Raw genomic sequence first — 72089 nt, 5'->3', positions numbered from 1 at the left:
AATGACCCTATCAGCACCTTGAATCTAATATACCCTTTTAGGGATAGATTTAAATAACCAGACTATTGATGGTTAAATGGACTTGGTGGCAGCTTGTGCTGGCGCACCACAAGCCACAAAGTGGCCGCCGATCACCCCAGAAAAAAGTGACTGAAAAATGCTCTGGGCAGCCTAAAAACACTGAGCAATTGAATAGCAGACGTGACAGAGTCTGGAGACGCTGTGGAGAACATTCTGCTGCCTGCAACATCCTCCAGCATGACCGGTTTGGCATTGGGTCAGTAATGGTGTGGGGTGGCATTTCTTTGGAGGGCCGCACAGCCCTCCATGTGCTCGCCAGAGGTAGCCTGACTGCCATTAGGTACCGAGATTAGATCCTCAGACCCCTTGTGAGACCATATGCTGGTGCGGTTGGCCCTGGGTTCCTCCTAATGCAAGACAATGCTAGACCTCATGTGGCTGGAGTGTGTCAGCAGTTCCTGCAAGACGAAGGCATTGATGCTATGGACTGGCCCGCCCGTTCCCCAGACCTGAATCCAATTGAGCACATCTGGGACATCATGTCTCGATCTATCCACCAACGTCACGTTGCACCACAGACTGTCCAGGAGTTGGCAGTGGCTTTAGTCCAGGTCTGGGAGGAGATCCCTCAGGAGACCGTCCGCCACCTCATCAGGAGCATGCACAGGCGTTGTAGGGAGGTCATACAGGCACGTGGAGGCCACACACACTACTGAGCCTCATTTTGACTTGTTTTAAGGACATTACATCAAAGTTGGATCAGCCTGTAGTGGGTTTTTCCACTTTAATTTTGAGGGTGACTCCAAATCCAGACCTCCATGGGTTGAAAAATTTGATTTCCATTTTTTCATTTTTGTGTGATTTTGTTGTCAGCACATTCAACTATGTAAAGAACAAAGTATTTCAGAAGAATATTTAATTAACTCAGATCTAGGATGTGGTATTTTTGTGTTCCCTTTATTTTTTTGAGCAGTGTATATTTTTTTAATTAGGGTACACCCCAAAACATTGGGAAATATAACCTGTGATAACGCCCTCCAGCCGTGCTAAACACACGTTCAGACAATACACCGGCTGCAGGGCAGGCCAGCACCTCCAAGGGGTAAAGGGCAAGCTCAGGCCATGTGCCCAATTTGGAGACCAAGAAGTTGCAGGGGCTGATCATTTCGTAGGGTTTCCAGCTAGTCATTCCCAAGTGCCTCCGAGGGTGGGTTCCTGCACCCACAACCCCAAGGTACACAATTGTCCAGCCAGGGCACAGTTCTGGAGGATGAGGAGGTGGAGGATGAGGAGATGGAGGAGGAGGAACCATGTTCACAGCAGGGTGGCACCCAGACCAGCTCATGGCCATCACTGGTGCGTGGCTGGGGGGATACAGAGGACACAGACGATACACCTCCCACAGAGGACAGCTTGTCGTTGTCTCTGGGCAGCCTGGCACACATGAGCGATTACATGCTGCAGTGTCTCCGCAACGACCGCCGAGGTGCCCACATTCTAACTTGTGCTGATTCCTGGGTGGCCACGCTGCTGGATCCCCGTTACAAGGACAACGTACCGTCCTTAATTCCCTCACTGGAGCGTGATCGTAAGATGCGCGAGTACAAGCGCACGCTGGTAGACGCGCTGCTGGTGGCATTCATTGTCCCCATTGACTTCAATGGGGTTTGGGTTCGGGGTCAAGTTCGGGTCCCGAACTTAAATTTTTTTGTGAAGTTCGGCCGAACTCGAACATCCAGGTGTCCGCTCAACTCTATTTGTCACTAAACATTTTGGAAGGAAAGGCGAGTTCTCTCAGGGGTATCTGTGCCCCCCGCCGCACCGAGCACCTGCTCTGGAAAACTCGCCCAGTTGGGGCCACACATGAAGTTTGCATGCCCAGAAGTCCAGGAGATCTTGGATCATGGGTTACAGGGTGCAGTCCAAGTATGTCACCGCCTGCTGGTTCAGGTTCTGCTGGATGTCCTGCTGCTGGAGCTGGGTGGTTTCTTCAGAGGGCGGCTGAAGAAAGCTGCTCATTATAGACGGAAGTTGATGCATATGATGCTGGTGATGCTTCTATCCCCCCCACACACACAACAGCCCCCCCAGTAAGACCTTAATGAGGACCGCCTGGTAATATGGAGGCTGTACTATAGTGTGAAGGCTGAAATCTGTAGGCTGTAATATAATGTGGAGGCTGTAATATCATGTGGAGACTGGTAATATGGAGGCTGTAATATAATGTGGAGGCTCTAATATCATGTGGAGACTGGTAATATGGAGGCTGTAATATAATGTGGAGGCTGTAATATCATGTGGAGGCTGTAATATCATGTGGAGACTGGTAATATGGAGGCTGTAATATAATGTGAAGGCTGTAATATAAAGAGGAGGCTGTAATATAATATGGAGGCTGTAATATCATGTGGAGGCTGTAATATCATGTGGAGGCTGTAATATGGAGGCTGTAATTTAATGTGGAGCCTGGTAATATGAAGGCTGTGATATAATGTGAAGCCTGGTAATATGGAGGCTGTAATTTAATGAGGAGCCTAGTAATATGGAGGCTGTAATATAATGTGGAAGCTGTAATATAATATGGAGGTTGTAATTTAAATGTGGAGCCTTGTAATATGGAGGCTGTAATATAATGTGGAAGCTGTAATATAATATGGAGGCTATAATGTAAAGTGGAGGCTGTAATATAATGTGGAGGCTATAAAATAATATGAAGGCTATAATGTAATGTGGAGGCTGTAATATTATATGGAGGCTATAATGTAATGTGGAAGCTGTAATATAATTTGGAGGCTGCAATGTAATGTGGAGCCTGGTAATAGGGAGGCTGTAATATCTTGTGAAGCCTTTTAATATGGAGGCTGTAATATCTTGTGGAGGCTGTAATATCTTGTGGAGGCTGGTAATGTGAAGGCTTTAATAAATTGTGGGGCCTGGTAATATGGAGTCTGTAATATTATGTGGAGGCTGTAATATAATATAGAGGCTTTAATATAATATGGACGCTTGTAATGTAATGTGGAGGTTGTAATATAATGTGGAGGCCGGTAATATGGAGGCTGTTATATAATGTGGAGTCTGTAAGATGAATGCTGTAATATCATGTGGAGGCTGGTAATATGGACGCTGTAATATTATGTGGAGGCTGTAATATAGTATGAAGTCTGTAATATCATGTGGAGGCTATAATGTAATGTGGAGGCTGTAAATAAGGAGGCTGTAATATAATGTTGAGGTTAATAATATAATATAGAGGCGTTAATATAATTCAGAGGATATAATGTAATTTACAGGCTGGTAATATGGAGGTTGTCAATTAATGTGGAGGCTGTGATGTAATGTGGAGGCTGAAAATATGGAGGCTGTAACATAATGTTTAAGCTGTGATGTAGATGTGATGTAGAGGCTGGTAATACAGAGGCTGTAATATAATGTCGAGGCCAGTAATGTAATATGGAGACTGTAATGTAGAGGCCGGTAATATGGAAGCTGTAATATAATGTGTAGGCCAGTAATGAAATATAGAGGCTTTAATGTAATGTGGAAGCTGGTAGTATGGAGGCTGTAATGTAATGTAGAGGCTAGTTATATGGAGGCTGTGATGTAATCTGGAGGCTGAATATATGGAGGCTGTAACATAATGTTTAGGCTGTGATGTAATGTAGAGGACGGTAATATGGAGTCTGCAATATAATGTGGAGGCTGTAATGTAATGTGGAGGCTGTAATATAATTTGGAGTCTGTAATGTAATGCAGAGGCTGGTAATATTAAGGCTGTGATGTAATGTGGAGGCTGGTAGTATGGAGGCTGTAATATAATGTAATGTGGAGGTTGGTAGTATGGAGGCTGTCATATAATGTGGAGGCTGTGATGTAATGTTTAGGCCGTACTGTAATGTAGAGGCTGAAAATATGGAGTCTGTAATATCATGTGGAGGCTGGGATATAATGTGGAAGCTGTAATATTATATGTAGGCTGTAATATTATGTGGAGCCTGGTAATGTAATGTGGAGGCTGTAATGTAATGTAGAGGCTGGTAGTATGGAGGCTGTAATGTAATGTAGAGGCTGGTAATATGGAGGCTGTAATATAATGTAATATGGAGGCTGTAATAGAAACATAGATGTAATATGGAGGCTGTAATATAAGGTGGAGGCTATAATGCAGAGGCTGTAATAGAATGTGGAGGCTGTAATAGAAACATAGGTGTAATATGGAGGCTATAATGTAATGCAGAGGCTGGTAATATGAAGGCTGTAATTAGGGGTGCACCGAAATTTCGGCAGCCGAAAATATCGGCCGAAAATGCACCTAATCCACTTCGGCCGATATTGTTACATATCGGCCGAAAATATGGGGTGTGGGATTTGTCACCCACCATCTGCGGGCGGGCGCCGGGCGGGCGGTTTACTTTGTCACTGCATCTTAATTTTACCTTACAATCGTGAGGCTCCAGTAACTAACAACTCTGCAGGCAGAGCGGAGGGCGGCGTAACGTCACTTACTCACGTGACGCGCCTGCTCCGCCTCCTTCATTCATAAAGTGGGCGGAGCAGGTGCGTCACGTGAGTAAGTGACGTTACGCCGCCCTCCGCTCTGCCTGCAGAGTTGTTAGTTACTGGAGCCTCACGATTGTAAGGTAAAATTAAGATGTAGTGAGTGATTAGTCTGCTGTGAGCAGCAGGGCCGGGGCTGTTATGGGTAGGGGGATCGGTCTATGGCACTGCTATGGGGAGGGGGGATCTGTGCACTGCTATGGGGAGGGGGGATCTGTGCACTGTTATGGGGAAAGGGATCTGTGCACTGTTATGGGGAAAGGGATCTGTGCACTGTTATGGGGAAAGGGATCTGTGCACTGTTATGGGGAAAGGGATCTGTGCACTGTTATGGGGAAAGGGATCTGTGCACTGTTATGGGGAAAGGGATCTGTGCACTGTTATGGGGAAAGGGATCTGTGCACTGTTATGGGGAAAGGGATCTGTGCACTGTTATGGGGAAAGGGATCTGTGCACTGTTATGGGGAAAGGGATCTGTGCACTGTTATGCCCATAACAGTGCACATATCCCCCCCTCCATAACAGAGCCACCCACAGATCCCCCTCTCCATAACAGCGCCACCCACAGATCCCCCTCTCCATAACAGTGCCACCCACAGATCCCCCTCTCCATAACAGCGCCACCCACAGATCCCCCTCTCCATAACAGCGCCACCCACAGATCCCCCTCTCCATAACAGCGCCACCCACAGATCCCCCTCTCCATAGCGCCACCCACAGATCCCCCTTTCCATAGCGCCACCCACAGATCCCCCTCTCCATAACAGCGCCACCCACAGATCCCCCTCTCCATAACAGCGCCACCCACAGATCCCCCTCTCCATAACAGCGCCACCCACAGATCCCCCTCTCCATAGCGCCACCCACAGATCCCCCTCTCCATAACAGCGCCACCCACAGATCCCCCTCTCCATAACAGCGCCACCCACAGATCCCCCTCTCCATAACAGCGCCACCCACAGATCCCCCTCTCCATAACAGCGCCACCCACAGATGAATTTCATTCATGAAAAAGAATTATTAATAAAATCATTAAAAAAAAAGTATTTTAAAAGTATTTGGGCAAAAAGGCAGTTTCGGTTTCGGTTTCGGTTTTCGGTCAAGGGCATCCTGAATTTTCGGTTTCGGTTTCGGACCAGAATTTTCATTTCGGTGCACCCCTAGCTGTAATATAATGTGATGTAATGTGGAGGCTGAAATGTAGAGGCTGGTAGTATGGAGGCTGTAATGTAATGTAGAGGCTGGTAGTATGGAGGCTGTAATATAATGTGGAGGAAGGTAATGTAATATGAAGGCTGTAATAGAAACATAGATGTAATATGGAGGCTGTAATATAAGGTGGAGGCTATAATGTAATGCAGAGTCTGTAATAGAATGTGGAGGCTGGTAGTATGGAGGCTGGAATATAATGTGGAAGCTGTAATATTATATGTAGGCTGTAATGTAATGTGGAGGCTGTAATGTAATGTAGAGGCTGGAAGTATGGAGGCTGTAATGTAATGTAGAGGCTGGTAATATGGAGGCTGTGATGTAATGTAGAGGCTGGTAGTATAGAGGCTGTAATGTAATATAGAGGCTGGTAGTATGGAGGCTGTAATATAATGTGGAGGAAGATAATGTACTATGGAGGATGTAATAGAAACATAGATGTAATATGGAGGCTATAATGTAATGCAGAGGCTGTAATAGAATGTGGAGGCTGGTAGTATGGAGGCTGTAATAGAATGTGGAGGCTGGTAGTATGGAGGTTGTAATAGAATGTTGAGGAAGATAATGTAATATGGAGGCTGTAATAGAAACATAGATGTAATGTGGAGGCTGTAATGTAATGTGGAGGCTGTAATATTATGTGGAGCCTGGTAATGTAATGTGGAGGCTGTATTGTAATGTAGGGGCTGGTAGTATGGAGGCTGTAATGTAGAGGCTGGTAATATGGAGGCTGTAATATAATGTGGAGGAAGATAATGTAATATGGAGGCTGTAATGTAATGTAGAGGCTGGTAGTATGGAGGCTGTAATGTAATGTAGAGGCTGGTAATATGGAGGCTGTAATATAATGTGGAGGAAGATAATGTAATATGGAGGCTGTAATAGAAACATAGATGTAATGTGGAGGCTGTAATATAAGGTGGAGGCTGTAATGTAAGGCAGAGGCTGTAATAGAATGTGGAGGCCGGTAATGTAACATGGAGGCTGTAATAGAATGTGGAGGCTGGTAGTATGGAGGCTGTAATAGAATGTGGAGGCTGGTAGTATGGAGGCTGTAATGTAATGTGGAGGAAGATAATGTAATATGGAGGCTGTAATATAAGGTGGAGGCTATAATGTAATGCAGAGGCTGGTAGTATGGAGGCTGTAATATAATGTGGAGGCTTTTAGTATGGAGGCTGTAATATAATGTTGAGGTTGATAATATAATATAGAGACTTTATTTTAATGCGAAGGATATGATGTAATTTACAGGCTGGTAACATGGAGGCTGGAAAATGAAAACCACCAGCACTTCTGAGCTCAGCCAATCAGAGGTGGAGGGCGGGGCCTGGAGTTCAGGAACAGCCCCGCCCCCAGAAAGGCCGCCTCTCCGTGCAGTTCTCTTTCAGGTCCGCCCATGCTCCATATAAAGGAGGGCTCTGGGCTGAGCAGTCACTGCTCTCTGCTCCTCACACCTAGAAGATGTCTGGTCGCGGTAAAGGAGGGAAAGGGCTCGGGAAAGGCGGCGCCAAGCGGCACAGGAAGGTGCTCCGTGATAACATCCAGGGCATCACCAAGCCTGCCATCCGCCGCCTAGCTCGCAGGGGAGGCGTCAAGCGCATCTCCGGCCTCATCTATGAGGAGACTCGCGGGGTGCTGAAAGTCTTCCTGGAGAACGTCATCCGGGACGCCGTCACCTACACCGAGCACGCCAAGAGGAAGACCGTCACCGCCATGGACGTGGTCTACGCGCTCAAGCGCCAGGGCCGCACTCTCTACGGCTTCGGGGGTTAATGCTGCCGCCGCCTCCGTCCTCACAGCACAAAGGCTCTTCTCAGAGCCGCCCACATCTTCCCGGGGAGGAGCTACGATTCCACTGAGGGGTTAACACCGCCCGCACATCAGGGGACGGAGAGCCGGACAATTGCCGCTCTTCTCCGCACAGTGAATACGGGACTGTTCTCCCCTTCTCCGGTAGGACGGTTGTGGGGAGCGGGAGGGAGAAGGCGGCCACTGACGGGTTAAAACTGAGCAGGCTATGGGGGCGGGGCTATAGAACTAGTACCTTGGCTTTTAAAATTCCCGCTCAATTACCGTCCGGTTAGAATTCAGCGGCCGTGGAGGAGCAGTCCATTACACACAGGGGCACTTACCGCTCCTGACCTGCTGCGAGTACGGGCAGACATTGCTGCTGTAGAGGGTTCGTCCCCCGTGTGTAATGGACTGCTCCTCCACGGCCGCTGGATTCTGACCGCACTGTAATTGGGCGGGAATTTCAAAAGCCAGAGATCAGCCAATCACTGTAACGTACTTGTTCTGTAGCTCCGCCCCCATAGCCTGCTCAGTATTAACCCGTCAGTGGCCGCCTTCTCCCGCTCCCCACCGCAGGAGGGAACAGTCCCGTATTCACTGTGCGGAGAAGAGCGGCTCCATCGCTGCGCTGGTGTCCAGGGATAGAGCGCACGACCCCCCTGCACGCACAGTACACTCAGCGGCGGCATCACTACCAGCAGGGGGCGGGGCGCAGTGAGGGGCGGTTATCAGCCGAGCAGCGAGGCCCTGATAGACTGAAGAGAGCGGCGCTGACAGGGTTAACCCGCCCTCTATTCCTGCCCGCAGAAGAGCCGGAGCCCCCGCCCGCTGTGAGCGGAGAACGAGGGCAGAAGGGCGGAGTGGAGCTCGTCTGAGGAGGAGGCGGTGGGAAGAGACTGACCTCCCGCTTCATGTAGGAGGGGCTTATTACCTGGAGACACGCCCATCAGCTGGGACTGGCGGATAGGATGGGCTCCGCCTCTTGTGAACGATGATTGGTTACGGAAGTTTTGGCGGGCACATCATTGTACGAATAAACTAATAGGGATGTAGGGGTGTGGTTTACATGAGCCAATGAGGACGAGGCCGGGAGTATAAATGATCTGCACGGTCCGTTCCTCGCCTCATTCTCTTGCTGTGTACAGATCTCTGCAGAGCCATGGCCAGAACCAAGCAGACAGCCCGTAAGTCCACCGGCGGGAAAGCTCCCCGCAAGCAGCTGGCCACTAAGGCCGCCAGGAAGAGCGCCCCCGCCACTGGCGGAGTCAAGAAGCCTCACCGCTACCGGCCCGGGACCGTCGCTCTCCGGGAGATCCGGCGCTACCAGAAGTCCACCGAGCTGCTCATCCGGAAGTTGCCCTTCCAGCGCCTGGTGAGAGAGATCGCCCAGGACTTCAAGACCGACCTTCGCTTCCAGAGCTCGGCCGTCATGGCCCTGCAGGAGGCCAGCGAGGCTTACCTGGTCGGGCTCTTCGAGGACACCAACCTCTGCGCCATCCACGCCAAGCGGGTCACCATCATGCCCAAGGATATCCAGCTGGCCCGCAGGGTCCGAGGGGAGAGGGCTTAGATCTGCGCCCCGCACCCAACAAAGGCTCTTCTCAGAGCCACCACCTCCTCCAGAGACGAGCTCCACTCCGCCCACTCCAGAGACGAGCTCCACTCACAGGAGGCGGGTTAACCCTCTACAGCAGCAATGTCTGCCCGGACTCGCAGCAGGTCAGGAGCAGTGATGTCCGATTCATGTCGGAGGGGGGGAGGCCAGCAGCCAATCAGAGCGGAGGCGCACACGGTCCAGGGAGTCGTGCACTGAGGCTAAGAATCCAATGATCCGACTCCTCCTAGAACAATACACGGAGTCTCTGACCGGCTGCAGCAGTATAAAGCCCTCGCAGTGCTGTCCATAGAATAGAGCGCCTCCAGCAGCGCCCCCCACTCAGTATAATGCCCAGATCAGACCCCCCTTCCTAGTCCTCAGTCCGGTCACCACTGATCGAACACTTATTACCTATCCGGCTCCGGGTCACTTGTCACCAACTGAAGCCAAAGATCCAAACTCCCCACCTCTAGTCAGGAGCGGTAAGTGCCCCCGTGTGACGCCTCCTCCACAGCGGAGATCAGCGGCATCGCCAGCTCAGTCGTGCAGACCATGTGGGGGGCTCTTAGAAGAGCCTTTGGTTCCGGGGGGCACAGCAGCAGCAGAGCCGGGCTCACTTGCTCTTGGCCGACTTGGTGCTCTCGGTCTTCTTGGGCAGCAGCACGGCCTGGATGTTGGGCAGGACGCCTCCCTGGGCGATGGTGACGCCGCCCAGCAGCTTGTTGAGCTCCTCGTCGTTGCGCACGGCCAGCTGCAGGTGGCGGGGGATGATGCGGGTCTTCTTGTTGTCGCGGGCGGCATTGCCGGCCAGCTCCAGGATCTCGGCGGTGAGATACTCGAGCACAGCGGCCAAGTAGACGGGAGCGCCGGCGCCCACCCTCTGGGCGTAGTTGCCCTTGCGGAGGAGCCTGTGCACTCGGCCGACCGGGAACTGGAGCCCTGCCCGGGAGGAGCGGGTCTTGGCCTTAGCCCGGACTTTGCCTCCTTGTTTGCCGCGTCCAGACATCGTCCTCTTCTCTGTACAGATGAGACTGACAGCCCCGCTCCGCCCGTCACTTCTTATACCAGGATGGCGCAGGAGAACTCCTCTGTGATTGGCCGAATCCAAACCCAGTTTTCAGCGCTAAATCCTGCAGCCAATGAGGAAGCAGATAACCTGGAAAGGCTTGTGAGGACACGCCCCCTTTTCTCCACCAATTGCCGGCCGCCCCCATAGCACCGGTGTATCCCCGAGTGCCCGGCTCTGTGGATCCATCCAGCCGCTCGTCCTTCACTACCTCCTCCTCCTCAAGTGTCCAATCACTACTCCCCTCATCCTTCTCTTTGGCCGATCACTACTCCCCCCATCCTCCCGAGTATACGATCACTACTCCCCCTCATCCTCCCGATCAGTGGTCTATAATGAGGGAATAATCCGCCTCGGACATGAGGCTTCCATGTATTCACACAATGCGGCAGCTCCGTCCTAGAGAAGGTGGGGGCTCTGAGAAGAGCAGGAGCGGGGGGCGGAAGAGAGAGCAGGAGCGGGGGGCGGAAGAGGAGGAGGGGCGGGGCTCACATCCATCTAATCGGCCGAGCCGGGGGCGGAACAGCAGGAGGGGAGGGGCTGACATCATCCATTCAGCGATGCGGGGGCGGAGCAACAGGAGGGGCGGGGCTCACATCTATTCATTCAGAAGAGTCGGGGGCGGAGCTTTCCACGGCCGCTGAATTCTAACCGGGCGGTAATTGAGCGGGAATTTCAAAAGCCATGGTACTAGTTCTAGAGGGCAGAAGGGCGGAGTGGAGCTCGTCTGAGGAGGAGGAGGTGGTGGCTCTGAGAAGAGCCTTTGGGGGAGAGGTGCGGGCGGCGCCGGTTACTTCTTGGCTTTCGCCGCTTTCTTAGCCGGACTCTTGGCAGCCTTGGGTTTGGCCGCCTTCTTAGCCGGACTCTTGGCCAGTTTCTTGGGGGCAGCCTTCGGCTTCTTGGGGCTCTTGGCTGCTTTCTTGGCCGCGGCTGGTTTCTTAGTCTTCTTTCGGGCTCTTGGCCGGAGCCTTCTTGGGCTTCTTCGGGGTTTTAGCGGGTTTCTTGGCCGCAGTAGCTGCAGGTTTCTTGGCCGCCGGCTGCTTCTTCTTGGCCGCCTTGTCCTTGGTCTCCTGCTGCTTCTTGTTGAGCTTGAAGGAGCCGGAGGCGCCGCTGCCCTTCACCTGGGTGAGGGTCCCCTTGGTGACCAGAGCCCTGATGGCCACCTTGATGCGGCTATTGTTCTTCTCTACATCGCATCCTCCGGCAGCCAGAGCCTTCTTCAGGGCGGCCAGAGACACCCCGCTGCGCTCCTTGGAGGCGGACACGGCTGTGACCAGGAGCTCGGACACGCTGGGACCGGACGGCTTCTTGCTTTTCTTGGCGCCCCCTGCTGCCGCGGCGGATTTCCTCGGCTGCTTCTTGGACTTGGCGGCCGCTTCGGCGGGAGGAGGAGGAGCGGCGGCTGCTGGCGCGGTCTCTGCCATCGTGTGAGACGTGGGGAGAAAACACAAAGACTTCTCCTGGAGAAAACACTGAGGCCGGGGCCGCCTCTTATATGTGGAGCGCTGCGCAGTGATTGGCTGCCGAGCTCCGCCCTCCTGCGCGTCTATTGGCTGACACTGGACACAGGCCCCGCCTTCACCCCTCTCAGCCCGGCTGCAGCTCCGCTCTCCCCTTGTGCTTCCCTGCCCGGGAGAAGAGCCCTTTAGCGGCCAGAACCGGACAGGAGAGGCCGCCTTCTCCGCGCCTTCCTCCTCCCGGACATCCCCCTCACCGTGTGTCGCCGTCTGTGGCGGAGGAGGCGGGAGCAGGCCCCGGGATCTCCGCCACAGTCCTCCCGCTCTGCCTGCCGTTCTGCACATCCGGCTGGATCCGGCCCGATGGCTCCGCTGCGGGGGCTCGTTCCCTCTCTTCCCGGCCCTCGTCCCCATCCCAGGGCTCTTTCCCACAAGGTGGGGCCGCAGGAAGCTGCTTGGACGCTGCGGGGAGGAGCTGGAGCCGCGGAGAGCCCGGGAGGGTAACAGAGGCGGCGGCCTCCGCTCCCTGCCGGCTCCAGTGCTCCGTGTCCCCGCACATTCCCCGCCGCAGTGATGCCGCCTCATGTGTGTACAGGGCTCTCAGGGGGCAGAGATGCGTCTTGTGGTCAGGGCTCCGCAGATGACAGAGGACTTCTCTCCTGGGCTCCTGGCTGCAGCAGAGGGGGTGCCGGTACAATGGGGCAGAGTATGGCCCCGCCCCCCAGAAGTGTGGACCCCGCTTTACTGACCCCCGGAAACATTCTGGGGAGTAAGAAAAGTAGAGAAAACTGCCCCTATAATCCCCCTCATTGCACCTCCGTAATCTCAGTACAATACGGCAAAGTACAGTATATTATAGTATAGTACAGTATATTATAGTATAGTAAGGTATAGTATAGTACAGTATATTATAGTATAGAACAGTATATTATAGTATAGTGCAGTATATAATAGTATAGTGCAGTATATTATAGTATAGTACAGTATATTATAGTATAGTAAGGTATAGTACAGTATATTATAGTATAGTGCAGTATATTATAGTATAGTACAGTATATTACAGTATAGTACAGCACAGTATAGTATAGGACAGTATATGATAGTATAGTGCAGTATAGTATAGTGTAGTAGAGCACAGTATAGTATAGCACAGTATATTATAGTATAGTACAGTATAGTATAGTACAGGACAGTATAGTATATTATAGTACAGTATATTATAGTGCAGCACAGTATAGTATATTACAGTATAGTATATTACAGTACAGTATAGTATAGTACAGCACAGTATAGTATATTACAGCACAGTATAGTACAGCACAGTATAGTATATTACAGCACAGTATAGTATATTACAGCACAGTATAGTACAGTATAGTACAGCACAGTATAGTACAGCACAGTATAGTATATTACAGTATAATACAGCACGGTATAGTATAGTACAGCACAGTATAGTACAGCACGGTATAGTGTAGCACAGTATAGTATAGTACAGCACAGTATAGTACAGCACAGTATATTATAGTACAGCACAGTATATTATAGTATAGTACAGTATGGTATAGTACAGTATATTATAGTACAGTATATTATAGTACAGTATATTATAGTACAGGACAGTACAGTATATTATTGTACAGCACAGTATATTATAGTACAGCACAGTATGGTATAGTATATTATAGTACAGTATATTATAGTACAGTATAATACAGTATAGTACAGTATATTATAGTACAGCATAGTACAGTATATTATAGTACAGTATATTACAGCACAGTATATTATAGTACAACACAGTATGGTATAGTATAGCACAGTATAGTATATTATACTACAGTGTAGTAAAGCATAGTATAGTACAGTATATTATAGTACAGTATATTATAGTACAGTATAGTACGGCACAGTATATTATAGTACAGTATAGTATAGTACGGTATATTATAGTTCAGTATATTATAGTACAGCATAGTATAGTACAGCACATTATTGTATATTATAGTACATTATATTATAGTACTGCATAGTATAGTACAGTATCGTATAGTACATTATATTATAGTACAGTATTGTATAGCACAGTATATTAAAGTACAGCATAGTATAGTACAGCATAGTATAGTACAGTATTGTACAGTATAGTATAGCACAGTATATTATAGTACTGTACAGTATAGTACAGCACAGTATATTATAGTATAGTACAGTATGGTACAGCACAGTATATTATAGTACAGTATATTATAGTACAGCATAGTACAGTATATTATAGTACAGTATATTACAGCACAGTATATTATAGTACAGCATAGTACAGTATATTATAGTACAGGACAGTACAGTATATTATTGTACAGCACAGTATATTATAGTACAGCACAGTATGGTATAGTATAGCACAGTATAGTATAGCACAGTATACTATATTATAGTACAGTGTAGTAAAGCATAGTATAGTACCGTAAATTATAGTACAGTATATTATAGTACGGCACAGTATATTATAGTACAGTATAGTATAGTACAGTATAATATAGTATAGTACAGTACAGTATATTATAGTTCAGTATAGTACAGTACAGTATATTATAGTACAGTATATTATAGTACAGCACAGCATAGTATAGTACAGCACATTATTGTATATTATAGTACAGTATATTATAGTACTGCATAGTATAGTACAGTATTGTACAGTACAGTATAGTATAGCACAGTATATTATAGTACTGTACAGTATAGTACAGCACAGTATAGTAAAGTATAGTACAGCACAGTATATTATAGTATAGTACATCATAGTATAGTATAGTACAGTATACTACAACACAGTACAGTATAGCACAGTATATTATGGTACAGCACAGTAGAGTCCAGTATATTATAGTACAGTATAGTACAGCACAGTATAGTACAGTATATTATAGTACTGTACAATATATTATAGTACAGTATTATACAGCATATTATAGTACAGTATAGTACAGTATATTATAGTACATTATAATACAGCACAGTATACTAGAGTATATAATAGTACAGTATAGTATAGCACAGTATAGTACAGTATATTATAGTACAGCACAGTATTGTATAGTACAGTATATTTTAGTACTGCATAGCATAGTACAGTACAGTATATTATAGTACAGTATAGTATAGTACAGTATATTATAGTACGGCACAGTATAGTACAGCACAGTAGAGTACAGTATATTATAGTTTAGTACAGTATATTATAGTACAGTATATTATAGTACAGTATAATACAGCACAGTATAGTACAGTAGAGTACAGTATATTATAGTACAGTATAGTACAGCATAGTATAGTACATTACAGTATATTACAGCACAGTATATTATAGTATAGTACAGCACAGTATATTATAGTATAGTGCAGCACGGTATAGTACAGCACGGTATAGTACAGCACGGTATAGTATAGCACGGTATAGTGCAGCACAGTATAGTATAGTACAGCACAGTATAGTACAGCACAGTATAGTACAGCACGGTATAGTGCCGCACAGTATAGTATAGTACAGTATTGTACAGCACACTATAGTACAGCATGGTATAGTATAGCACAGTATAGTGCAGCACAGTATAGTATAGTACAGCACAGTATAGTGCAGTATAGTACAGCACGGTATAGTGCAGCACAGTATAGTATAGTATTGTACAGCACAGTATAGTATAGTACAGTATTGTACAGCACAGTATAGTACAGCATGGTATAGTATAGCACAGTATAGTGCAGCACAGTATAGTACAGTACAGCACAGTATAGTGCAGTATAGTATAGTACAGCACAGTATAGTACAGCACAGTATAGTACAGCACAGTATAGTACAGCATATTATAGTACAGTATAGTACAGCACAGTATAGTACAGCATAGTATAGTACAGTATAGTACAGCACGGTATAGTATAGTACAGCACAGTATAGTACAGCACAGTATAGTACAGCATAGTATAGTACAGTATAGTACAGCACGGTATAGTATAGTACAGCACGGTATAGTACAGCACAGTATAGTACAGCATAGTATAGCACAGCATATTATAGTACAGAATAGTATAGTACAGCACAGTATAGTATAGTACAGCACAGTATAATGCAGCACATTATAGTATAGTGCAGCACAGTATAGTATAGTACAGTATAGTACAGCACGGTATAGTATAGTACAGCACAGTATAGTACAGCACGGTATAGTACAGCACAGTATAGCACAGCATATTATAGTACAGTATAGTATAGTACAGCACAGTATAGTATAGTACAGCACAGTATAATGCAGCACATTATAGTATAGTACAGCACAGTATAGTATAGCACGGTATAATATAGTACAGTATATTATAGTATAGTACAGCACAGTATAGTACAGCACGGTATAATATAGTACAGTATATAGTATAGTACAGCACAGTATAGTATAGTACAGCACAGTATAGTATAGCACGGTATAATATAGTACAGTATATTATAGTACAGCACAGTATTGTACAGCACAGTATAGTATAGTACAGCACAGTATAGTATAGCACGGTATAATATAGTACAGTATATTATAGTATAGTACAGCACAGTATAGTATAGTAAAGCACAGTATAGTTTAGCCCAGTATAATACAGCACAGTATAGTACAGTATAGTACAGCACAGTATAGTATAGCACGGTATAATATAGTACAGTATATTATAGTATAGCACATTATAGTACAGCACAGTATAGTATAGCACGGTATAATATAGTACAGTATATTATAGTATAGTATAGCACAGTATAGTACAGCACAGTATAGTATAGTATAATGCAGCACGGTATAGTATAGCATAGTACAGTATAGTATAGTACAACACGGTATAGTACAGTATAGTATAGTATAGTACAGCACGGTAGAGTACAGTATAGTACAGTATAGTATAGTATAGTACAGCACGGTATAGTATAGCACAGAATAGTATAGTACAGTATAGTATAGTACAGCACGGTATAGTACAGTATAGTATAGTGCAGCACGGTATAGTATAGTATAGTACAGCACAGTATAGTATAGCACAGAATAGTATAGTATAGTATAGTATAGTACAGCACGGTATAGTATAGTATAGTACAGCACGGTATAGTATAGTGCAGCACGGTATAGTATAGTACAGTATAGTATAGTACAGCACAGCATAGTATAGTACAGCACAGTATAGTATAGTACAGCACGGTAGAGTACAGTATAGTATAGTGCAGCACGGTATAGTATAGTATAGTACAGCACGGTATAGTATAGCACAGAATAGTATAGTACAGTATAGTATAGTACAGCACGGTATAGTATAGCACAGAATAGTATAGTACAGTATAGTATAGTACAGCACGGTATAGTACAGCACAGTATAGTATAGTGCAGCACGGTATAGTATAGTACAGCACGGTATAGTATAGCACAGTATAGTATAGCACAGTATAGTATAGTACAGCACGGTATAGTACAGCACGGTATAGTATAGCACAGAATAGTATAGTACAGTACAGTATAGTATAGTACAGCATGGTATAGTACAGCACAGTATAGTATAGCACAGTATACTATATTATAGTACAGTGTAGTAAAGCATAGTATAGTACAGTATATTATAGTTCAGTATAGTACAGTACAGTATATTATAGTACAGCACAGTATAGTACAGCATAGTATAGTACAGCACATTATTGTATATTATAGTACAGTATATTATAGTACTGCATAGTATAGTACAGTATTGTACAGTACAGTATAGTATAGCACAGTATATTATAGTACTGTACAGTATAGTACAGCACAGTATAGTACAGCACAGTATATTATAGTATAGTACATCATAGTATAGTATAGTACAGTATACTACAACACAGTACAGTATAGCACAGTATATTATGGTGCAGCACAGTAGAGTCCAGTATATTATAGTACAGTATAGTACCACACAGTATAGTACAGTATATTATAGTACAGTATAGTATAGTACAGTATATTATAGTACATTATAATACAGCACAGTATACTAGAGTATATAATAGTACAGTATAGTATAGCACAGTATAGTATAGTACAGTATATTATAGTACAGCACAGTATTGTATAGTACAGTATATTTTAGTACTGCATAGCATAGTACAGTACAGTATATTATAGTACAGTATAGTACAGTATATTATAGTACGGCACAGTATAGTACAGCACATTAGAGTACAGTATATTATAGTTTAGTACAGTATATTATAGTACAGTATATTATAGTACAGTATAATACAGCACAGTATAGTACAGTAGAGTACAGTATATTATAGTACAGTATAGTACAGCATAGTATAGTACATTACAGTATATTACAGCACAGTATATTATAGTATAGTACAGCACAGTATATTATAGTATAGTGCAGCACAGTATAGTACAGCACGGTATAGTATAGTATAGCACGGTATAGTGCAGCACAGTATAGTACAGCACAGTATAGTACAGCACGGTATAGTATAGTACAGCACGGTATAGTGCAGCACAGTATAGTATAGTACAGTATTGTACAGCACACTATAGTACAGCATGATATAGTATAGCACAGTATAGTACAGCACAGTATAGTATAGTACAGCACAGTATAGTGCAGCATAGTATAGTACAGTATAGTACAGCACAGTATAGTACAGCATGGTATAGTATAGCACAGTATAGTACAGCACAGTATAGTACAGTACAGCACAGTATAGTGCAGTATAGTATAGTACAGCACAGTATAGTACAGCATAGTATAGTACAGCACAGTATTGTACAGCACAGTATAGTATAGTACAGTATTGTACAGCACAGTACAGTATAGTACAGTATAGTATAGTACAGTATAGTACAGCACAGTATAGTACAGCACAGTATAGTATAGTACAGCACGGTATAGTGCAGCACAGTATAGTACAGCACGGTATAGTATAGTACAGCACAGTATAGTACAGCACAGCATAGTATAGTACAGTATAGTATAGTACAGCACAGTATAATGCAGCACATTATAGTATAGTACAGCACAGTATAGTATAGCACGGTATAATATAGTACAGTATATTATAGTATAGTACAGCACAGTATAGTATAGCACGGTATAATATAGTACAGTATATTATAGTATAGTATAGCACAGTATAGTACAGCAAAGTATAATACAGTATAGTATAGCACGGTATAGTACAGCACAGTATATTATAGTACAGCATAGTACAGTATATTATAGTATATTACAGCACAGTATATTATAGTACAGGACAGTACAGTATATTATTGTACATAGAAACATAGAAACATAGAATGTGTCGGCAGATAAGAACCATTTGGCCCATCTAGTCTGCCCAATATACTGAATACTATGGATAGCCCCTGGCCCTATCTTATATGAAGGATGGCCTTATGCCTATCCCATGCATGCTTAAACCCCTTCACTGTATTTGCAGCTACCACTTCTGCAGGAAGGCTATTCCATGCATCCACTACTCTCTCAGTAAAGTAATACTTCCTTATATTACTTTTAAACCTTTGCCCCTCTAATTTAAAACTGTGTCCTCTTGTGGTAGTTTTTCTTCTTTTAAATATGCTCTCTTCCTTTACCGAGTTGATTCCCTTTATGTATTTAGCAGTTTCTATCATCTCCCCTCTGTCTCTTCTTTCTTCCAAGCTCTACATATTAAGGTCCTTTAACCTTTCCTGGTAAGTTTTATCCTGCAATCCATGGACCAGTTTAGTAGCTCTTCTCTGAACTCTCTCTAGAGTATCTATATCCTTCTGGAGATATGGCCTCCAGTACTGCGCACAATACTCCAAGTGAGGTCTCACCAGTGTTCTGTACAGCGGCATAAGCACTTCACTCTTTCTACTGCTTATACCTCTCCCTATACATCCAAGCATTCTGCTGGCATTTCGTGCTGCTCTATTACATTGTCTTCCCACCTTTAAGTCTTCTGAAATAATTACTCCTAAATCCCTTTCCTCAGATACTGAGGTCAGGACTGTGTCAAATATTCTATATTCTGCCCTTGGGTTTTTACGCCCCAGGTGCATTATCTTGCACTTATCCACATTAAATTTCAGTTTCCAGAGTTCTGACCATTCTTCTAGTTTTCCTAAATCCTTTTCCATTTGGCGTTTCCCTCCAGGAACATCAACCCTGTTACATATCTTTGTGTCATCAGCAAAAAGACAAACCTTACCATCGAGGCCTTCTGCAATATCACTTATGAAGATATTAAACAAAATCGGTCCCAGTACAGATCCCTGTGGAACCCCACTGGTAACATGACCTTGTTTTGAATGTTCTCCATTGACTACAACCCTCTGTTGTCTGTCACTCAGCCACTGCCTAATCCACTCAACAATATGGGAGTCCATGCTCAATGACTGCAGTTTATTGATAAGTCTTCTATGTGGGACAGTGTCAAAAGCCTTACTAAAATCTAGATATGCGATGTCTACTGCACCTCCACCGTCTATTATTTTATTCACCCAGTCAAAAAAATCTATAAGATTTGTTTGACATGATCTCCCTGAAGTAAACCCATGTTGTTTTTCATCTTGCAATCCATGGGATTTTAGATGTTCCACAATCCTATCCTTTAATAGGGTTTCCATTAATTTGCCTACTATTGATGTCAGACTCACTGGTCTATAGTTGCTCGATTCCTCCCTACTACCTTTCTTGTGAATGGGCACGACATTTGCCAATTTCCAATCTTCCGGGACGACTCCTGTTACTAATGATTGGTTAAATAAATCTGTTAACGGTTTTGCCAGCTCACCACTAAGCTCTTTTAATAATTTTGGGTGTATCTCATCAGGCCCCTGTGACTTATCTGTCTTCACCTTAGACAGCAAACTTAGAACATCTTCCTCTGTAAAGATACATGCATCAAACGATTTAATAGTCATTCTTTCTAGTGGAGGTCCTTCTCCTTTTTCTTTTGTAAAAACTGAACAGAAGTATTCATTAAGGCAGTCGGCTAGCCCTTTATTCTCTTCTACATACCTTCCGTCCATACCTTCCGTACTATACAGCACAGTATATTATAGAACAGCACAGTATGGTATAGTATAGCACAGTATATTATAGTATAGTACAGTATAATACAGTATAGTATAGTACAGTATATTATAGTACAGCATAGTACAGTATATTATAGTACAGGACAGTACAGTATATTATAGTACAGCACAGGATAGTATAGTACAGTATATTATAGTACAGCACAGTATGGTATAGTATAGCACAGTATACTATATTATAGTACAGTGTAGTAAAGCATAGTATAGTACCGTATATTATAGTACAGTATATTATAGTACGGCACAGTATATTATAGTACAGTATAGTATAGTACAGTATATTATAGTTCAGTATAGTACAGTACAGTATATTATAGTACAGCACAGTATAGTACAGCATAGTATAGTAGAGCACATTATTGTATATTATAGTACAGTATATTATAGTACTGGATAGTATAGTACAGTACAGTATAGTATAGCACAGTATATTATAGTACTGTACAGTATAGTACAGCACAGTATAGTAAAGTATAGTACAGCACAGTATATTATAGTATAGTACATCATAGTATAGTACAGTATACTACAACACAGTACAGTATAGCACAGTATATTATGGTGCAGCACAGTAGAGTCCAGTATATTATAGTACAGTATAGTACAGCACAGTATAGTACAGTATATTATAGTACTGTACAATATATTATAGTACAGTATTATACAGCATAGTATAGTACAGTATATTATAGTACAGTATAGTATAGTACAGTATATTATAGTACATTATAATACAGCACAGTATACTAGAGTATATAATAGTACAGTATAGTATAGCACAGTATAGTATAGTACAGTATATTATAGTACAGCACAGTATTGTATAGTACAGTATATTTTAGTACTGCATAGCATAGTACAGTACAGTATATTATAGTACAGTATAGTACAGTATATTATAGTACGGCACAGTATAGTACAGCACATTAGAGTACAGTATATTATAGTTTAGTACAGTATATTATAGTACAGTATATTATAGTACAGTATAATACAGCACAGTATAGTACAGTAGAGTACAGTATATTATAGTACAGTATAGTACAGCATAGTATAGTACATTACAGTATATTACAGCACAGTATGTTATAGTATAGTACAGCACAGTATATTATAGTATAGTACAGCACAGTATAGTACAGTATAGTATAGTACAGTATAGTATAGTACAGTATAGTGCAGCACAGTATAGTACAGCACGGTATAGTGCAGCACAGTATAGTATAGTGCAGCACAGTATAGTACAGTACAGTATAGTACAGCACGGTATAGTATAGTACAGCACGGTATAGTATAGCACGGTATAGTGCAGCATAGTATAGTGCAGCACAGTATAGTACAGCACAGTATAGTACAGCACGGTATAGTATAGTACAGCACGGTATAGTGCAGCACAGTATAGTATAGTACAGTATTGTACAGCACACTACAGTACAGCATGGTATAGTATAGCACAGTATAGTATAGCACAGTATAGTACAGCACAGTATAGTGCAGCACAGTATAGTACAGTACAGAACAGTATAGTGCAGTATAGTATAGTACAGCACAGTATAGTGCAGCACAGTATAGTATAGTACAGCACAGTATAGTACAGCATAGTATAGTACAGTATAGTACAGCACGGTATAGTATAGTACAGCACGGTATAGTGCAGCACAGTATAGTACAGCACGGTATAGTATAGTACAGCACAGTATAGTACAGCACAGTATAGTACAGCACAGCATAGTATAGTACAGTATAGTATAGTACAGCACAGTATAATGCAGCACATTATAGTATAGTACAGCACAGTATAGTATAGCACGGTATAATATAGTACAGTATATTATAGTATAGTACAGCACAGTATAGTATAGCACGGTATAATATAGTACAGTATATTATAGTATAGTACAGCACAGTATTGTACAGCACAGTATAGTATAGTACAGCACAGTATAGTACAGCACAGTATAGTATAGCACGGTATAATATAGTACAGTATATTATAGTATAGTACAGCACAGTATAGTATAGTAAAGCACAGTATAGTACAGCACAGTATAGTACAGCACAGTATAGTATAGTACAGCCTAGTATAATACAGCACAGTATAGTATAGTACAGTATAGTACAGCACAGTATAGTATAGCACGGTATAATATAGTACAGTATATTATAGTATAGTATAGCACAGTATAGTACAGCAAAGTATAATACAGTATAGTATAGCTCGGTATAGTACAGCACAGTATATTATAGTACAGCATAGTACAGTATATTATAGTATATTACAGCACAGTATATTATAGTACAGCATAGTACAGTATATTATAGTACAGGACAGTACAGTATATTATTGTACAGCACAGTATATTATAGAACAGCACAGTATGGTATAGTATAGCACAGTATATTATAGTATAGTACAGTATAATACAGTATAGTATAGTACAGTATATTATAGTACAGCATAGTACAGTATATTATAGTACAGCATAGTACAGCACAGTATATTATAGTACAGCATATTATAGTACAGGACAGTACAGTATATTATTGTACAGCACAGTATATTATAGTACAGCACAGTATGGTATAGTATAGCACAGTATAGTATAGCACAGTATACTATATTATAGTACAGTGTAGTAAAGCATAGTATAGTACCGTATATTATAGTACAGTATATTATAGTACGGCACAGTATATTATAGTACAGCATAGTACAGTATATTATAGTACAGCATAGTACAGCACAGTATATTATAGTACAGCATATTATAGTACAGGACAGTACAGTATATTATTGTACAGCACAGTATATTATAGTACAGCACAGTATGGTATAGTATAGCACAGTATAGTATAGCACAGTATACTATATTATAGTACAGTGTAGTAAAGCATAGTATAGTACCGTATATTATAGTACAGTATATTATAGTACGGCACAGTATATTATAGTTCAGTATAGTACAGTACAGTATATTATAGTACAGCATAGTATAGTACAGCACATTATTGTATATTATAGTACAGTATATTATAGTACTGCATAGTATAGTACAGTATTGTACAGTACAGTATAGTACAGCACAGTATATTATAGTATAGTACATCATAGTATAGTATAGTACAGTATACTACAACACAGTACAGTATAGCACAGTATATTATGGTGCAGCACAGTAGAGTCCAGTATATTATAGTACAGTATAGTACAGCACAGTATAGTACAGTATATTATAGTACTGTACAATATATTATAGTACAGTATTATACAGCATAGTATAGTACAGTATATTATAGTACAGTATAGTATAGTACAGTATATTATAGTACATTATAATACAGCACAGTATACTAGAGTATATAATAGTACAGTATAGTATAGCACAGTATAGTATAGTACAGTATATTATAGTACAGCACAGTATTGTATAGTACAGTATATTTTAGTACTGCATAGCACAGTACAGTATATTATAGTACAGTATAGTACAGTATATTATAGTACGGCACAGTATAGTACAGCACATTAGAGTACAGTATATTATAGTTTAGTACAGTATATTATAGTACAGTATATTATAGTACAGTATAATACAGCACAGTATAGTACAGTAGAGTACAGTATATTATAGTACAGTATAGTACAGCATAGTATAGTACATTACAGTATATTACAGCACAGTATGTTATAGTATAATACAGCACAGTATATTATAGTATAGTACAGCACAGTATAGTACAGCATAATATAGTACAGTATAGTATAGTACAGTATAGTGCAGCACAGTATAGTACAGTACAGTATATTATAGTATAGTACAGCACGGTATAGTACAGCACGGTATAGTATAGCACGGTATAGTGCAGCACAGTATAGTATAGTGCAGCACAGTATAGTACAGTATAGTACAGCACAGTATATTATAGTACAGCTTGGTATAGTATAGTACAGCACAGTATAGTATAGTATAGCACGGTATAGTGCAGCACAGTATAGTATAGTACAGTATTGTACAGCACAATACAGTACAGCATGGTATAGTATAGCACAGCACAGTATAGTATAGTACAGCACAGTATAGTGCAGCATAGTATAGTACAGTATTGTACAGCACAGTATAGTATAGTACAGTATTGTACAGCACAGTATAGTACAGCATGGTATAGTATAGCACTGTATAGTACAGCACAGTATAGTGCAGCACAGTATAGTACAGTACAGCACAGTATAGTGCAGTATAGTATAGTACAGCACAGTATAGTGCAGCACAGTATAGTATAGTACAGCACAGTATAGTACAGCATAGTATAGTACAGTATAGTACAGCACGGTATAGTATAGTACAGCACGGTATAGTGCAGCACAGTATAGTATAGTACAGTATAGTACAGCATAGTATAGTACAGTACAGTATAGTATAGTGCAGCACAGTATAGTACAGCACGGTATAGTATAGTACAGCACAGTATAGTACAGCACAGTATAGTACAGCACAGCATAGTATAGTACAGTATAGTATAGTACAGCACAGTATTATGCAGCACATTATAGTATAGTACAGCACAGTATAGTATAGCACCGTATAATATAGTACAGTATATTATAGTATAGTACAGCACAGTATAGTATAGCACGGTATAATATAGTACAGTATATTATAGTATAGTACAGCACAGTATTGTACAGCACAGTATAGTATAGTACAGCACAGTATAGTACAGCACAGTATAGTATAGCACGGTATAATATAGTACAGTATATTATAGTATAGTACAGCACAGTATAGTATAGTAAAGCACAGTATAGTATAGTACAGCACAGTATAGTATAGTACAGCCTAGTATAATACAGCACAGTATAGTATAGTACAGTATAGTACAGCACAGTATAGTATAGCACGGTATAATATAGTACAGTATATTATAGTATAGTATAGCACAGTATAGTACAGCAAAGTATAATACAGTATAGTATAGCACGGTATAGTACAGCACAGTATATTATAGTACAGCATAGTACAGTATATTATAGTATATTACAGCACAGTATATTATAGTACAGCATAGTACAGTATATTATAGTACAGGACAGTACAGTATATTATTGTACAGCACAGTATATTATAGAACAGCACAGTATGGTATAGTATAGCACAGTATATTATAGTATAGTACAGTATAGTATAGTACAGTATATTATAGTACAGCATAGTACAGCACAGTATATTATAGTACAGCATAGTACAGTATATTATAGTACAGGACAGTACAGTATATTATTGTACAGCACAGTATATTATAGTACAGCACAGTATGGTATAGTATAGCACAGTATAGTATAGCACAGTATACTATATTATAGTACAGTGTAGTAAAGCATAGTATAGTACCGTATATTATAGTACAGTATATTATAGTACGGCACAGTATATTATAGTACAGTATAGTATAGTACAGTATATTATAGTTCAGTATAGTACAGTACAGTATATTATAGTACAGCACAGTATAGTACAGCACAGTATAGTACAGCACATTATTGTATATTATAGTACAGTATATTATAGTACTGCATAGTATAGTACAGTATTGTACAGTACAGTATAGTATAGCACAGTATATTATAGTACTGTACAGTATAGTAAAGTATAGTACAGCACAGTATATTATAGTATAGTACAGCATAGTATAGTACAGTATACTACAACACAGTACAGTATAGCACAGTATATTATGGTACAGCACAGTAGAGTCCAGTATATTATAGTACAGTATAGTACAGCATATTATAGTATTGTACAATATATTATAGTACAGTATTATACAGCATAGTATAGTACAGTATATTATAGTATAGTATAGTACAGTATATTATAGTACATTATAATACAGCACAGTATACTAGAGTATATAATAGTACAGTATAGTATAGCACAGTATAGTATAGTACAGTATATTATAGTACAGCACAGTATTGTATAGTACAGTATATTTTAGTACAGCACAGTATTGTATAGTACAGTATATTTTAGTACTGCATAGCATAGTACAGTACAGTATATTATAGTACAGTATAGTACAGTATATTATAGTACGGCACAGTATAGTACAGCACATTAGAGTACAGTATATTATAGTTTAGTACAGTATATTATAGTACAGTATATTATAGTACAGTATAATACAGCACAGTATAGTACAGTAGAGTACAGTATATTATAGTACAGTATAGTACAGCATAGTATAGTACATTACAGTATATTACAGCACAGTATATTATAGTATAGTACAGCACAGTATAGTACAGCATAATATAGTACAGTATAGTATAGTACAGTATAGTGCAGCACAGTATAGTACAGCACGGTATAGTACAGCACGGTATAGTATAGCACGGTATAGTGCAGCACAGTATAGTATAGTGCAGCATAGTATAGTACAGCACAGTATAGTACAGCACGGTATAGTATAGTACAGCACGGTATAGTGCAGCACAGTATAGTATAGTACAGTATTGTACAGCACACTATAGTACAGCATGGTATAGTATAGTACAGCACAGTATAGTATAGTATAGTACAGCACAGTATAGTGCAGCATAGTATAGTACAGTATAGTACAGTATTGTACAGCACAGTATTGTACAGCACAGTATAGTATAGTACAGTATTGTACAGCACAGTATAGTACAGCATGGTATGGTATAGCACAGTATAGTACAGTACAGCACAGTATAGTGCAGTATAGTATAGTACAGCATAGTATAGTACAGTATAGTACAGCACGGTATAGTATAGTACAGCACGGTATAGTATAGTACAGCACAGTATAGTACAGCACAGCATAGTATAGTACAGTATAGTATAGTACAGCACAGTATAATGCAGCACATTATAGTATAGTACAGCACAGTATAGTATAGCACGGTATAATATAGTACAGTATATTATAGTATAGTACAGCACAGTATTGTACAGCACAGTATAGTACAGCACAGTATAGTATAGCACGGTATAATATAGTACAGTATATTATAGTATAGTACAGCACAGTATAGTATAGTAAAGCACAGTATAGTATAGCACGGTATAGTATAGTACAGCCTAGTATAATACAGCACAGTATAGTATAGTACAGTATAGTACAGCACAGTATAGTATAGCACGGTATAATATAGTACAGTATATTATAGTATAGTATAGCACAGTATAGTACAGCAAAGTATAATACGGTATAGTACAGCACAGTATAGTATAGTACAGCACAGTATAGTACAGCACAGTATAGTACAGCACAGTATAGTACAGCACAGTATAATACAGTATAGTATAGTACAGTATAGTACAGCACAGTATAGTATAGCACAGTATAGTACAGCAAAGTATAATACAGTATAGTACAGCACAGTATAGTATAGTATAATGCAGCACGGTATAGTATAGTACAGTATAGTATAGTACAGCACGGTATAGTACAACACGGTATAGTACAGTATAGTACAGTATAGTATAGTACAGCACGGTAGAGTACAGTATAGTACAGTATAGTATAGTATAGTACAGCACGGTATAGTATAGCACAGAATAGTATAGTACAGTATAGTATAGTACAGCACGGTATAGTACAGTATAGTATAGTACAGCACAGTATAGTATAGTATAGTGCAGCACGGTATAGTATAGTATAGTATAGTACAGCACAGTATAGTATAGCACAGAATAGTATAGTACAGTATAGTATAGTACAGCACGGTATAGTACAGCACGGTATAGTACAGTATAGTACAGTATAGTACAGCACGGTATAGTATAGTGCAGCACGGTAGAGTACAGTATAGTATAGTGCAGCACGGTATAGTATAGTACAGCACGGTATAGTATAGCACAGAATAGTATAGTATAGTACAGTATAGTATAGTACAGCACGGTATAGTACAGCACAGTATAGTATAGCACAGAATAGTATAGTACAGCACAGTATAGTATAGCACAGAATAGTATAGTATAGTACAGCACGGTATAGTACAGCACGGTATAGTATAGTGCAGCACGGTATAGTACAGTATAGTACAGCACGGTAGAGTACAGTATAGTATAGTGCAGCACGGTATAGTATAGTGCAGCACGGTATAGTATAGCACAGAATAGTATAGTACAGTATAGTATAGTACAGCACGGTATAGTACAGCACGGTATAGTATAGCACAGAATAGTATAGTACAGTACACTCACCTAAAGAATTATTAGTGCCCCCATACTAATACGGTGTTGGACCCCCTTTCGCCTTCAGAACTGCCTTAATTCTACGTGGCATTGATTCCACAAGGTGCTGATAGCATTCTTTAGAAATGTTGGCCCATATTGATAGGATAGCATCTTGCAGTTGATGGAGATTTGAGGGATGCACATCCAGGGCACGAAGCTCCCGTTCCACCACACCCCAAAGATGCTCTATTGGGTTGAGATCTGGTGACCAAATTCGGACTCTACCATTTGAAGGTCTCAACAGAAATCGAGACTCATCAGACCAGGCAACATTTTTCCAGTCTTCAACAGTCCAGTTTTGGTGAGCTCGTGCAAATTGTAGCCTCTTTTTCCTATTTGTAGTGGAGATGAGTGGCACCCGGTGGGGTCTTCTGCTGGTGTAGCCCATCCGCCTCAAGGTTGTGCGTGTTGTGGCTTCACAAATGCTTTGCTGCAGACCTCGGTTGTAACGAGTGGTTATTTCAGCCAACGTTGCTCTTCTATCAGCTTGAATCAGTCGGCCCATTCTCCTCTGACCTCCAGCATCCACAAGGCATTTTCGCCCACAGGACGGCCGCATACTGGATGTTTTTCCCTTTTCACACCATTCTTTGTAAACCCTAGAAATGGTTGAGTGTGAAAATTCCAGTAACTGAGCAGATTGTGAAATACTCAGACCGGCCCGTCTGGCACCAACAACCATGCCACGCTCAGAATGGCTTAAATCCCCTTTCTTTCCCATTCTGACATTCAGTTTGGAGTGAGGGCCTACAGCTGAGCAGACCGTATGGAACATTGGAGGTGAGGGCCTACAGCTGAGCAGACCGTATGGAACATTGGAGGTGAGGGCCTACAGCTGAGCAGACCGTATGGAACATTGGAGGTGAGGGCCTACAGCTGAGCAGACCGTATGGAACATTGAAGGTGAGGGCCTACAGCTGAGCAGACCGTATGGAACATTGAAGGTGAGGGCCTACAGCTGAGCAGACCGTATGGAACATTGGAGGTGAGGGCCTACAGCTGAGCAGACCGTATGGAACATTGAAGGTGAGGGCCTACAGCTGAGCAGACCGTATGGAACATTGGAGGTTAGGGCCTACAGCTGAGCAGACCGTATGGAACATTGGAGGTTAGGGCCTACAGCTGAGCAGACCGTATGGAACATTGGAGGTTAGGGCCTACAGCTGAGCAGACCGTATGAAACTTTGGAGTGAGGGCCTACAGGTGATCAAACCCCTACATAAAACATTGTAGTGAGGGCCTTATGGTGAGCGAACCCTGTGAGGGATTGCTCCTTCATTTTGTGTCCTGGATTCCATTTTACTTTGCTGGTTTATTTTAGGTCAGAATTGAGAATTGCTGAGCTGTGTGTATTTAAGACAAACAAAGTTAATTGCTTATTAGTAGGGTTGAGCGAACCCGAACTGTAAAGTTCGGGTTCGTACCTAACTTTAGGATTTTTGGACCCCGGACCCGAACCTGAACATTTCAGTAAAAGTTCGAGTTCGGCGATTTCTCTGCGCTTTTTGAAGCGTGTAACTGTCTGACCTTAGAAGCCATCATAGCCATGCCTACTATTGGCATGGCTGTGATTGGCCAGAGCAGCATGTGACCCGGGCTCTATATAAGCTGGAGTCACGTAGCGCCGCCCGTCACTCTGCTGTTACTAGTGTAGGGAGAGGATGCTGCTGCTGTGAGGGAGAGAATAGGAGAGAATCTAACTCAGCGATCTACAGACAAATAGTTGTGTGGGTGCAGGGCACAATCGAAAAAAAATACTTTTATCCCTCTGTTAGTTAGGTGGGCGGCGGCCATTTTATGCAAGCTCAGTGCACCAGCACTGCATCTGTGCACCAGCACTGCATCTGAGCTTTTGTGACATTCTAATTCAAGCTTGAAAAACTCCACTAATAATCTGGTTGTGAAAAATCACCCTTTTTTGGCAATATACAACATCTGGTGCATTTGCAGGATTAGTCAGTGTGCAATTTTAACTTGAAATACAGGCATAATTATTTTTTTAAAACACCCTTTTTGTGCAAAATACATTATTTTACATCCCTAGCTGCATCTGGACGTGTGAAATTCAAACGTTATATATAGCTTTCATATTCTGTTAGTAAAAAACCCAACTTTTTTGGCAATCTACAACATCTGGATTAGTCAGTGTGCAATTTAAGCTAGAAATACACCCGTCATTTTCTGGGGTTTGAAAAACACACTTTTTGGCCAAAATACACAATTTTACAGCCCTTGCAGCATCAGCATGTGTGAAATTCCAGGGTTATATACTTGTCACAGGGGACAGGATACCAGATAAACAGAAAATAAACAAACAAGTGTCTAGGCGATAAGCTGGGGATCAAGGTCACCTCCTGACAAATCCCTACCAGCTCTACCTATACTTCTATGTCCACGTTCAGACCCTGAAGGTGGGAATAACGTGTCCTCGTGCCTTGGCTGAAAATTCCCTAAAATCCCTAAGATGGTGAAAGGGGGATAGAGGCAGCCTGCTCCCTCAGAACCTGGAGGGGGCAGGCATCTCTCTAACAGCCTAGACAGCCAACCACAAGAAAACAAAAACCAACTTATTTTTTCTGAGCAGGAACACCAAATCCTTCCTTCCTTTCTTTCACAGAGCCAGAGAGAAGCTATAACCCGCACAGGACACTGGGAGTGGGTGTAATTTAAACTCAAACCAACGACCCCACCCAGTGCACCTGAAGGGAGGCGGATATAGCTCAACTCCAAAACAAAACAAAAGGCTACACACATGCTGCTAACCTGGCAGACCTCCGCACATAGCCTGAGCAGGGCATGACAGTACCCCCTCTTCTACGGGTGACCTCCGGACACCCCAGCCCGACCTTATCCGGGTGGGATCTGTGAAAAGCCCTCACCAGTCGGCTGGCACTAACATCCAGAGCTGGAACCCATATCCTTTCCTCAGGGCCATATCCCCTCCAGTGTACCAGGTACTGAAGGGAACCCCAAAGAACTCTTGAGTCGAGAACCCTGGAGATCTCGAACTCTAAATTTCCATCAACCAGAACAGGGGGAGGAGGCAATGGCGATGTTTCCACCGGTTTCACATATTTCTTCAGTAAAGACTTGTGGAACACATCATGGATCCTCCAAGTCTGCGGAAGATCCCGACAAAACGCTACTGGATTGACCACTGCAGATATTTTGTAAGGTCCAATAAATCTTGGACCCAGTTTCCAAGAGAGTACTCTCAGTTTAATATTTTTAGTAGATAACCACACCAGATCACCCACACACAGGTCCGGACCAGTCATACGTCTCTCTTGTCAGCCATTCGCTTATACCTCTCACCCATCTTCTCCAAATTCACTTGAAGACAAGGCAGAAGAAAATCTCTCCTCCTCTGGCATCCCAGAGGAACTAGTCCCAGAAAAGGTACCAAACTGAGGATGAAACCCGTATGCGCCAAAAAATGGTGACTTACCCGTGGACTCCTGCCTACGGTTATTCAAAGCAAACTCTGCTAGGGACAAGAATGAGGACCAGTCCTCCTGATTCTCAGCCACAAAGCACCTCAAGTAGGTCTCCAGGTTTTGATTAGTACTCTCTGTCTGCCCATTCAACTGCGGATGAAAAGCTGAAGAGAGCGAAAGTTGAATGCCAAGCCGAGAGCAGAACGCCCTCCAAAGCCTGGAGACAAACTGCATGCCCCTATCAGAAACCACATCCGAAGGAATGCCATGCAATGTCACGATATTATCAACAAAAATCTGAGCAAGATTTCTTGGCATTGGGCAGACTGGCTAACGATACAAAGTGAGCCATTTTACTAAAACGGTCAACAACCACCAAAATTACTGTTTTCCCGGAGGAACTCGGCAGATCCGTAATAAAGTCCATAGACAAGTGCGTCCAAGTTCGAGACGGAATAGACAAAGGAAGAAGTGAACCAGAAGGTCGAGTGTGAGCAACCTTTGACCGTGCACAGGTCTCACAAACTGCTATGTAATCCTCAACACTCTTACGTAACCCTGGCCACCAGAACCTCCGGGACACAAGATCAAAGGTGGACTTACCACCAGGATGTCCAGCAAGGACAGTATCGTGATGTTCCTTGAATACCTTGTATCGCAGTCCATCAGGAACAAACAACCTCCCTGGGGGACAAGAACCAGGAGCCCCCTCCTGGGCTCCCAACACCTCCATCTCCAATTCGGGGTACAGAGCGGAGACCACCACCCCATCAGCCAAAATCGGAGCAGGATCCTCTGAATCACATCCCCCAGGAAAACTGCGAGACAACGCATCTGCCTTGACGTTTTTAACCCCCGGGCGAAAAGTAACCACAAAATTGAACCTGGTAAAGAACAGTGACCATCTGGCCTGTCTAGGATTCAGACGCTTGGCAGATTGCAGGTAAGGCAAATTCTTATAATCCGTATATACTTGTCACAGCCACTATCTCTGGCTGTGACCTTCCGTTATTGCTTGTTCGGCGCTCCTCGCTGAAGTTCTGTTCCTGTGTCATTTGTGGTTCTGTATGGGTTAACACCCCTGTGTTCCTATTAGGAGTTAATCCTCTGTCTGCTCCATGGGTGTGGTCTCTCTGCTGCACCCATGGAACCTGTATATAAGGCTGAGGTTTCCTCAGTTCTGTGTTAGCTCTCCTGGTGTGTGTTGTCTTGTCCTGCTCTGCTCCTGGTTTGTACTCTTTCTCCCATGCTGCTGACCCATGGGATCCGTGTCTGTCTGTCTGTGCTCTGTGGGTGTCCCTACTTGTTCATTAACGTCGTCTGTCTGTTTTCTGTTCTGCCTGTTATGTTTTAGTTTCTTTGTGTTTATTCTGATGTCTGTGTTCAGCGAGCCTTTGCAGCAGAGTGGCATGACAAGGCCATGCAGTTTACTACTGGTGGAGCAAGTCCTTCTCTGCTCATTGCCACTCCTGCTCCCTTGCGTGAACTCCTGCTGGTATTATTAGTTGCCCTGTTTTGTATTCATATGTCTGTGTTCAGCAAGCCTTTGCAGCAGAGTGGCATGACAAGGCCATGCAGTTTACTACTGGTGGAGCAAGTCCTTCTCTGCTCATTGCCACTCCTGCTCCCTTGCGTGAACTCCTGCTTGTATCATTAGTTGCTCTGTTTTGTATTTGCCTGTATGTTATGTATGCCTATGTGCGGTCGGTACCTGTTGTCCATTCGCTCCTGCTGTCACTGTCTAGGTCACGCTCCAGAGTGGACCCTGGCAACTTCCTGCGGCTAAGTCTAACCCTACCATCTAGGGCTCTAGTGAAAACCAGGAGTTGCTTAGTTACGCCCCTCTGGAGTATTACTAGACAGTGGCGCAGTGGGGGTTTTCTCCCACTGTGCTGACGGTACATAGAGCTCATGTTTTCTCTGTGCTGCCTTTCATGTTTTTGTTTGTGCAATAAACTCTTATGTGTCTGTACCTGATTTCCGTTTATTGCTTGACGACGCGGTGGTCTCTCCTGGGACCTCCAACTCGTGACAATACTGTAACGGTGAGACGCCCCCTCCAACCAGTAACGCCATTCCTCAAAGGCCAATTTGATGGCCAGCAATTCCCTATCTCCTACATCATAATTCCTCTCGGCGACCGAGAGCTTCTTGGAAAAAAAAGCACACGGAACCCATTTGCCAGGAGATGAACCCTGCGACAGCACTGCTCCAACCCCCACCTCTGATGCATCAACCTCCACCACGAATGACACATCGGGCTGCACCAGAATGGGAGCAGACGCGAAACATTCCTTAATAGCCAAAAAGGCCTGCAATGCCCTCATCCGACCCTAACCCTCATCCGACCAGACAGAGACGTCGGCGCCCTTCTTAGTCATATCGGTCAGAGGTTTTACAATGGTAGAATAGTTCAAGATACATTTTCTATTATAATTAGTAAACCCCAAAAACCGCATCAAAGCTTTCTGATTCTTCGGTCGGTCCCATTCCAGAACCGCCCGGACCTTTTCGGGGTCCATACGAAAACCAGAGTCAGAAAGCAGATATCCCAGAAACGGAAGCTCCTGCACAGAAAACACACATTTCTCCAATTTGGCATATAATTGTCACGGAAGGTGTACAGAAAACTAGAAGACACAAAATGAAGATCCGACTGACTGGATCCAAAACTAAGGAACCAAAGGGATAGCCCTGCAACAGACCTGTCTCTCTCTCTCTAACTGCTCAGCCTATGCAAAATTCTCAATGGTAGAAGATCGCATATCCTCGTACCTCGACTGTATAACACCTGAACACCCTATAATAGTGAGGGGACACGACCACCGGCTCCCTACACTTGATACGGAGGGAGTCAGGGTCACCTGGGATCCAGAAAACAGGGAAATACAAATGAATGAACAAAACTTATCTGTAGAAGACTCAGTAGTAGCATCCAGCATGCATACACTCCAGGAAGTTGTATAAACCGCAAAGTGATGCAGTATGGGAAGGGATTTAAAGGGATGCAATCAGTGCAACTACATGACAGCTGAGAGAGGCTAACAAGATGAGGAAATGAAAGCAAAATAAAAGGAACCTCAAGGAGGAGGTTCTGAAGGACGTCTGTCAGAGCTTCTCAGATGTCTGGCGGTGACAGTAGCCCTCCTTCTACGAGTGGACTCCGGACACTCAGAGCCCACTTTCTCAGGATGGGACCTATGGAAAGCCCTGATGAGACGAGTGGCCTTAATGTCCGTCACTGGGACCCACATCCTCTCCTCAGGACCATAACCCTCCCAATGAACGAGGTACTGGAGGGAACCGCGGGCAACATGAGAATCCACAATCCTAGAGACCTGAAATTCAAGATTACCATCAACCACAATCGGAGGAGTAGGCAAAGACGAGGGTACAATGGGTTGGACATAAGGTTTTAATAAGGACTTATGAAAAACATTATGGATCTTCCAAGTCTGAGGAAGATCAAGACGGTAGGCAACAGGATTGATGACGGACAAGATTTTGTAAGGCCCAATAAACTTAGGACCCAACTTCCAGGAGGGAACCTTCAATTTGATATTCTTAGTAGACAACCACACCAGATCACCAACATTCAGGTCCAGACCAGGCACACGTCTCTTATCCGCCACACGCTTATATCTCTCACTCATGCTCTTTAGATTATCCTGAATCTTTTGCCAAATCGATGACAAAGATGAGGAGAATCTGTCCTCATCAGGTAAACCAGAAGACCCCTCTCCCGAGAAAGTCCCAAACTGCGGATGAAACCCATATGCACCAAAAAATGGTGACTTATCAGAGGACTCCTGACGACGGTTATTTAAAGCAAACTCAGCAAGGGACAAAAAAGAACACCAATCCTCCTGATTCTCCGCCACAAAACAGCGCAGATATGTCTCCAGATTCTGATTGACGCGCTCTGTCTGACCATTCGACTGCGGGTGGAAAGCAGAAGAGAATGACAACCGAACCCCCAAGCGAGAACAGAAAGCCTTCCAGAATCTGGAAACAAACTGTGTTCCCCTATCAGAAACGATGTCTGAAGGAATGTCATGCAATTTGATAATGTGATCAATAAATGCCTGCGCCAGCGTCTTAGCATTGGGCAAGCCAGGAAAAGGAATGAAATGCACCATTTTGCTAAAACGGTCCACCACCACCAGAATCACAGTCTTCCCCGAGGAACGAGGCAGGTCCGTAATGAAGTCCATGGACAGATGTGTCCAAGGACGGGAAGGAATGGGTAACGGAAGGAGAGGACCTGATGGCTGTGAATGAGGGACCTTGGCACGAGCGCAGGTCTCGCAGGCAGCCACAAAACCCTCAACCGACTTACGAATTGCCGGCCACCAGAATCTCTGAGCGATGAGATCCACTGTGGCTCTTGCCCCCGGGTGTCCAGCAAGGACAGTATCGTGGTGTTCCTTAAAAATCCTGTGTCTTAAAGCGAGAGGCACAAACAACCTCCCAGGAGGACAAAGATCAGGAGCCTCTGACTGGGCTACCTGAACCTCTGCCTCCAATTCAGGATAAAGAGCAAAGACCACCACACCTTCAGCCAAAATGGGACCCGGGTCTTCAAAATTCCCACCTCCCGGAAAACAACGTGACAGGGCATCTGCCTTCACATTCTTAACCCCACGGCGGAAGGTGACAACAAAATTAAACCTAGAAAAGAACAAAGACCATCTGGCCTGTCTCTGGTTCAGACGCTTGGCTGACTCCAAGTAGGCCAGATTCTTATGGTCAGTAACAGGGCTGGGACAAGGCCATTTGGTGCCCAGGGCGAAGATGGCAAACTGCGCCCCCCCCCCCCCCCCCGTTTTTAAGAAAGAATCAATGTTGTTTCAAAACAAGAATATACTTAAAGCAATAGAACAAAGGACTGTGGGACTTTGAAAGTCACAGACACTATAAAGTTCCCCCCCATCATCATGTGCCAGTATAAAGTCCCCCCCATCATCATGTGCCAGTTTTGTAATAAGCCCCCCCAATGTGCCAGTAACACTATTGTAAAAAAAAACAAAAAAAAAACACTTATACTTACCTAAGTGTCAGCGATGCGATGCAGCCTCTTCCTGTGTCCCACGCTGTAATGTAAGGCTCAGGCGGCACGATGACGTCATTGCGCCGGCCTCTGATAGGCTGCCGGCCTAGTGCCTGCAGCCAGGGGCGTACATAAAAATCACTGGGCCCCATAGCAGGAATCTAAATTGGGCCCCCATTCCCCTTTTATAGCCCCTCCCTTTGTTCCATGAACTATTCTTGCTGCTGCGTTTTATAATTTATGCCATCAGGGCCGGAATGGGATTACAAAACAGCCCTGGCACACAAAAGAGGTGTAATAGATGCAGATGTATATTATATACAGCAGTGTACAGTTATGTGAGGTACGCGGTATAATAGATGCAGTGTGTACAGGTATATAGTATATTCCCTAGTGTTCTGATATGTGAGGTACAGGGTATAATAGATGCAGTGTGTACAGGTATATAGTATATACAGCAGTGTACTGATATGTGAGGTACGGGGTATAATATATGCAGTGTATACAGTATATACAGTAGTGTAATATGTGAGGTACGAGGTATAATAGATGCAGTGTGTACAGGTATATAGTAAATACAGCAGTGTATTGACACCTCGTACCTCACATATCAGTACACTGCTGTATATACTATATATCTGTACACACTGCATCTATTATACCTCGTACCTCACATATATAGTATATACAGAAGTGTACTGATATCTGTACACACAGCATCTATTATACCTCATACCTCACATATCAGTACACTGCTGTATATACTATATATCTGTACACACTGCATCTATTATACCTCGTACCTCCCATATCAGTGCACTGCGGTATATACTATATATCTGTACACACTGCATCTATTATACCTCGTACCTCACATATCAGTACACTGCTGTATATACTATATATCTGTACACACTGCATCTATTATACCTCATCTATCAGTACACTGCTGTATATACTATATATCTGTACACACTGCATCTATTATACCTCGTACCTCACATATCAGTACACTGCTGTATATACTATATATCTGTACACACTGCATCTATTATACCTCATACCTCACATATCAGTACACTGCTGTATATACTATATATCTGTACACTGCATCTATTATACCTCGTACCTCACATATCAGTACACTGCTGTATATACTATATATCTGTACACACTGCATCTATTATACCTCATACCTCACATATCAGTACACTGCTGTATATACTATATATCTGTACACTGCATCTATTATACCTCATACCTCACATATCAGTACACTGCTGTATATACTATATATCTGTACACACTGCATCTATTATACCTCGTACCTCACATATCAGTACACTGCTGTATATACTATATATCTGTACACACTGCATCTATTATACCTCATACCTCACATATCAGTACACTGCTGTATATACTATATATCTGTACACACTGCATCTATTATACCTCGTACCTCACATATCAGTACACTGCTGTATATACTATATATCTGTACACACTGCATCTATTATACCTCGTACCTCACATATCAGTACACTGCGGTATATACTATATATCTGTACACACTGCATCTATTATACCTCATACCTTACATATCAGTACACTGCTGTATATACTATATACCTGTACACAGTGCATCTATTATACCTCATACCTCACATATCAGTACACTGCTGTATATACTATATATCTGTACACACCTCATCTATTATACCTCGTACCTCACATATCAGTACACTGCTGTATATACTATATATCTGTACACACTGCATCTATTATACCTCATATATCAGTACACTGCTGTATATACTATATATCTGTACACACTGCATATATTATACCTCGTACCGCACATATCAGTACACTGCTGTATATACTATATATCTGTACACACTGCATCTATTATACCTCGTACCTCACATATCAGTACACTGCTGTATATACTATATATCTGTACACACTGCATCTATTATACCTCACATATCAGTACACTGCTGTATATACTATATATCTGTACACACCTCATCTATTATACCTCGTACCTCACATATCAGTACACTGCTGTATATACTATATATCTGTACACACCTCCTCTATTATACCTCATACCTCACATATCAGTACACTGCTGTATATACTATATATCTGTACACACTGCATCTATTATACCTCGTACCTCACATATCAGTACACTGCTGTATATACTATATATCTGTACACACTGCATCTATTATACCTCATACCTCACATATCAGTACACTGCTGTATATACTATATATCTGTACACTGCATCTATTATACCTCATACCTCACATATCAGTACACTGCTGTATATACTATATATCTGTACACACCTCATCTATTATACCTCGTACCTCACATATCAGTACACTGCTGTATATACTATATATCTGTACACACTGCATCTATTATACCTCGTACCTCACATATCAGTACACTGCTGTATACACTATATATCTGTACACACAGCATCTATTATACCTCATACCTCACATATCAGTGCACTGCGGTATATACTATATATCTGTACACACTGCATCTATTATACCTCATACCTCACATATCAGTACAGTGCTGTATATACTATATATCTGTACACACCTCATCTATTATACCTCGTACCTCACATATCAGTACACTGCTGTATATACTATATATCTGTACACACTGCATCTATTATACCTCGTACCTCACATATCAGTACACTGCTGTATACACTATATATCTGTACACACAGCATCTATTATACCTCATACCTCACATATCAGTACACTGCTGTATATACTATATATCTGTACACACCTCATCTATTATACCTCGTACCTCACATATCAGTACACTGCTGTATATACTATATATCTGTACACACTGCATCTATTATACCTCGTACCTCACATATCAGTACACTGCTGTATACACTATATATCTGTACACACAGCATCTATTATACCTCATACCTCACATATCAGTGCACTGCGGTATATACTATATATCTGTACATATTGCATGTATAATACTGTGTAATATATGCAGTGTGTGTGCATGTATGTGTGTGTATATATATATATATACAGAGCAGTGTATTGATGTGACACATAGAAGGTATAATACTGTAGATGCAGTGTTTATAGAAATATGTGGTCAGTTATGCATTATAGTCACTGTGAGGTACATGAGGTAGTGGTAACTGTCTGAAGTAGTATACATGAGTGAGCAATGAGTAAAAACAGGGCATGGAGGGGGGGGGGGGTAAATGATGAAAAGTGGAGGACCTCCTCTTACCTCTCCATTCCAGTCTGTATGGATCAATACAGAGCTGCTTGTGAACTTTTAATACTTGCTGTTAGGGGTTGAAGGACCTGTGATGATGTCATCACAGGTCCTGGCAGATGTACCTTTGAAACCTAGGAACTACACCATTTTTGGTGCAGTTCCTTTGCTAGATTCTGCAGGACCTGTGATGTTGAAGATGATGTCATCACAGGTCCTGGCAGATGCACTGTTCTAACCTGGGAACTACACTTTACACTGTGCAGTTCCCTTACAGGACCTGTGATGACATCATCAAAGGTCCTTTAGCTTTAGAAAGGTAAACAGGAGTAATTAGGGGGCGGGGCATCTCCTCCACTTCGGTGCCTGCCTGCAGCCTATCAGAGGAAAGGGAAGGGACACGCCTCTCCCTCCCCTGCACCTCCGCTGGCACAGACAGTTTACAATGGAGATGAGCGCAATGGAAGCGCTCATCTCCCTGTGCCCGGCGGCGGCTGCTCACTTGGGGGGGGGGGGGCATTTTAGTTGGGGGGGCACAGCATGATGTAGGGGGGGGCCGCCGCCGTGGCCCCCTCTGGCCCCCCCCTGGCGACGCCACTGCTGCTGGCACTTCACCTGCGCCCCCCTCCTGTCCGCAAATGGTAGCGCCCAGGGCACCCGCTCCTTCGGCCCCTGCCTTGTACCGGCCCTGGTCAGTAAACACGGTAATAGGGTGTCTGGCTCCCTCTAGCCAATGGCGACATTCCTCAAAAGCTAACTTGATGGCCAACAACTCCCTATCTCCCACATCATAATTTCTCTCTGCAGAGGAGAGTTTCTTCGAGAAAAAGGCACCCGGTCGCCATTTGGCAGGAGAGGGACCCTGAGACAAGACTGCACCCACACCCACCTCAGACGCATCAACCTCAACTATGAAGGGTAGAGAAATATCAGGTTGTACCAAGATGGGAGCGGAAGCAAAGCTCTCCTTGATATTAGAAAAGGCCTTACGCGCCTCTGCCGACCAGGAGGAAAAATCTACCCCCTTTCTGGTCATATCAGTGAGTGGTTTAACAACAGAGGAATAATTCAAAATAAACTTCCTGTAATAATTGGCAAAACCCAGAAAACGCATCAGCGCCTTCTGATTCTCAGGAAGCTTCCACTCAAGCACAGCGCGGACCTTCTCGGGGTCCATGCGAAAACCAGAAGCGGAGACAAGAAACCCCAGAAATTGAATTTCTGGAACCGCACACATTTTTCCAGTTTCGCGTATAATTTATTCTCCCGCAGGATGAGTAAGACCTGACATAAGTGTTCCTTATGAGTCTTGAAATCAGGAGAAAAAATCAAAATGTCATCCAAATACACTAATACAAATTTTCCCATTAAATGATAAAAAATGCTGTTCACGAAATGCTGAAAAACGGCTGGGGCATTCATCAAACCAAAAGGCATAACCAAATTCTCAAAATGGCCCTCAGGGGTATTGAAGGCCGTCTTCCATTCGCCCCCTTCTCTGACCCTGACCAGGTTGTATGCACCTCTTAGGTCTAATTTGGAAAAGACTTTAGCCCCAACAACCTGGTTAAACAGGTCCGGGATCAGAGGAAGCGGATAAGGGTCACGAATAGTGATACTGTTCAGCTCCCTGAAATCCAGACAAGGTCTTAAAGAACCATCTTTTTTCTTAACAAAGAAAAAACCAGCGGCAACAGGTGACTTCGAGGGTCGTATGTGTCCTTTACTCAGACTCTCAGAGCTATAAGCACGCATAGCGACCCTCTCAGGTTGGGAAAGATTGTATAAACGAGATTTAGGCAGCTTGGCGCCTGGGATGAGATTAATAGGGCAATCATACTCCCTGTGCGGAGGCGAATCCTGAACTCCACTCTCAGAGAAGACATCCGAAAATTCAGAGAGGAAAGGTGGTACAGTCTTAGTAGAAACCTCAGAAACAGATGTCGTGAGGCAATTCTCTCTGCAAAAGTCACTCCAACCATTTATTTGCCTCGCTTGCCAATCAATGGTGGGGTTATGTTTAGTGAGCCAGGGTAGCCCCAACACTAGAGGAGTAGGCAAACCGCTAAGGACGAAACATGACACATCCTCAACATGAGCATCACTCACAATTAAACGGATATTGTGAACTATGCCCTTTAATGATTTCTGAGAAAGTGGAGCGGAATCAATAGCAAAAACAGGAATTTCCTTTCCCAAAGTGCATACCTGGAAACCATGAGTTATAGCAAATTGATTATCAATAAGATTGACAGCTGCTCCACTATCCACAAAAATCTCACAAAAAATATTCTTGCCCTCTAGCGCCACCCTAGCAGGTAGGACAAAACGGGAACTACAAGCAAACGGAAAACCTTCAATTTCCGCATCAACCTTGCCAATAGTAACAGATGGAACGTTTTTAGAGGATCTTTTTCTTTTTGTTTCTTTATTACTCCCAGAAGACTGCCTGAATCTCCTAGAGGGACAAACATTTGCCAGATGATTTATACCTCCACAACAGAAACAAACCCTCCCATGCGGGCTGAATCTTCTATTGTCTGAGGCAATCAACCCCAGCTGCATGGGCTCCTGCTCAGAAGGGGCTGACAGCGACTGAGACCCCTGTGCACTGAATGAGACCGCAGCACTGTCCTTGGACTGAATATGACAGGAAGGAGAGGTCTCTCCTCTCTCTCTCTAAGATGCCTGTCAATACGAACGGCCCGAGACATGGCAGAGTCCAAGGAGGCAGGTCTCTCATGAAAGGCAAATGCATCTTTCAATCCCTCTGAAAGACCCTTGCAAAATTGACTTCGGAGTGCAGCATCATTCCAACCAGTATCAGCTGCCCATCTCCGAGATTCTGAGCAGTATATCTCTGCGGATTGTTTACCCTGGCATAAAAGACGTAGTCTAGACTCAGCCAGAGCAATACGATCCGGATCATCATAGATCTGACCCAGGGCTAAAAAAAATTCATCCACTGAGCGGAGGGGCCGTGCCCCCACCGGCAGCGAAAAAGCCCAAGACTGAGCGTTATCCCTGAGCAGCGAGATGATGATCCCCACCCTCCGCTCCTCATCACCAGAGGAATGGGGAAGTAGGCGAAAATGGAGTTTGCAAGCCTCTCTAAAGCAAACAAAAATTCTCACTACCCCCGGAGAACGTATCCGGGAGCGAGATCTTAGGCTCAGAACAAACTCCATGAACGCAAGCAGAAACGGTCACCTCAAACTGAGAGACAGTTTTCCGGAGATCTTCTACCTCCAGTGAAAGACCCTGCATGCGGTCAATCAAGGTTGAAACCGGATTCATGCTTAAGACGGTTTTGGCAGTTTATAATGTCACGGAAGGTGTACAGCAAACTAGAAGACACAAAAGGAAGATCCGACTGACTGGATCCAAAACTAAGGAACCAAAGGGATAGCCCTGCAACAGACCTGGCTCTCTCCCTAACTGCTCAGCCTATGCAAACATCTCAATGGTAGATGGTCGCATATCCTCGTACCTCGACTGTATAACCCCTGAACACCCTATAATAGTGAGGGGACACGACCACCGGCTCCCTACACTTGATACGGAGGGAGTCAGGGTCACCTGGGATCCAGAAAACAGGGAAATACAAATGAATGAACAAAACTTATCTGTAGAAGACTCAGTAGTAGCATCCAGCATGCATACACTCCAGGAAGTTGTATAAACCGCAAAGTGATGCAGTATGGGAAGGGATTTAAAGGGATGCAATCAGTGCAACTACATGACAGCTGAGAGAGGCTAACGAGATGAGAAAATAAAAGCAAAACAAAAGGAACCTCAAGGAGGAGGTTCTGAAGGACGTCTGTCAGAGCTTCTCAGATGTCTGGTGGTGACAATAATTTATTCTCCCGAAGGATCGTCAAAACCTGTCTCACGTGATCCTGATGGGTCTTCAGATCAGGAGAGTAAATTAGAATGTCATCCAAGTAAACTACCACGGACCTCCCCACAAAATGATGGAAAATGTCATTGACGAATCGCTGAAATACCGCTGGCGCTTTAGTTAACCCAAAAGGCATAACCAGATTCTCGAAATGACCCTCGTGCGTGTTGAAGGTCGTTTTCCACTCATCCCCTTCCTTGATTCTGATCAGATTGTAGGCCCCTCTCAAATCCAACTTGGAGAACACTTTGGCTCCAACAATCTGATCAAAAAAATCGGAGATCAAAGGAAGGGGATACGGATCACGGACCGTAATACGATTCAATTCCCGGAAATCCAAACAAGGTCTCAGCGATCCATCCTTTTTCTTTACAAAGAACAAACCCACTGCCACCGGAGACTTAGATGGCCTAATATGACCATTTGCCAAACTCTCGGCAATATACTTCCGCATGACCTCTCTTTCAGGTTGAGAAAGATTGTAAAGCCGAGACTTTGGCAACTTAGCCCCTGGGATGAGATTAACTGGACAATCATAGTAACGATGAGGGGGCAATTCCTGAGCCCCACCCTCCGAAAAGACATTCGCAAAATCTGAGAGATACTGAGGTAAAGCCATAGTAGACACACCAGAGATAGATGTGCCAAGACAATTATCCGAACAGAATTCACTCCAACCAATGATCTGTCTTGCTTGCCAATCTATAATTGGGTTATGTTTTGTCAACCACGGTAACCCTAAGACTATAGGAGCGAGCAAGTCCTTCATGAGAAAACAAGACATAATCTCAACATGTGAATCACCCACCCTTAACAGAATACCATGAGCAATATGAGTGAGACTCCTTTGAGAAAGAGGGGAAGAATCAATTGCGAAAACCGGAATCTCTCTTTCTAAAGTACTTAGACCCAGATTTTGAAGAAAAAGAAAATCAATAAGGTTTACCCCAGCACCACAGTCAATGAATACTTCAACAACAAAAAAATTCTTGAGTCTAGCGCCACCATAGCTGGAAGGAGAAAACGAGTATTACAGGGAGCTTGCATACCTGCTTGCTCCACCACTCGATTCACACTACCAAGAGTCAGGGATGTTTTTGTTTTTTCTTTAGGTAAACCTCTTTGTGATTCTTTCTCATCAACATGCGGTTTAACAAAAGGACAAGCAAAAATAAAATTACCACTTTTTCCACTGTAATAACATAGTTTATGCAACCTCCTAAAGTCTCTACTACCAGAACGGAAAGATACCTGACCCAGCTGCATGGGTTCCTCCCCTACCCCAGAGTTACATGTCATATTACCCTGGGGAGCAGGTGAGACGAAACCACTCACCGAAGGGATCCCTTGTGCGGATGGAACTTTACACCTCTCTCTAATACGTCTATCTAACCGTACTGCCAAAGACATAGCATTCTCCAATGTATCCGGGTACTCATGAAAGGCTAGGGCATCTTTCAACCTCTCAGACAACCCCTGACAAAACTGACTACGTAACGCGGGGTCATTCCACTCTGACTCGGTAGCCCATCTCCTAAACTCAACGCAGTAAGCCTCCGCAGTATGTTCACCTTGTAATAAATTACGCAATTTAGATTCCGCCATCGAGACCCGATCTGGGTCATCATAAATTAATCCCAAGGCTTTAAAAAATTCTTCCACCGACCGGAGGGCCAGAGAACAGGACGGCAGAGAAAAGGCCCAGGATTGCGCGTCCCCTTTAAGCAGAGAAATGATTATCCCTACCCTCTGACTCTCATCACCAGACGAAGATGGACGCAGCCGAAAATACAACTTGCATGACTCTTTAAAGCGGATAAAGTCATCCACACCCCCTGCAAATCTATCAGGGAGAGCGACCTTAGGCTCCCCATAAATTTGACTTCCTCCTATTGCACCTGATGCCAGAGCATTCTGACACCGTGTGACCGAATTACGCAGATCTGCAACCTCTAGGGATAATCCCTGCATGCAATCAACTAGCGCATCAATTTACTTCATCTCAAAACCGCTGAGAAATGGCAGTCAAAGTATTAGCGGGTTATAATGTCACGGGGGACAGGATACCAGATAAACAGAAAATAAACAAACAAGTGTCTAGGCGAGAAGCTGGGGATCAAGGTCACCTCCTGACAAATTCCTACCAGCTCTCCTTATACTTCTATGCCTACGTTCAGACCCTGAAGGTGGGAATAACGTGTCCTCGTGCCTGGGCTGAAAACTCCCTAAAATCCCTAAGATGGTGAAAGGGGGATAGAGGCAGCCTGCTCCCTCAGAACCTGGAGGGGGCAGGCATCTCTCTAACAGCCTAGACAGCCAACCACAAGAAAACAAAAACCAACTTATCTTTTCTGAGCAGGAACAGCAAATCCTTCCTTCCTTTCTTTCACAGAGCCAGACAGAAGCTATAAACCGCACAGGACACTGGGAGTGGGTGTAATTTAAACTCAAACCAACGACCCCACCCAGTGCACCTGAAGGGAGGCGGATACAGCTCAACTCCAAAACAAAAACAAAAGGCTACATGCGTGCTGCTAAGCTGGAAGACCTCCGCACATAACCTGAGCAGGGCATGACAATACTGCTGTCATATTCAGTCATTAAACAAACACCCGTTAGGGCAGAAAAAGTTTATTTGGCAGCCTTTGCTGCATATGTCATTGTGAGATACACCCTTTATATATTTGGGTTATATTCAGATATTTGAAATTCCGCCATTTGGTGCACATATTAAATGATAAAACACTCGGTAACACTTACATGGAGAAGGATCTAGGAATTTTTATAAACAGCAAACTAATCTGCAAAAACCAGTGTCAGGCAGCTGCTGCCAAGGCCAATAAGATAATGGGTTGCATCAGAAGGGGCATAGATGCCCGTGATAAGAACATAGTGCTACCACTTTACAAATCGCTAGTCAGACCACACATGGAGGACTGTGTACAGTTCTGGGCTCCTGTAAACAAGGCAGACATAGCAGAGCTGGAGAGGGTCCAGAGGAGGGCAACTAAAGTAATAACTGGAATAGGGCAACTACAGGACCCTGAAAGATTATCAAAATTAGGGTTATTCCCTTTATAAAAAAGACGACTGAGGGGAGATCTAATTACTATGTATAAATATATCAGGGGTCAGTACAGAGATCACTCCCCTCATCTATTTATCCCCAGGACTGTGACGAGGGGACATCCTCTGCGTCTGGAGGAAAGAAGGTTTGAGCACAGACATAGAAAAGGATTCTTTACTGTAAGAGCAGTGAGACTATGGACTCTTTACAGTAAGAGCAGTGAGACTATGGACTCTATACTGTAAGAGCAGTGAGACTATGGACTCTATACTGTAAGAGCAATGAGACTATGGACTCTTTACTGTAAGAGCAGTGAGACTATGGACTCTTTACTGTAAGAGCAGTGAGACTATGGACTCTTTACTGTAAGAGCGGAGACTATGGACTCTATACTGTAAGAGCAGTGAGACTGTGGACTCTTTACTGTAAGAGCAGTGAGACTATGGACTCTTTACTGTAAGAGCAGTGAGACTATGGACTCTTTACTGTAAGAGCAGTGAGACTATGGACTCTTTACTGTAAGAGCAGTGAGACTATGGACTCTTTACTGTAAGAGCGGTGAGACTATGGACTCTTTACTGTAAGAGCGGTGAGACTATGGACTCTTTACTGTAAGAGCAGTGAGAATATGGACTCTTTACTGTAAGAGCGGTGAGACTATGGACTCTTTACTGTAAGAGCAGTGAGACTATGGACTCTTTACTGTAAGAGCAGTGAGACTATGAACTCTTTAGTGTAAGAACAGTGAGACTATGGACTCTATACTGTAAGAGCAGTGAGACTATGGAACTCTACTGTAAGAGCAGTGAGACTATGGACTCTTTACTGTAAGAGCAGTGAGACTATGGACTCTACTGTAAGAGCAGTGAGACTATGGACTCTTTACTGTAAGAGCGGTGAGACTATGGACTCTTTACTGTAAGAGCAGTGAGACTATGGACTCTTTACTGTAAGAGCAGTGAGACTATGGACTCTTTACTGTAAGAGCAGTGAGACTATGGACTCTTTACTGTAAGAGCAGTGAGACTATGGCTCTTTACTGTAAGAGCAGTGAGACTATGGACTCTTTACTGTAAGAGCAGTGAGACTATGGGCTCTTTACTGTAAGAGCAGTGAGACTATGGACTCTTTACTGTAAGAGCAGTGAGACTATGGACTCTTTACTGTAAGAGCAGTGAGACTATGGGCTCTTTACTGTAAGAGCAGTGAGACTATGGACTCTTTACTGTAAGAGCAGTGAGACTATGGGCTCTTTACTGTAAGAGCAGTGAGACTATGGACTCTTTACTGTAAGAGCAGTGAGACTATGGACTCTTTACTGTAAGAGCAGTGAGACTATGGACTCTTTACTGTAAGAGCAGTGAGACTATGGACTCTTTACTGTAAGAGCAGTGAGACTATGGACTCTTACTGTAAGAGCAGTGAGACTATGGACTCTTTACTGTAAGAGCAGTGAGACTATGGACTCTTTACTGTAAGAGCAGTGAGACTATGGACTCTTTACTGTAAGAGCGGTGAGACTATGGACTCTTTACTGTAAGAGCAGTGAGACTATGGACCCTATACTGTAAGAGCGGTGAGACTATGGACTCTTTACTGTAAGAGCAGTGAGACTATGGACTCTTTACTGTAAGAGCAGTGAGACTATGGACTCTTTACTGTAAGAGCAGTGAGACTATGGACTCTTTACTGTAAGAGCGGTGAGACTATGGACTCTTTACTGTAAGAGCAGTGAGACTATGGACTCTCTACTGTAAGAGCAGTGAGACTATGGACTCTTTACTGTAAGAGCAGTGAGACTATGGACTCTTTACTGTAAGAGCAGTGAGACTATGGACTCTTTACTGTAAGAGCAGTGAGACTATGGACTCTTTACTGTAAGAGCAGTGAGACTATGGACTCTTTACTGTAAGAGCAGTGAGACTATGGACTCTTTACTGTAAGAGCAGTGAGACTATGGACTCTTTACTGTAAGAGCAGTGAGACTATGGACTCTTTACTGTAAGAGCAGTGAGACTATGGACTCTTTACTGTAAGAGCAGTGAGACTATGGACTCTTTACTGTAAGAGCAGTGAGACTATGGACTCTTTACTGTAAGAGCAGTGAGACTATGGACTCTTACTGTAAGAGCAGTGAGACTATGGACTCTTTACTGTAAGAGCAGTGAGACTATGGACTCTTTACTGTAAGAGCAGTGAGACTATGGACTCTTTACTGTAAGAGCAGTGAGACTATGGACTCTTTACTGTAAGAGCGGTGAGACTATGGACTCTTTACTGTAAGAGCAGTGAGACTATGGACTCTTTACTGTAAGAGCGGTGAGACTATGGACTCTTTACTGTAAGAGCAGTGAGACTATGGACTCTTTACTGTAAGAGCAGTGAGACTATGGACTCTTTACTGTAAGAGCAGTGAGACTATGGACTCTTTACTGTAAGAGCAGGTGAGACTATGGACTCTTTACTGTAAGAGCAGTGAGACTATGGACTCTTTACTGTAAGAGCGGTGAGACTATGGACTCTTTACTGTAAGAGCAGTGAGACTATGGACTCTTTACTGTAAGAGCAGTGAGACTATGGACTCTTTACTGTAAGAGCAGTGAGACTATGGACTCTTTACTGTAAGAGCAGTGAGACTATGGACTCTATACTGTAAGAGCAGTGAGACTATGGACTCTTTACTGTAAGAGCAGTGAGACTATGGACTCTTTACTGTAAGAGCAGTGAGACTATGGACTCTTTACTGTAAGAGCAGTGAGACTATGGACTCTTTACTGTAAGAGCAGTGAGACTATGGACTCTTTACTGTAAGAGCAGTGAGACTATGGACTCTTTACTGTAAGAGCAGTGAGACTATGGACTCTTTACTGTAAGAGCAGTGAGACTATGGACTCTTTACTGTAAGAGCAGTGAGACTATGGACTCTTTACTGTAAGAGCAGTGAGACTATGGACTCTTTACTGTAAGAGCAGTGAGACTATGGACTCTTTACTGTAAGAGCAGTGAGACTATGGACTCTTTACTGTAAGAGCAGTGAGACTATGGACTCTTTACTGTAAGAGCAGTGAGACTATGGACTCTTTACTGTAAGAGCAGTGAGACTATGGACTCTTTACTGTAAGAGCAGTGAGACTATGGACTCTTTACTGTAAGAGCAGTGAGACTATGGACTCTTTACTGTAAGAGCAGTGAGACTATGGACTCTTTACTGTAAGAGCAGTGAGACTATGGACTCTTTACTGTAAGAGCAGTGAGACTATGGACTCTTTACTGTAAGAGCAGTGAGACTATGGACTCTTTACTGTAAGAGCAGTGAGACTATGGACTCTTTACTGTAAGAGCAGTGAGACTATGGACTCTTTACTGTAAGAGCAGTGAGACTATGGACTCTTTACTGTAAGAGCAGTGAGACTATGGACTCTTTACTGTAAGAGCAGTGAGACTATGGACTCTTTACTGTAAGAGCAGTGAGACTATGGACTCTTTACTGTAAGAGCGGTGAGACTATGGACTCTTTACTGTAAGAGCGGTGAGACTATGGACTCTTTACTGTAAGAGCGGTGAGACTATGGACTCTTTACTGTAAGAGCAGTGAGACTATGGACTCTTTACTGTAAGAGCAGGTGAGACTATGGACTCTTTACTGTAAGAGCAGTGAGACTATGGACTCTTTACTGTAAGAGCAGTGAGACTATGGACTCTTTACTGTAAGAGCGGTGAGACTATGGACTCTTTACTGTAAGAGCAGTGAGACTATGGACTCTTTACTGTAAGAGCAGTGAGACTATGGACTCTTTACTGTAAGAGCAGTGAGACTATGGACTCTTTACTGTAAGAGCAGTGAGACTATGGACTCTTTACTGTAAGAGCAGTGAGACTATGGACTCTTTACTGTAAGAGCAGTGAGACTATGGACTCTTTACTGTAAGAGCAGTGAGACTATGGACTCTTTACTGTAAGAGCAGTGAGACTATGGACTCTTTACTGTAAGAGCAGTGAGACTATGGACTCTTTACTGTAAGAGCAGTGAGACTATGGACTCTTTACTGTAAGAGCAGTGAGACTATGGACTCTTTACTGTAAGAGCAGTGAGACTATGGACTCTTTACTGTAAGAGCAGTGAGACTATGGACTCTTTACTGTAAGAGCAGTGAGACTATGGACTCTTTACTGTAAGAGCAGTGAGACTATGGACTCTTTACTGTAAGAGCAGTGAGACTATGGACTCTTTACTGTAAGAGCAGTGAGACTATGGACTCTCTGCCTGAGGAGGTGGTGATGGTGAGTGCAAAAAAGGAATTCAAGAGGGGCCTGGATGTATTTCTGGAGTGTAATAATATTACAGGCTATAGCTACTAGAGAGGGGTCGTTGATCCAGGGAGTTAGTCTGATGCCTGATTGGAGTCGGGAAGGAATTTTTTATTCCCCTAAAGTGGGGAAAATTGGCTTCTACCTCACAGTTTTTTTTTTGCCTTCCTCTGGATCAACTTGCAGGGTAACAGGCCGAACTGGATGGACAAATGTCTTTTTTCGGCCTTATGTACTATGTTATATACACTGCTCAAAAAAATAAAGGGAACACAGAAATAACACATCCTAGATCTGAGTTAATTAAATATTCTTCTGAAATCCTTTGTTCTTTACATAGTTGAATGTGCTGACAACAAAATCACACAAAAATTAAAAAATGGAAATCAAATGTTTTAACCCATGGAGGTCTGGATTTGGAGTCACCCTCAAAATTAAAGTGGAAAAACACACTACAGGCTGATCCAACTTTGATGTAATGTCCTTAATACAAGTCAAAATGAGGCTCAGTAGTGTGTGTGGCCTCCACGTGCCTGTATGACCTCCCTACAACGCCTGTGCATGCTCCTGATGAGGTGGCGGACGGTCTCCTGAGGGATCTCCTCCCAGACCTGGACTAAAGCATCTGCCAACTCCTGGACAGTCTGTGGTGCAACGTGACGTTGGTGGATAGAGCGAGACATGATGTCCCAGATGTGCTCAATTGGATTCAGGTCTGGGGAACGGACGGGCCAGTCCATAGCATCAATGCCTTCGTCTTGCAGGAACTGCTGACACACTCCAGCCACATGAGGTCTAGCATTGTCTTGCATTAGGAGGAACCCAGGGCCAACCGCACCAGCATATGGTCTCACAAGGGGTCTGAGGATCTCATCTCGGTACCTAATGGCAGTCAGGCTACCTCTGGCGAGCACATGGAGGTCTGTGCGGCCCTCCAAAGAAATGCCACCCCACACCATTACTGACCCAATGCCAAACCGGTCATGCTGGAGGATGTTGCAGGCAGCAGAACGTTCTCCGCGGCGTCTCCAGACTCTGTCACGTCTGTCACATGTGCTCAGTGTGAACCTGCTTTCATCTGTGAAGAGCACAGGGCGCCAGTGGCGAATTTGCCAATATTGGTGTTCTCTGGAAAATGCCAAACCTCCTGCACGGTGTTGGGCTGTAAGCACAACCCCCACCTGTGGACGTCGGGCCCTCATATCACCCTCATGGAGTCTGTTTCTGACCGTTTGAGCAGACACATGCACATTTGTGGCCTGCTGGAGGTCATTTTGCAGGGCTCTGGCAGTGCTCCTCCTGTTCTTCCTTGCACAAAGGCGGAGGTAGCGGTCCTGCTGCTGGGTTGTTGCCCTCCTACGGCCTCCTCCACGTCTCCTGATGTACTGGCCTGTCTCCTGGTAGCGCCTCCATGCTCTGGACACTACGCTGACAGACACAGCAAACCTTCTTGCCACAGCTCGCATTGATGTGCCATCCTGGATAAGCTGCACTACCTGAGCCACTTGTGTGGGTTGTAGACTCCGTCTCATGCTACCACTAGAGTGAAAGCACCGCAAGCATTCAAAAGTGACCAAAACATCAGCCAGGAAGCATAGGAACTGAGAAGTGGTCTGTGGTCACCACATGCAGAACCACTCCTTTATTGGGGGTGTCTTGCTAATTGCCTATAATTTCCACCTGTTGTCTATCCCATTTGCACAACAGCATGTGAAATTGATTGTCACTCAGTGCTGCTTCCTAAGTGGACAGTTTGATTTCACAGAAGTGGAGTTACATCGTGTTGTTTAAGTGTTCCCTTTATTTTTTTGAGCAGTGTATTTAATTGAGGCCTAGTGTGGGTCAGGGCGTGTGAGATACACCCTTTATATATTTGGGTTCTATTTAGGTATTTGAAATACAGCCATTTTGGGCACAAATCTTTAATTGAGGCCTAGTCTGGTTCAGGCCGTGTCAGATACACCCTGTACATACTGTCGTTCTATTCTACTAATAATTAAACACCCATTTTGGGCAAGATCCTAAATTCTAGAAATATGAGGAGAGCGTCAAATAAGGGACGTGGCCCCGGTAGTGGTGCTGCTGGTGGAGCTCCTGTTGCAGGGAGAGGACGTGGTCGATCTGTACCAGCTACACGCTCAAGTGAAACCCCTTCCTCAGGTGCGAGTAGGTGACAGAACCTGCAGCGGTATTTGGTCGGGGCCTAATGTAGCTCTACGAATGGTGAGGCCTGAACAAGTACAGGAGATAGTAGATTGGTGGCTGACAGTGGCTCCAGTTCCTTCACATTGTCTCACACCCAGTCTCCTGCTGAAAGACCACAGTTAGCACCTGCAGCCGATGTCCATCAGTCTTTCACCTCGCCCCCTTGCACATCAGCCAAGCAGTCTGAGCCCCAAGTCATGCAGCAGTCTCTTCTGCTTTTTGATGACTCTGTTAGCAGGGTTTCCCAGGGACTTCCACCTAGCCCTGCCCCAGAAGTGGAAGAGATTGAGTGCACCGATGCCCAACCACTTATCTTTCAGGATGAGTACATGGGAGGACCATCGCAGCACGTCTCGGATGATGACGAAACACAGGTGCCAACTGCTGGGGCTTTCGAAAGTGTGCAGACCGAGAAGGAAGGCAGGGGTCAAGACTAGGTGGAAGATGATGAGGAGGACGATGAGGTCCTCAACCCCACATGGAATCAAGGTCATGCGAGTGACCTATGTAGTTCGGAGGAAGAGGCGGTGGTCGCACAGAGCCACCAGCCAAGCAGAAGAGGGAGCAGGGTGCAAAAGCGGAGCGGCCGTCCTCTAGACAGTACGCCTCCTACTGCCCACCGCAGCAAGGGAACGAGCACACCAAAGCCAGCTCCAAGGAGTTCCCTGACGTGGCAGTTCTTCAGAGAATGTGCTGACGAGAAGACACGAGTGGTTTGCACGCTGTGCAATCAGAGCCTGAAGCGAGGCATAAACGTTCTCAACCTGATCACAACCTGCATGACCAGGCATCTAAGTGCAAAGCACGAGCTGCAGTGGAGAAGACACCTCAAAAACCAAGAAAGGTCTCTGTCTCCTCCTGCTTCCTCTTCTGCTGCAGTCGTGGCCTCTTCATCCACCTCTGGAGCTACAGTGCCACCTGCCACCCCGCAGAGGATCTGCCAGCAACACCACCACCTGGGTCACCAAGCATCTCCACAATGTCCCACGGAAGCGTTCAGCTCTGTGGCGGAACCCGCCTCGCCACTGGGCATTGGAGAGGCCTGGCTACCCGCCTCCTACCTACTGACTATGGCCCCTGGTGAATTTGTACGTGGAATGCAATTTGGGCATGTGGTATTTTGTATTGCTGTGTGTTGTGGACTGTATATATCTTGCTCTTACTGTAATGTTTGCATGTTACAGGCATTGTTGTTCTGTGCCTCTTCTCCTCCCCCTTTTTCCTGTCCCATTGTTCCCCGGCAGGGTGTTGTCGCAGGGACACCAGTTTAAACCAGCTGCTCTGTCCCTCCTCCATCTCCCATCAGCCCTTGCTATTGTCTGGCCCCACCCTTCCTTGTACCAGAGTCCTCTAGGTGCCCTATTGTATGTAAATGAGGCTGTTGGGGGTTTAGAGTAGGTGTGCTGTGTCTAAATAAAGTCAGTTCCTGTTTTAACCCTCAAGGTGAAGTGTCGTCTCATTCTTGAAGAGGATTTATTGCATGCTGTCCCAGTTTGACTGCTAGGAGTGTAAACCTATTTGTGTGGTTTCCTATTCAACTGTCTACAGCATTCATATGCTTGAAGAGGATTTATCTGCTTCTTCGGTTCGGTGATTGTGGTGTCTGCCAGAGTGCTTGGAAACCTCAGGAAAACGCTAGGAGCATCCGTCAACGGAGGTACTCAGTCTAGGGGTGCAAGGTGATCCGTTACAAGCTCTCCATCTCCCAAACGCAGGAGCGGAAGAGGAAGTACCCCCCTACCCACCCGTGATCCCTGGCCCTGAATGCCAGCATTTCTAAATTACTGGCCTTTGAAATGCTGTCATTCCGTCTGGTGGAGACGGAGAGTTTTAAAAGCCTTATGGCGGTGGCTGTCCCACAGTACGTCGTGCAGGGAAGCATGTCCATGGAAAACTCGCCCAGTTGGGGCCACACATGAAGTTTGCATGCCCAGAAGTCCAGGAGATCTTGGATCATGGGTTACAGGGTGCAGTCCAAGTATGTCACGCCTGCTGGTTCAGGTTCTGCTGGATGTCCTGCTGCTGGAGCTGGGTGGTTTCTTCAGAGGGCGGCTGAAGAAAGCTGCTCATTATAGACGGAAGTTGATGCATATGATGCTGGTGATGCTTCTATCCCCCCCCATCCCCCCACACACACAACAGGCCCCCCAGTAAGACCTTAATGAGGACCGCCTGGTAATATGGAGGCTGAAATCTGTAGGCTGTAATATAATGTGGAGGCTGTAATATCATGTGGAGACTGGTAATATGGAGGCCGTAATATAATATGGAGGCTGTAATATAATATGGAGGCTATAATGTAATGTGAAGGCTATAATATAATATGGAGGCTGTAATATAATGTGGAGGCTGTAATATAATATGGAGGCTATAATGTAATGTGGAGGCTATAATATAATATGGAGGCTGTAATATAATGTGGAGGCTGCAATATAATGTGGAGGCTATAATGTAATATGGAGGCTGTAATATAATGTGAAGCCTGGTAATATTGAGACTGTAATATAATGTGGAAGCTATAATGAAATGCGGAGGCTGTAATATAATTTGGAGCCTAGCAATATGGAGGCTGTAATATAGTGTGAAAGCTGAAATCTGTAGGCTGTAATATAATGTGAAGGCTGTAATATAATGTGGAGGCTGTAATATAATGTGGAGACTGGTAATATGGAGGCTGTAATTTAATGTGGAGGCTGTAATATAATGTGGAGCCTGGTAATATGGAGGCTGAACTATAGTGTGAAGGCTGAAATCTGTAGGCTGTAATATAATGTGGAGGCTGTAATATCATGTGGAGACTGGTAATATGGAGGCTGTAATGTGGAGGCTGTAATATAATATGGAGGCTATAATGTAATGTGGAGGCTATAATATAATATGGAGGCTGTAATATAATGTGGAGGCTGTCATATAATTTGGAGCCTGGCAATATGGAGGCTGTAATATAGTGTGAAAGCTAAAATCTGTAGGCTGTAATATAATGTGAAGGCTGTAATATAATATGGAGGCTATAATGTAATGTGGAGGCTATAATATAATATGGAGGCTGTAATATAATGTGGAGGCTGTAATATAATGTGGAGGCTATAATGTAATGTGGAGGCTTTCATATAATTTGGAGCCTGGCAATATGGAGGCTGTAATATAGTGTGAAAGCTAAAATCTGTAGGCTGTAATATAATGTGAAGGCTGTAATATAATGTGGAGGCTGTAATATAATGTGGAGACTGGTAATATGGAGGCTGTAATTTAATGTGGAGGCTGTAAAATAATGTGGAGCCTGGTAATATGGAGGCTGTAATATAATGTGAAGCCTGGTAATATGGAGGCTGTAATATAATGTGGAGCCTGGTAATATGGAGGCTGAACTATAGTGTGAAGGCTGAAATCTGTAGGCTGTAATATAATGTGGAGACTGTAATATCATGTGGAGACTGGTAATATGGAGGCTGTAATGTGGAGGCTGTAATATAATATGGAGGCTATAATGTAATGTGGAGGCTATAATATAATATGGAGGCTGTAATATAATGTGGAGGCTGTCATATAATTTGGAGCCTGGCAATATGGAGGCTGTAATATAGTGTGAAAGCTAAAATCTGTAGGCTGTAATATAATGTGAAGGCTGTAATATAATGTGGAGGCTGTAATATCATGTGGAGACTGGTAATATGGAGGCTGTAATATAATGTGGAGGCTGTAATATAATATGGAGGCTATAATGTAATGTGGAGGCTGTAATATAATGTGAAGCCTGGTAATATGGAGGCTGTAATATAATGTGGAGCCTGGTAATATGGAGGCTGTAATAAAATGTGGAAGCTGTAATATAATATGGAGGCTGTAATAAAATGTGGAAGCTGTAATATAATATGGAGGCTATAATGTAATGTGGAGGCTGTAAAATAATGTGAAGCCTGGTAATATGGAGGCTATAATGTAATGTTGACGCTGTAATATAATGTGGAGCCTGGTAGTATGGAGGCTGTAATATAATGTGGAGCCTGGTAATATGGAGGCTGTAATATAATGTGGAGCCTGGTAATATGGAGGCTGTAATATAATGTGGAGGCTGTAAGGCAGAGGCTGTAATAGAATGTGGAGGCCGGTAATGTAACATGGAGGCTGTAATATAATGCGGAGGCTGTAGTATGGAGGCTGTAATATAATGTTGAGGTTGTAATATAATGTTGAGGTTGTATAATATAGGAGAGTGTGAGGTGTGATAATGTGGAGGCCATTAATATGGAGGCTGTAATATAATGTAGATGCTGTAAATATGGAGACTGTAATATAATGTTGAGGATGATAATATAGAGGCTGTGATGTAATGTGGAGACTATAATGTAATGTGGAGGCTTTAAATATGGAGGCTGTAATATAATGTTGAGGTTGATAATATAATATGGAGGCTGTAATATATTGTGGAAGCTGTAATATAATATAGAGGCTGTAATGTAATATGGAGGCTGTAATATCATGTGGAGGCTGTAATATTATATGTAGGCTGTAATGTAATGTGGAGGCTGTGATATTATGTGGAGCCTGGTAATGTAATGTGGAGGCTGTAATGTAATGTAGAGGCTGGTAGTATGGAGGCTGTAATGTAATGTAGAGGCTGGTAATATGGAGGCTGTGATGTAATGTGGAGGCTATAATGTAATGCAGAGGCTGTAATAGAATGTGGAGGCTGTGATATTATGTGGAGCCTGGTAATGTAATGTGGAGGCTGTAATGTAGAGGCTAGTAGTATGGAGGCTGTAATGTAATGTGGAGGAAGATAATGTAGTATGGAGGCTGTAATAGAATGTGGAGGCTGTAATGTAGAGGCTAGTAGTATGGAGGCTGTAATATAATGTGGAGGAAGATAATGTAATATGGATGCTGTAATAGAAACATAGATGTAATATGGAGGCTGTAATGTAAGGTGGAGGCTGTAATGTAATGCAGAGGCTGTAATAGAATGTGGAGGCTGGTAGTATGGAGGCTGTAATATAATGTGGAGGTTGATAATATAATATAGAGACTTTATTTTAATGCGAAGGATAGGATGTAATTTACAGGCTGGTAACATGGAGGCTGGAAAATGCAAACCACCAGCACTTCTGAGCTCAGCCAATCAGAGCTGGAGGGCGGGGCCTGGAGTTCAGGAACAGCCCCGCCCCCAGTTCTCTTTCAGGTCCGCCCATGCTCCATATAAAGGAGGGCTCTGGGCTGAGCAGTCACTGCTCTCTGCTCCTCACACCTAGAAGATGTCTGGTCGCGGTAAAGGAGGGAAAGGGCTCGGGAAAGGCGGCGCCAAGCGGCACAGGAAGGTGCTCCGTGATAACATCCAGGGCATCACCAAGCCTGCCATCCGCCGCCTAGCTCGCAGGGGAGGCGTCAAGCGCATCTCCGGCCTCATCTATGAGGAGACTCGCGGGGTGCTGAAAGTCTTCCTGGAGAACGTCATCCGGGACGCCGTCACCTACACCGAGCACGCCAAGAGGAAGACCGTCACCGCCATGGACGTGGTCTACGCGCTCAAGCGCCAGGGCCGCACTCTCTACGGCTTCGGGGTTAATGCCGCCGCCGCCTCCTCCGTCCTCACAGCACAAAGGCTCTTCTCAGAGCCACCCACATCTTCCCGGGGAGGAGCTACGATTCCACTGAGGGGTTAACACCGCCCGCACATCAGGAGATCAGCGGCGCCCTGTGCTCAGTACAGCCGGAGGTCTACATTACAGAAACCCCCCAATAATCTGTGTAAATCCCGAGCCCCGGGTGTTCTCCACCGCTCGGAGACTGAGGGGTTAATCCGTCCCGCCAATGAGCGGCGCTGGTACAGGTCACATGACCGGCTCCTCCTGTAAATCAGTAGCTCAACTATAGGCGGGAAATTCAAATGAGGGACGAGATGCTGAGCTCTCCCAGCCAATAGGAGAGCTCTGGACCCCGCAGCCGTTATGTGCCCGTAGGAGCCTCGTCCTCCTGTCCTGCACTGAGCGGCCGCACAGCCTCTCTCCAGGGAGCGCCACACTGAGGAGGATGATGGGAGTAGTGATCGGGCATGGAGGAGGAGGAGGATGAGGGGAGCTTGTATTGTAACTCTGATAGCGTTACCGCATCTCATCTAGCTGACAGGGAGGAAAACCGCAGCCACTGTGAGAACAACGGGGAGACCCGGGAGCAGCTCCGCTGGAGACAGGGTGGGGGCTCTGAGAAGAGCCTTTGGGTCCGGAGAGCGGGAGCGGCGCTCACTTGGCGCTGGTGTACTTGGTGACGGCCTTGGTGCCCTCGGAGACGGCGTGCTTGGCCAGCTCTCCGGGCAGCAGCAGGCGCACGGCGGTCTGGATCTCCCGGGAGGTGATGGTGGAGCGCTTGTTGTAGTGAGCCAGGCGGGAGGCTTCCCCTGCGATGCGCTCGAAGATGTCGTTGACGAAGGAGTTCATGATGCCCATGGCCTTGGAGGAGATGCCGGTGTCGGGGTGGACCTGCTTCAGCACCTTGTAGACGTAGATGGCATAGCTCTCCTTCCTGCTCTTCCTCCGCTTCTTGCCGTCCTTCTTCTGGACCTTGGTGACGGCTTTCTTGGAGCCCTTCTTGGGCGCTGGGCGGGGCGGACTTGGCGGGATCGGGCATTCTGACTGAGGACAAAATCTCGTCTGTTCTCCTCCTGCCACCGCGGCGGTATTTATAGACGGGCCATGCAAATGAGCTGCTGCTGACTGCGCGCCGATCTACTGGAGGAGAGGGTCACGTGGTGTCTCCACTTCTCCCAATTGGCAGCCTCACATCCATTCAGCTGAGCCGGGGGCGGAGCAAATAGAGAGGCGGGGCTCACATACATCCATTCAGCAGAGCCAGGGGCAGAGCAAATAGAGGGGCGGGGCTCACATACATCCATTCAGCAGAGCCGGGGGCGGAGCAACAGGAGAGGCGTGGCTCACATACATCCATCCAGCTGAGCCGGGGAACGGAGCAGCAAGAAGGGAGGGGCTCACATCCATTCATAGAGCTGAGTCGGAGGGCGGAGCAGCAGCAGGAGGGGCTGGGCTCATAGCCATCCATTCTGCTAAAACGGGGGGCGGAGCAGAACTCGCATCCGTCTATTCAGATGAGCCGGGGGCGGGGCTAACATCTCTCTTCCGTCTATCAGGGCCTCGCTGCTCTGCTGATAACCGCCCCGCCCCTCACTGCGCCCCGCCCCCTGCTGGTAGTGATGCCGCCGCTGAGTGTACTGTGCCCGCAGGGAGGTCGTGCGCTCTATCCCTGGACACCAGCGCAGCGATGGAGCCGCTCTTCTCCGCACAGTGAATACGGGACTGTTCTCCCCTTCTCCGGTGCGGGAGCGGGAGAAGGCGGCCACTGACGGGTTAATACTGAGCAGGCTATGGGGGCGGGGCTATAGAACTAGTACCTTGGCTTTTGAAATTCCCGCTCAATTACCGTCCGGTAAGAATTCAGCGGCCGTGGACAAGCTCCGCCCTCGGCTCATCTGAATGTATGTGAGCCCCGCCCCTCCTGCTGCTCCGCCCCTCGCTCTTCTCAGAGCCCCCACCTTCTCTAGGACGGAGCTGCCGCATTGTGTGAATACATGGAAGCCTCATGTCCGAGGCGGATTATTCCCTCATTATAGACCAGATCGGGAGGATGAGGGGAGTAGTGATCGTATACTCGGGAGGATGAGGGGAGTAGTGATCGGCCAAAGAGAAGGATGGGGGGAGTAGTGATTGGACACTGAGGAGGATGGGGGGGTAGTGATCAGACAGTGAGGAGGATGGGGGAGTAGTGATTGGACACTGAGGATGGGGGGAGTAGTGATTGGACACTGAGGATGAGGGGAGTAGTGATTGGACACTGAGGATGAGGGGAGTAGTGATTGGACACTGAGGATGGGGGGAGTAGTGATTGGACACTGAGGATGAGGGGAGTAGTGATTGGACACTGAGGATGGGGGGAGTAGTGATTGGACACTGAGGAGGATGAGGGGAGTAGTGATTGGACACTGAGGATGGGGGGAGTAGTGATTGGACACTGAGGAGGATGAGGGGAGTAGTGATTGGACACTGAGGATGGGGGAGTAGTGATTGGACACTGAGGATGATGGGGGGAGGAGTGATCAGACAGAGAGCAGTTGGGCAATGAGGAGAATGAGTGAAGTAGTTATATGGTACTGAGGATGATTAGGGGAGTAGTGGTCAGCCAGTGAGGAGAATGAGGGCAGTAGTGATCTGCTAATGGATGGATGTGAGCCCCGCCGTGCGCTCTATCCCCGGACACCAGCGCAGAGAAGGGGGCGGAGCTATACGACAAGTGCTTTACAGTGATTGGCTGATCTCTGGCTTTTGAAACTCCCGCTCAATTACAGTCCGGTCAGAATCCAGCGGACAAACCCTCCACAGCAGCAATGTCTGCCCGGACTCGCAGCAGGTCAGGAGCGGTGATGTCCGATTCATGTCGGAGGAGGAGGGGAGGCCAGCAGCCAATCAGAGCGGAGGCGCACACGGTCCAGGGAGTCGTGCACTGAGGCTAAGAATCCAATGATCCGACTCCTTCTAGAACAGTACACGAGTCTCTGACCGGCTGCAGCAGTATAAAGCCCCCGCAGTGCTGTCCATAGAATAGAGCGCCTCCAGCAGCGCCCCCCACTCAGTATAATGCCCAGATCAGGGCCCCCCACTCAGTATAATGCCCAGATCAGGGCCCCCAGCCCCCCACTCAGTATAATGCCCAGATCAGGGCCCCCAGCCCCCCCACTCAGTATAATGCCCAGATCAGGGCCCCCAGCAGCGCCCCCCACTCAGTATAATGCCCAGATCAGGGCCCCCCACTCAGTATAATGCCCAGATCAGGGCCCCCCCCCCCACTCAGTATAATGCCCAGATCAGGGCCCCCAGCCCCCCCTTCCTAGTCCTCAGTCCGGTCACCACTGATCGGACACTTATTACCTATCCGGCTCCGGTTCACTTGTCACCAACTGAAGCCAATGATCCAAACTTCCCACCTCTAGTCAGGAGCGGTAAGTGCCCCTGTGTGACGCCCGGACGCCTCCACAGCGGAGATCAGCGGCATCGCCAGCTCAGTCGTACAGAGCATGTGGGGGGCTCTTAGAAGAGCCTTTGGTTCCGGGGGGCACAGCAGCAGCAGCAGAGCCGGGCTCACTTGCTCTTGGCCGACTTGGTGCTCTCGGTCTTCTTGGGCAGCAGCACGGCCTGGATGTTGGGCAGGACGCCTCCCTGGGCGATGGTGACGCCGCCCAGCAGCTTGTTGAGCTCCTCGTCGTTGCGCACGGCCAGCTGCAGGTGGCGGGGGATGATGCGGGTCTTCTTGTTGTCGCGGGCGGCATTGCCGGCCAGCTCCAGGATCTCGGCGGTGAGATACTCGAGCACAGCGGCCAAGTAGACGGGAGCGCCGGCGCCCACCCTCTGGGCGTAGTTGCCCTTGCGGAGGAGCCTGTGCACTCGGCCGACCGGGAACTGGAGCCCTGCCCGGGAGGAGCGGGTCTTGGCCTTAGCCCGGACTTTGCCTCCTTGTTTGCCGCGTCCAGACATCGTTCTCTACAGCAGAGCACAGAACAGCAACGAAGACTCTGATGTGTGTGATCCGGAGGAGCCGCCTCCTGCCGCCTTTATAGGCTACTGCTCCGCCCCCAGCGCCGCTCATTGGGTGGATTAGAAGCCTTCAACGGAGACAAGACTCGTGGAGAAGCCAATGAGAGGCGCTGGGCGTGGCTTATGACGCGCGTACAGGTCACATGACCGGCTCCTCCTGTAGATCAGCAGCTCATTTGCAGTTGGGGACTATAGGCGGGAAATTCAAATGAGCGACGAGATCCTGAGCTCTCCCAGCCAATAGTAGCAGAGCTCTGGACCCCGCAGCCGTTATGTGCCCGTAGGGGCGGAGCCTCGTCCTCCCGCCCTGCACTGAGCAGCCGCACAGCTCGCTGATCCGCAGCCATTCATAGCGGGAGCAGAGCTCAGCTGAAGTGTATAAGGGGAGCAGTGATCTGCCAGAGAGGAGGATGAGGGGAGTAGTGATCGGGCACTAAGTATGAGGGGAGTAGTGATCGGGCACTAAGTATGAGGGGAGTAGTGATCTGCCAGAGAGGAGGATGAGGGGAGTAGTGATCGGGCACTAAGGATGAGGGGAGTAGTTATATGGTATTGAGGATGATTAGGGGAGCAGAGCTCAGCTGAAGTGTATAAGGGGAGCAGTGATCTGCCAGAGAGGAGGATGAGGGGAGTAGTGATCGGGCACTAAGGATGAGGGGAGTAGTTATATGCTATTGAGGATGATGAGGGGAGTAGTGATTGGGCAATAAGGAGAATGAGGGAAGTAGTTATATGCTATTGAGGATGATGAGGGGAGTAGTGATCGGGCACTAAGGATGAGGGGAGTAGTTATATGGTATTGAGGATGATGAGGGGAGTAGTGATCTGCCAGAGAGGAGGATGAGGGGAGTAGTGATCGGGCACTAAGGATGAGGGGAGTAGTTATATGCTATTGAGGATGATGAGGGGAGTAGTGATTGGGCAATAAGGAGAATGAGGGAAGTAGTTATATGCTATTGAGGATGATGAGGGGAGTAGTGATCTGCCAGAGAGGAGGATGAGGGGAGTAGTGATCGGGCACTAAGTATGAGGGGAGTAGTTATATGCTATTGAGGAGGATGAGGGGAGTAGTGATCTGCCAGAGAGGAGGATGAGGGGAGTAGTGATCGGGCACTAAGGATGAGGGGAGTAGTTATATGGTATTGAGGATGATGAGGGGAGTAGTGATCGGGCACTAAGTATGAGGGGAGTAGTTATATGCTATTGAGGATGATGAGGGGAGTAGTGATTGGGCAATAAGGAGAATGAGGGAAGTAGTTATATGGTATTGAGGATGATGAGGGGAGTAGTGAGAGGAGGATGAGGGGAGCAGTGATCTGCCAGAGAGGAGGATGAGGGGAGTAGTGATCTGCTATTAATGAGGGGAGTGGTGATTGGGCACTGGGGAGGATAAGGGGCGTAGTGGTAAAATAATATGGAGGCTGCAATGTAATGTGGAGGTTGATAATATAATATAGAGGCTTTAATATAATGCGGAGGATATAATGTAATTTACAGGCTGGTAATATGGAGGCTGTCAATGTTGAGGCTGTGATGTAATGTGGAGGCTGTAACATAATGTTTAAGCTGTGGTGTAATGTAGAGGCCGGTAATACGGAGGATTTAATATAATGTGGAGGCCGTTAATGTAATATGGAGACTGTAATGTAGAGGCCGGTAATACGGAGGCTGTAATGTAATGCAGAGGCTGTAATATAATTTTAGCCTGAAATGCAGAGGCTGGTAATATCATGTGGAGGCTGGTAGTATGGAGGCTGTGATGTAATCTTGATGCTGAAAATATGGAGGCTGTAACATAATGTTTAGGCTCTGATGTAATGTAGAGGACTGTAATGTAATGTAGAGGCTGTAATATAATGTGGAGGCTGGAATTATGGAGGTTGTAACATGTTTATGCTGTGATGTAATGTAGATGACGGTAATATGGAGTCTGTAATATAATGTGGAGGCTGGTAATATAAATGCTGCAATATAATATGGAGGCTATAATGTAAAGTAGAGGCTGAAAATATGAAGGCTGTAATATGTTGAGATTGATAATACAAAATGGAGGCTGGTAGTAGGGCGGCTGTAATGTAGAGGCTGGTAATACAGAGGCTGTCAATTAATATGGAGGCTGTAACAATGTTTAAGCTGTGATGTAATGTAGAGGCCGCTAATATTGAGGCTGTAATACAATGTGGAGGCTGTAATGTAATCTGGAGACTGAATATATCCACTGTGAGCGGAGAACGAGGGCAGAAGGGCGGAGTGGAGCTCGTCTGAGGAGGAGGTGGTGGCTCTGAGAAGAGCCTTTGGGGGAGAAGTGCGGGCGGCGCCGGTTACTTCTTGGCTTTCGCCGCTTTCTTAGCCGGACTCTTGGCAGCCTTGGGTTTCACCGCTTTCTTAGCCGGACTCTTGGCAGCCTTGGGTTTGGCCGCCTTCTTAGCCGGACTCTTGGCCAGCTTCTTGGGCTTGGGGGCAGCCTTCGGCTTCTTGGGGCTCTTGGCTGCTTTCTTGGCCGCGGCTGGTTTCTTAGCCTTTTTCGGGCTCTTGGCCGGAGCCTTCTTGGGCTTCTTCGGGGATTTAGCGGGTTTCTTGGCCGCAGTAGCTGCAGGTTTCTTGGCCGCCGCCGGCTTCTTCTTCTTGGCCGCCGCCTTGTCCTTGGTCTCCTGCTGCTTCTTGTTGAGCTTGAAGGAGCCGGAGGCGCCGCTGCCCTTCACCTGGGTGAGGGTCCCCTTGGTGACCAGAGCCCTGATGGCCACCTTGATGCGGCTATTGTTCTTCTCTACATCGCATCCTCCGGCAGCCAGAGCCTTCTTCAGGGCGGCCAGAGACACCCCGCTGCGCTCCTTGGAGGCGGACACGGCTGTGACCAGGAGCTCGGACACGCTGGGACCGGACGGCTTCTTGCTTTTCTTGGCGCCCCCTGCCGCGGTGGATTTCCTCGGCTGCTTCTTGGACTTGGCGGCCGCTTCGGCGGGAGGAGGAGGAGCGGCGGCTGCTGGCGCGGTCTCTGCCATCGTGTGAGACGTGGGGAGAAAACACAAAGACTTCTCCTGAGAAAACACTGAGGCCGGAGCCGGGGCCGCCTCTTATATGTGCAGCGCTGCGCAGTGATTGGCTGCCGAGCTCCGCCCTCCTGCGCGTCTATTGGCTGACACTGGACACAGGCCCCGCCTTCACCCCTCTCAGCCCGGCTGCAGCTCCGCTCTGCCCTTGTGCTTCCCTGCCCGGGAGAAGAGCCCTTTAGCGGCTAGAACCGGACAGGAGAGGCCGCCTTCCTCCTCCCCCGGACATCCCCCCTCACCGTGTGTCGCCGTCTGTGGCGGAGGAGGTCGGAGCAGGCCCCGGGATCTCCGCCACAGTCCTCCCGCTCTGCCTGACGTTCTGCACATCCGGCTGGATCCGGCCCGATGGCTCCGCTGCGGGGGCTCGTTCCCTCTCTTCCCGGCCCTCGTCCCCATCCCAGGGCTCTTTCCCACAAGGTGGGGCCGCAGGAAGCTGCTTGGACGCTGCGGGGAGGAGCTGGAGCCGCGGAGAGCCCGGGAGGGTAACACAGGCGGCGGCCTCCGCTCCCTGCCGGCTCCAGTGCTCCGTGTCCCCGCACATTCCCCGCCGCAGTGATGCCGCCTCATGTGTGTACAGGGCTCTCAGGGGGCAGAGATGCGTCTTGTGGTCAGGGCTCCGCAGATGACAGAGGACTTCTCTCCTGGGCTCCTGGCTGCAGCAGAGGGGGTGCCGGTACAATGGGGCAGAGTATGGCCCCGCCCCCCAGAAGTGTGGACCCCGCTTTACTGACCCCCGGAAACATCTGGGGAGTAAGAAAAGTAGAGAAAACTGCCCCTATAATCCCCCTCATTGCACCTCCGTAATCTCAGTACAATACGGCAAAGTACAGTATATTATAGTATAGTACAGTATATAATAGTACAGTATATTATAGTACAGCATAGTATAGTACAGTATATTATAGTACAGCGCAGTATAGGATAGTATATTATAGTACAGTATAGTATATTACAGTATAGTATAGTACAGTATATTATAGTACAGCAAAGTATAGTATATTATAGTACAGTATATTATAGTGCAGCACAGTATAGTACAGGACAGTATAGTACAGTATAGTTTATTATAGTACAGTATATTATAGTACAGTACAGCACGGTATGGTATAGTATATTATAGTACAGTATAGTTTATTATAGTATAGTACAGTATATTATAGTATAGTACAGCACAGTATTGTACAGTATATTATAGTACAGCACATTATATTATAGTACAGCATAGTATAGTATAGTATATTATAGTACAGTATATTATAGTTCAGTATAGTACAGCACAGTATAGTATAGCACAGTATAGTATAGCACAGTATTGTATATTATAGTACAGTATATTATAGTATTGCATAGTATAGTACAGTATCGTATAGTACATTATATTATAGTACAGTATTGTGTAGCACAGTATATTATAGTACAGCACAGTATAGTACAGTATATGATAGTACAGTATATAATAGTACAGCATAGTATAGTACAGCACAGTATTGTATAGTACAGTATATTATAGCATAGTACAGTATATTATAGTATAGTACAGTATATTATTGTCCAGTATAATACAGCACAGTATAGTAAAGTACAGTAGAGTACAGTATATTATAGTACAGCATAGTATAGTACAGTATATTATAGTATAGTACAGCACATTATAGTATAGCACAGGATAGTACAGTATATTATAGTACAGTATAGTACAGTATATTATAGTATAGCATAGTATAGTACATCACATAGTACATCATAGTACAGGATAGTACAGTATATTATAGTATAGTACAGTATATTATAGTACAGCACAGTATAGTACAGTATATTATAGTACAGTATATTATAGTACAGCACAGTATAGTACTGTACAGTATATTATAGTACAGCACAGTAGAGTCCAGTATATTATAGTACAGTATAATACAGTATAGTACAGCACATTATATTATAGTACAGTATATTATAGTATAGTACAGCACAGTATAGTACAGCATAGTACAGTATATTATAGTACAGCACAGTATAGTACTGTACAGTATATTATAGTACAGCACAGCATAGTACAGTATATTATAGTACAGTATAATACAGTATAGTACAGCACATTATATTATAGTACAGTATATTATAGTATAGTACAGCACAGTATAGTACAGCACGGTATAGTACAGCACATTATATTATAGTACAGTATAGTATATTCTAGTATAGTACAGCATAGTACAGTATATTATAGTACAGTATATTATAGTATAGCAAAAGTATAGTATATTATAGTATAGTACAGCACAGTACAGCATAGTATAGTACAGCACAGTATAGTATATTATAGCACAGTATAGTATAGTACAGCACAGTATAGTACAGCACAGTATAGTACAGTACAGCACGGTATAGTACAGTACAGGACAGTATAGTACAGCATAGTATAGTACAGTACAGTACAGCATAGTATAGTACAGCACAGTATAGTACAGTATAGTACAGCATAGTATAGTACAGTATATTATAGTATAGTATAGTACAGTATATTATAGTACAGTATAGTATAGCACAATATAGTACAGCACAGTATAGTACAGTATAGTACAGCACAGTATAGTACAGTATAGCACAGTATAGTACAGTATAGTACAGCGCAGTATAGTATAGTACAGTATAGTACAGCACAGCACAGTATAGTACAGTACAGCACAGTATAGTATAGCACAGTATAGTACAGTACAGCACAGTACAGTATAGTACAGCACAGCATAGTATAGTACAGCACAGTATAGTACAGTATAGTCCAGCATAGTATAGTACAGTATCGTACAGCATAGTATAGTACATCACAGCATAGTATAGTACAGCACAGTATAGTATAGCACAGCACAGTATAGTACAGTACAGAATAGTATAGTAAAGAATAGTATTGTAACGGATCTCCTAGCACCCCGACCAGGTACCTCCGTTGATGGATGCTCCTGGTGCTTCCCGAGGGCTCCACATAATAAATGGAATAGGACAGCACCACTTCCTGGAACACATAGTCCGTGGTATGGCGGCGCTGCTCGTGGCGTCAGCTCCCGGCCTCAGGGACCCCTCAAACGTACAAAAAACTTCAGAAAAGTCGCGGCCCTCTTGTTCTTGAATCAAAGCTTAGCGTTTAATCACACTGAAAGGATACAGCAACGTCTGGACACACAGGTCTTTCTCAGCTACATGTGGTTTACAAGTGAAGCTCAATACTTATATAGGTGTAACATTCAATCCGGATTGGTTGAGGGGTTGTCCCCCAGAAAGGTCACATCCCCCCCCCTTACATATTCACCCAATCGTGTTCTAAAGTGATAATAACATTCAGTAATAAAACAGCATAACCATCTCAGCTGTGTATATAAAACCGCTAATTTCTAACGATAATTTGTTTTCCCTTAGTCCTAACAGTGGCACAGATGGGGTATTCTGCCCCTGTGGACTGGTTAGGACAGCTGGAAGTTTTAATGAAATAATAAAAAACTGACATATACACGCCCTGCCCCCAATAAAGAGGGGAGTGACCCTCCGGACATCGTGTAATTACAAGTAGACTAAAATAACCACAATTACTAAAAAAGGGGGGGGGGGATTTGTGTGCCTCTGTTAGGACTAAGGGAAAACAAATTATCGTTAGAAATTAACGATTCCCTTACGTCCTAACTAGGGATGAGCGAACCCGAACTGTATAGTTCGGGTTCGTACCGAATTTTGGTGTGTCCATGACACGGACCCGAACCCGAACATTTTCGTAAAAGTCCGGGTTCGGTGTTCAGCGCTTTCTTGGCGCTTTTTGAAAGACTGCACAGCAGCCAATGAACAAGCGTCATCCTACTTGCCCCAAGAGGCCATCACAGCCATGACTAGAAACAATGGGACAGGAAAAAGGGGGAGGAGAAGAGGCACAGAACAACAATGCCTGTAACATAGCAACCATTACAGTAAGAGCAGATATATACAGTCCACAACACACCGCAATACAATTTAACCGAACCCATAATAACATATATAATATTAAAGACGGCCTGAATGCAATCTGCTACACAGTCTTAAAGGGGCATTGTTCCTAAAAGTCATAACATGTCCACGGATGGCCATTAAAGGGCCAGTAGCAGCAATATAAAATACCACATGCCCAAATATTGCATTCAAACGTACAAATTCACCAGGGGCCATAGTCAGCAGGTAGGAGGCGGGCAGCCAGGCCTCTCCAATGCCCAGTGGCAAGGCGGGTTTCGCCACAGCGAGATTAGGCAGGGATTTACTTACTGAAGTGATCGATATACAGCTGTGTATCATACAACCTCTGCTATTCAATTGCTCACTGTTTTAAGGCTGCCCACTTTTTTCTGGGGTCATCGGCGGCCATTTTGTGTCTTGTGGTGCGCCAGCACAAGCTGCCACCAAGTCCATTTTTAACCATCAATAGTGTTTTTTTTTTTTTTTTTGCTATATCCTACATCAGGGGCTTGGCTGTGCTTGCTATTTTATTGAGGGGTAAAATACAATTGCCAAAATAGCAGTACCCTAAATCTGGTGTTTCAGCTGTGGCTAGCCAATTGTAATACTGTCTGCTGTCTGCCGAAGCACAGTTTTTGTTTTGGGTTGAATACAATTCCCAACTTAGCAATTCCCTAAATAATTGTTTTCTGCTCTATCAGGCCAAGGTTAAATCTGTCCATAAAAGGGTATATTAGATTGAAGGTGCTGATAGGGTCATTCTCAATAACTTCACACGCTACCGTGCATTTCCAAGTCTAATTCTGTCCGTAAACGTATACCTGTCACCCAGCGCCTAAATACTAGGCCTCACATTTATATTCAGCTAAATCTGTGGTTACTGCTGTGCCTGTATTAGGGTAATACGGTACCTAAATAGATAGCCAGACAGTGTTAGGTGTCTGTAAAAAAAGGCCGGAATTTGAATTCAATACATTGGGCCAAATAATATTTTTCTTATTGTGGTGAACGGTAACAATGAGGAAAACATCTAGTAAGGGACGCGGACGTGGTCGTGGTGGTGTTAGTGGACCCTCTGGTGCTGGGAGAGGACGTGGCCGTAAGCAGCC

The 72089-nt window shown here is 44.7% G+C and overlaps 7 protein-coding genes across 7 annotated transcripts; 2 read left to right on the top strand and 5 right to left on the bottom strand.

Moving 5' to 3' along the window:
* Window positions 1-8707: 8707 nt before the first annotated feature.
* LOC121003467 (histone H3-like) lies at window positions 8708-9151 on the top strand. The gene has a single exon (XM_040435345.1). It carries the CDS (start codon window positions 8741-8743, stop codon window positions 9149-9151), a length of 411 nt encoding a protein of 136 aa, XP_040291279.1. The 5' UTR covers window positions 8708-8740.
* A 634-nt stretch (window positions 9152-9785) lies between these two features.
* Window positions 9786-10184, bottom strand: LOC121004880 (histone H2A type 1-like). The gene has a single exon (XM_040437292.1). The coding sequence runs from the start codon at window positions 10182-10184 to the stop codon at window positions 9792-9794; it is 393 nt and encodes a 130-aa protein (XP_040293226.1). The 3' UTR covers window positions 9786-9791.
* Window positions 10185-11182: 998 nt separating this feature from the next.
* Window positions 11183-11668, bottom strand: LOC121004286 (histone H1A-like). The gene has a single exon (XM_040436447.1). The coding sequence runs from the start codon at window positions 11666-11668 to the stop codon at window positions 11183-11185; it is 486 nt and encodes a 161-aa protein (XP_040292381.1).
* Window positions 11669-59551: 47883 nt separating this feature from the next.
* Window positions 59552-60028, top strand: LOC121004285 (histone H4-like). The gene has a single exon (XM_040436446.1). The coding sequence runs from the start codon at window positions 59621-59623 to the stop codon at window positions 60026-60028; it is 408 nt and encodes a 135-aa protein (XP_040292380.1). The 5' UTR covers window positions 59552-59620.
* Window positions 60029-60604: 576 nt separating this feature from the next.
* On the bottom strand, window positions 60605-61418 carry LOC121004284 (histone H2B 1.1-like). Its single transcript, XM_040436445.1, has 2 exons — window positions 61352-61418; window positions 60605-60957 (listed from the first exon to the last, which is right to left on the bottom strand). The coding sequence occupies exons 1-2, from the start codon at window positions 61416-61418 to the stop codon at window positions 60605-60607; spliced, it is 420 nt and encodes a 139-aa protein (XP_040292379.1).
* Window positions 61419-63502: 2084 nt separating this feature from the next.
* On the bottom strand, window positions 63503-63901 carry LOC121004886 (histone H2A type 1-like). The gene has a single exon (XM_040437308.1). The coding sequence runs from the start codon at window positions 63899-63901 to the stop codon at window positions 63509-63511; it is 393 nt and encodes a 130-aa protein (XP_040293242.1). The 3' UTR covers window positions 63503-63508.
* Window positions 63902-66282: 2381 nt separating this feature from the next.
* LOC121003969 (histone H1A-like) lies at window positions 66283-66963 on the bottom strand. The gene has a single exon (XM_040435963.1). It carries the CDS (start codon window positions 66961-66963, stop codon window positions 66283-66285), a length of 681 nt encoding a protein of 226 aa, XP_040291897.1.
* Window positions 66964-72089: the final 5126 nt, after the last annotated feature.

This window comes from Bufo bufo, chromosome 6 (genome assembly GCF_905171765.1).
Source record: "Bufo bufo chromosome 6, aBufBuf1.1, whole genome shotgun sequence".
NCBI classification, from domain to species: Eukaryota; Metazoa; Chordata; class Amphibia; order Anura; family Bufonidae; genus Bufo; species Bufo bufo.
Note: the sequence above shows the minus strand (reverse complement) of the source record. Positions and strands in the feature narration are given on the sequence as shown.

Excerpts from the sequence above, each read along its gene's own strand:
- LOC121003467 (XM_040435345.1), top strand. The coding sequence starts at position 8,741 with ATGGCCAGAACCAAGCAGACAGCCCGTAAGTCCACCGGCGGGAAAGCT.
- LOC121004880 (XM_040437292.1), bottom strand. The coding sequence starts at position 10,184 with ATGTCTGGACGCGGCAAACAAGGAGGCAAAGTCCGGGCTAAGGCCAAG.
- LOC121004286 (XM_040436447.1), bottom strand. The coding sequence starts at position 11,668 with ATGGCAGAGACCGCGCCAGCAGCCGCCGCTCCTCCTCCTCCCGCCGAA.
- LOC121004285 (XM_040436446.1), top strand. The coding sequence starts at position 59,621 with ATGTCTGGTCGCGGTAAAGGAGGGAAAGGGCTCGGGAAAGGCGGCGCC.
- LOC121004284 (XM_040436445.1), bottom strand. The coding sequence starts at position 61,418 with ATGGATGGCTATGAGCCCAGCCCCTCCTGCTGCTGCTCCGCCCTCCGA. Across the intron at positions 60,958-61,351 it reads ACTCAGCTCTATGAATGGAT|CGCCCAAGAAGGGCTCCAAG; the intron begins GTGAGCCCCTCC and ends CGCCCCGCCCAG.
- LOC121004886 (XM_040437308.1), bottom strand. The coding sequence starts at position 63,901 with ATGTCTGGACGCGGCAAACAAGGAGGCAAAGTCCGGGCTAAGGCCAAG.
- LOC121003969 (XM_040435963.1), bottom strand. The coding sequence starts at position 66,963 with ATGGCAGAGACCGCGCCAGCAGCCGCCGCTCCTCCTCCTCCCGCCGAA.